Source organism: Mus musculus, chromosome 10 (assembly GCF_000001635.26).
Source record: "Mus musculus strain C57BL/6J chromosome 10, GRCm38.p6 C57BL/6J".
Taxonomy (NCBI): Eukaryota; Metazoa; Chordata; class Mammalia; order Rodentia; family Muridae; genus Mus; species Mus musculus.
The window spans coordinates 21810886-21872026 of NC_000076.6; the positions used below are offsets into that span (position 1 = coordinate 21810886).

At 43.8% G+C, this 61141-nt stretch overlaps 1 long non-coding RNA gene across 3 annotated transcripts; it reads right to left on the bottom strand.

Annotated features, from left to right (window-relative positions):
• Positions 1 to 23125: 23125 nt before the first annotated feature.
• Positions 23126 to 47353, bottom strand: Platr6. 3 transcript variants are annotated; one of them, XR_380162.2, is made up of 6 exons: positions 36448 to 36727; positions 34454 to 34555; positions 33961 to 34096; positions 33541 to 33587; positions 25498 to 25557; positions 23126 to 24224 (listed from the first exon to the last, which is right to left on the bottom strand). It is a non-coding gene; the product is annotated as a pluripotency associated transcript 6 (long non-coding RNA). The 3 variants fall into 3 exon arrangements; XR_001779731.1 differs by lacking the exons at positions 34454 to 34555; positions 36448 to 36727 and adding an exon at positions 47209 to 47353; XR_001779730.1 differs by lacking the exon at positions 36448 to 36727 and having other exon boundaries at positions 34454 to 35148.
• Between the last annotated feature and the right edge of the window lie 13788 nt (positions 47354 to 61141).

Consider the following 61141-nt stretch of genomic DNA (forward strand, 5'->3'; position numbering starts at 1 on the left):
TCTGAGAAAAGGGTATGTATTACTTTCAGACTTTTACACATGTCTTAATGGTTCAGGAAGAGTAAGTAAGTGGTCAAAAAAAAAAGTAGAAGTTTTTATCTTAAACTTAAAAGAGCAGACCTTGGCCTGGGACCATGGCTCACTTGGCAAAGCACCTGAGTCTGGATTCTCAGGACCCATGTGAAGACTGCATCGACGTGGCAGCGCACACGTGTAACCCTAGTGCTGGGTTGAGGCTCTGAGACAGGTGGATGCCAGTAGCTCAATGGCCAATCAGCCTAGCCAATCCATGCTTCAGTGAGAGACCCCGTTTTAAAAAAATAAGATGGAGAGTGATTTGATAAGACACTCAGTAACAGCCTTATACCTGCACAGATACACACTGCCCACAGGCAAAAGGTAACACTCAGGAGGCAGAGGCAGAGCAATCTCTGAGTTCTAAACCAGCCTGCTCTAGATAGTAAGTTCCAGGCCAGCCAGAGCTACATAGTAGATCCCTGTCTCAATAATAATAATAATGTAAAATTTTAAAAGTGAAATATTACAGAACTGTAGTAGATTGAAAAGGATACCTTATACTCTGGAAGTCTATGTCTATCAAAGAGATCCAGTCCTCTGAGCCTGTTTACATCTGAGTGCCCTCAATCATGGACCGTGACACTGTACCAAAGCATGTCAAGAGATGGTGGGTCATGAACATTTTGGCAATAGTGAAATATATCTGAATATGCACAACAAAGAATTCATCTAAAAATCCAACACACAGTGAATGTGAAGTCATTTCGGCAGCGCCTGCCTGTTTTGTGTAAGCCTTAGTTCTGAGTATACAACTTGTGCACATTGTGCCAGGGACAGCCCGATGCCATACCTCAGAGTGCCAATGGACACGGCCTGAGATACTGTGGCTCACATTAAGATGATTTTATGTTATGAATTGCGGTGATCTTACTGTTTACATAAAGTTCTGTTCTTACGGAAACACAATGGTTTAATTATGAGAAACCAAGGTTTTCAGTGTTTTCTCAGAGTCATTTCTCAGCATGTAAGAATCAAATTCCTGTATCTTTGGATTGTAGTGTGTAAGAATATTTGATTTTTAAAATTACTGTTTCGGTTGCTGATTTGAGTTCCATAAAGTTTCAGTAACTAAATTGACTTGGGATTAGGACAGAATTTCTGACAGTTTCTCAAATGGTCTTAAATAATACTTTTGCTACATAAAGTAGTGTTCTTAGCATTGATGACAAAAAAAAATCAAGATGTCAATCAACTTGGAAAAATGTTGAAGACATTCTGTGTCCTGCAGTATCAAACATTCATTTGGAATTTAACTCTTTATGTGAAAATAAATACGCGGAGTCATCTCACCAGGGTGCAAACTTGATTTGTGTCTTAACGAATGGCAAAATTTTACATATGCTAAAGAATTGTTTTTAAATAAAAATTTGAAGCAAACTTGGAGTTTACTAAGAGAAGGATTTTAAGCACAAGTATGACAAGAAAGAGAGCTGATTAAGAAGGCCTGAGCACATCTAAGGCACAGGTTTAAGCTTCTTAAGAGACAGTTGCCAAAGGTGTCCTTACCCATTGAGCCACCTTGCTAACCCATAACAAGATTTTTATGATTTTTTTTGAACATTTTTGATGCATGTTTCTGTTTTATGTGCCTGTGTGTGTGAACGCTATAGGGTAAGCTTGCGTTTTGGGCATTATTTTGTTGCTTTGGTTTGGTTGGTTGGTTGTTGTTGTTGTTGTTGTTGTTGTTGTTGTTTGTTGTTTTGAGCAGTTCTGGCTGTGTATCTGTGGCTGGCCTGGAGCTCACAGAGATCAGCCTGTTTCTGTCTCCTGAGTGCTGAGGTTACAGGCATATACCACCACACCTGGCCCTACCTTATTTTTTGAGACAGAGTCTCTCACTGACCTGAGACTTGCTAACTAGGCCAAGACAGGAAGCCTCAAAGATTTCCAGTTTCTGTCTCTCAAGTGCGGAGATTATAAATCATCCCACCACTATCTATTTATTATGTGCATCTAGAGATCAAAGCTGCAGCCTCATGCTTGCTTGCATGGCAAATACTGCAGTGACTACGCCATCCATCCCCCTCCACGCCCTTTTTATAATTTTATATTCAATGTTGTGTAAAAAGGTCTTAGGCAAAAAGGGGTTGACTGTAAGTCAATATGTTTAAAAATTACTGGTTAAGGGTATTAACAACGAGGGGAGGAATATTGGAGATAACATAAGTTAAAAGTATTGGAGAAATGTGAGAGAGCTCACATAGCCAAAGATGCACAGGTGGGTCAATACAAGAATGAGAAGCAGAATCAGGAATGAATGGACCAGTTTCTTCAGAAACACCACCCTAAGGATGGTAGGCTCCAGCCACTTCCCATCCAAGTGACTCAAAGTGCCAGTCTGTGAAATGGAACCTTACTGTCCTTGCTTGGCTTGCATGCCTTCCTGTGTCTTGGTGGAGGACAGGCATCTTGGCTTCTGGCATAAAACAGAAACAGGTAGTTCCTTTAGGGAAGAAGGACAGACATTGTTTCCAGAAACTGGAGGTTGGGGTCTAGGCAGGTAGAATCATCAGACTTCCACACATCACCATCAGCGAGATTCAGACCCACACTTGTTTGTCTTTATGCTGATGGCCTTTAGTGTTCACGACCCTTCTACTTTCCCCTTCAGTCCCAGTAGAGCAAAATGGGACAAACACAGGAGATGTCTCACTGAGGGATTAGTACCGCCATGTACAAATCCAACGATGAAAGCAGAAACACCAGAAGAGCTTTGAGGGAGATCCGTGGAGGGCCTGTTTGGTGGAACCATAAACATCTTCACAGCAGGGAGATTGGTAAAATCCACCAATCTGAGATCAATGAGTGCCTCCGTTCTCAGTGCAATTGAGGAGTGTGTTCTTCCTGGTGTTAGCAGGCTGCCATCAGAACAGCAACATTACTGCTACTCCCAGGTTCACCCAGAGATCTCATTAGCGGTTTACGGTTTCAATAATGGCTCTGGGAAAAAAAGCACCAACTTACATTTTTAAAATTCCAAAAAAATTCCCTTTTAAAGATGTGTTTTTTTGTTTTTTTTTTTTTTGTGGTTTCAATGAATGTGTAGAGAGAGAGAACTTACAATGTAAAATTTTGCTTTTTAAAGTAAAGATGTGGGCTCAGAGGTTAAAAACTTTTAGCGCTCCTCTGCCCAGCTGTTATTTTAATTTCTAGGACCCACCTGGGATAACTCACAGAGTCCCTTAAGTTCAACCCCAGGAGAGTTCCCACCTCTGCCTTCTTGGCATGTGCATTTACCTCTGCACGGGCACGTGCGCACACACACAAGCACACACAATTTTTTAAAATACAAAGTCCCTTTAAAAAATTGAAGATGTGCTTTAAATTGCAAAGTGCAACTGTGAGTCTTCTGATATATTCTCATCTCCTTTCTTCATCCCTGCTGCTCCAAGGGATATTATTTTAAACGTCTTGAAGGCTTCATTGTTTTTCCTCTTAAAATACTACATGTCTTTTAACCTATTATGTGAATAAAGTAAAAACATTATTTTTCTATAAAAGGTGAAAGGGCAAGGAAAGACAGAAGGGGATGGAGAGGAGAAGTGGGGGGGGAGGAGAATGAACAAGAAGGAGGGAGGGAAGATGACTGAAGAAGTATCTCATATTCATTTATTGAGGACCCTGAGAAAGGTATATATCTTCACGTCCAAGCTTAATTGATGGCAAAAGCAGTTACTACTAGAAACAAATGAAGGAAATTGAGAGATGAAGGTGACAGGGGCTGTGTCCTTGTTTCAAGGCACCAACTCTGGGATGACTTACTGAAGAACTAACAGGTGCCCAGCTGTTATTTTAAACAGGTCCCTAAAGGTTCTGATGGACTTAACAAGTTCAGGGGTAAAGTATAGTATTCTGCAACTATGTTGTAGACATTTGAATTCCAGCTCTACTCTTTGGTAGCTATCACCAAAATTGAATAATACCACATTACCTCTGTGGGCTTTAGACTTCTATGTAAAACTAGAGTAACAAAGCCACAGACTCCTGCCGCACAATGTGTGTGAGTTGGGGCAGGACCTTGACCTTATATTATTATATCTTAACATAGGATTCTATGGGAACATGAAGATTATGTTGTAGGAAAATACTATCTGCATATAAAAAGATCTACTATAAAATAATATAAAGAACATTAGTCTAATTTTTGAAGTTATGTGTTGTCGTGGAAAATATTTAACCTGAAATCAGGATTCCTACTCTGCCTTTGGTGATTATATTTATAATAAGCCTTTAATGCACTAGAGCTGGGCAAATATCTAATCTCTAAGCTTTTATGTGTACTTCCCTGCCAATAACTCCACAATATGACTTGACATGTTCCATCTGGGCTATGCTTAACTCCAATTCGCCAGCCCTCATGGCCATGTTTTCCACATTCTTACTCCATGACATCTTCTCTTTCTACCTTCCCCCTCTCCTTCTTTATGCGCCCCCCCCACACACACCTCTGACCCCAAGCCTAGGAACCCAAAAACCTTGCCTATCTCCTGCCCAGCTACAGGCTGTTGGCATCTTTATTCACCAATCAGGGATAACTTGGGGGGCCAAGTTAGATAGTGTCACTTGGGTCTACATTCAGATCTCTTATACCTAGGATCAACCAGGCCTTGGGGTATCAGTATTTAGCATAATAATACATAGCAAAATAACAAACCTCAACAATATGTCTAAGATCTGGGACTATAGCTCAGTGGTACTCATCCCAAACAAGAAAGAAAAACAAGAATCCATCTCTATATTTATTTTGTCTTTATATACTATCAAGGGCCACACAGGCAAATTAATGTTGAAAGCGATATCTCAGAGTAGTAGAAATATGCACTGCATAAGTGACACTAGTTTCCTTCATATTTTCCAAATAAATCATACCAACCTGACCTTAAGTAAGGAAACGCATTACAAATCCAGCTGGCATTTCTAGAAATGGTTCTAGCTTTTGAAATAAAGTAGATCCAAGACCAAAGAAACACCACCTAATTTGTAGAGGAACAAAAAAATCTCACAATCCATGCATTTGCAAGGAAAAGAATTAAGATTCGCTGACAAGTAACTTTTCATCATTGCAATCCAAACACCTGACGACATGGTAAGACAGGAACAATCTAGTTTAGCTTACAGTTTCAGGGGCTTTTGGCCATCATGGAAGAGGGGCTCAACCCATAGTGTCCAGAATGTGACAGTCAGTTCATGTCATCACCAACCAGAAAGCCAAAGGGAGCAGGGATTAGGGATCAGGTATCACTGGTAAAAGCCAGTCCTGGTACACTTCTGCTACTGTCTCCCTAAGGCTCCGTGGCTTCCCAAAAGAGCAGCTAGGAATGAGCATTCAAACCACGAGCCTGTGGGGCCACATTTCAGATGCACACTATATGTATGACCCTTGATTAAGCAACACAGTAGGAGTGACCTTCAGTTTGTGCCTAAACTCAGGCTGTTTGCCATTAAGGAAAATGAAGTCATGACATTTGCTGAAAAATGGATATAACTGGAAATCATTATATTAAGCAAAATAAACCATACTCAGAAAGAGCCTAAATATATATATATACACATATATACAACATATGTGTATATATAATAAACAAATTATATACATAAGGTAAATATTATAAGATGTAAGTACGTTTTATATTCAGTGTATGTAAGTGTGTCACAAAACTAGGAAAAGGAGCTTGAAAGGGAAGAGGAGCTCTTATAGGAGGGGAAGCAGAGAGGTGGTTATCTGTAGAAGAGAGAACAGGCAGAGGAAGCTAAAAGAGGACAGAACAGAAGAGAGAGCAGAGAGAGCAAAATGACTGAGACCATGGCGTAATGGCATATATGTATGAAGGTGCCATGGTGAAACTCAACTCTTGTGTGCTAACCTAAAAAGTAGTGCAAGACATAAAACTATAAAGTCAGGCTGCCTGCTTTGAAGGAAAGATGAATAACACAGAAGCAAACAGTAAGCACTCAATAATGACACCTACCTTACAAACAATCCATTTGTTACTTTCCCACATCATTGTACAAAGAACTAAGGAAGTCTTTCATTACTGCTACAAAGTAGAAATTCACTACACTCCTGAGTGTAATGATAACTTGATAGTTGTTACTATTATTAGTTTGTGAGTTCAAAGGGCAAGAATGAGTTCCATTTTTTGAAAGACATATGTCTAACTGATCTTTATTATAGCCACTATTCCTATGACTAAAATATTTGTGCATGGATCTGTATCTGCTATATAAACACATGTGCGAGCAGATGTAGGTATCAACGGAGACAAAGGAGCGTGTGGTACTGTAACAGGGTCTGCCACTGAACCTGCACTTCCTGCCTCCGTCTGCCAAGCGCTGGAGTCACAGGCACAGAGGCAGCCAAACACAGCTCTTTACATGGGTACTGGGGATTTGAACTCTGGGTCCTCATACTTGCTTGGCCATCATACTTAGTGGCTGAGCCATCTCCCTAGCTCTGATCTGAGTCTTAATTACAGGCAAACCAAGTCTCAGTTTATTTAGCAAAACAATCATTTAGTCTAGAAAATAAGATGACAGTAATTATCTAATTATAATGAGCCACCCATCTCAGTTTCCTTTCCTGTTGCTGTGATAGAACACGCTCAGAAAAGCAACCTAAGGGAGAAAGAGGCTATTCTGGCTCACAGTCCAAGGCACAAACCATTAAGACGGGAGAGCCAGTGTGGAGGCAGGTTACAGTTGACAATCGTACTGATCCTGCAATCAGAAAACAGAGAGCCTCTCCCCATGGGATGATCCCACCTACAATTAAACCGGGTCTTCTGACATCAAAGGAATTAAGATAACCACCCTCACAATCATGCCCATTGGCCATTTCCTGGGTTAATTCTAGATTTTGTCAAGTTCACAATTAACACTAACTGTCATACATGTCAAGAATTGTTCTCATTACTTTCTAGTCTGTGGTCTCGTTTATGCAATTATAAGTAGGAAGGAAGAAACTGCTGTTGTGTTGTCTGGCCTCAACCTCAGCATTGGCACCAATGGCCTGGAGTCCGCCCGTCCGTCTGTCTGTCTGTCTCTCTCTCTCTCTCTCTCTCTTTCTCTCTCTCTCTCTCATATTGTGCTCTGCAATGGAACCCAGAACCTCTCACTCTGCCTCACTGAGCTTCATCCCTGGATCCTGTGACTCTGTATTTCTTTTTTTTCTTTCTTAGTAATGTAAGTGAGGATGATGTTGAACTTGTGGTATTCCTGTCTCCACTTCTGTAGTGCTGATTGCTGGTGTGTGTTGCTATGCCCAGTATATGCATTGCTAGGGGATGTAGCTTCATTGTAGATGAGAACCAGGCATTCCACCAAGTAACCGACATCTCCAGCACCCAGATTCTGCACCTCTACAAGCTCCCAAGTGATGCTGATGTTGGTGGTCCATGGGCCACTCCTTTTTATATTTGATTATTTACTTTGGGCGTCTGTGTGTGTGTGTGTGCGAACGCGCAAGTGCCACAGTGCCCATGTGAAGATCAGAGGACAACTTTGTGGAATTACTACTTTCTTTCCATTATATGTGTTTTAGAGGTCAAACTCAGGTCGTCAAGCTTGGTAGCAAGGTCATTTTAGCCACTGGGTCATCTCACCAGCTCTGGGTCACTCTTTGAGTGGCTTTGAGGGATATGTATCTGGTCTGAATGTTCCATTCTTGCGACATACATGTGTTAAGAAAAAGATGTTTCCCATGAGTTCATCCTTCCCTCACATCGTTGTGGGACTGTTTTTAATCAAGCTTTCCTCGTCTTGCCCTTACTGACTTTTCAGAGTCTCCCTTCATCTCAGGAGCTGTTTCTTATCCTCTAAGCTTCATCCCAAAGCTGTGTCTTCTTGAAAAAGACTTGCCTCTTGTCAGATGGCAGCCATTGCCCCTGCAAATCTCTGTACTCCCATTGGTTCCTCTTTCCATCATCCCTTGACTGATTTTGCTCAGTCTCCATCAGAGGACCACAAAGATTCCTGACTTGGCAAGGTGACCTTCGGGGCATATCTCTTTTAGCTGTGTGCTTTCTCCATACTGTAGTGAACCAGTTAGGTTTAATGTTTGCCTAGTGCCTCTAGTTCACTGGGTGGAAGGTATGCGGAAGATGACACGGTGACATGCAGGTATTCAAGTAACATAGTAATATATATCAAACCTGTTTCCTTTAAAGTAACAACAGCAGAAATACTTGTATGCCACTTAATGAACCTCATCTCCACGTACCAAGTGTAAACATAAAAACACAGATAAACTGGTAACATCACATGATTGAAGATAGTCAGTTGGGGACAGTGCCCTGACCAGTCCATGACCTATCTAAACAGGGCAATAGCCAGGCATCCTCCCATATGAGAATACTTCCCTAGGCCACCAGATCCTCTGGATGCCAGAAAACCAGATTTTTACATTCAACTGCCCATATCAACAAACTCAAATTTTGGTGGTTGCTGTTGAAACGCTCTCAGAGACAAACCAAGCAAATCTATGGGCAAGCATGTGAGTTATGCCCGTTTGCTTTCAAGAAGGGGCTGGAGAGATGGCTCAGCAGTTAAGAGCACTGGCTGCTGTTCCAGAGGTCCTGGGTTAGACTCCATATGATGGTCCAGTTCCAGGAGGTCTAACGTCCTCTCTGAACAAACAGGGGCATCAGGCATATCAGGCACACACACAGGCCAGACGCTTATTCACGGAAATAAAAGTATTTTTTAAAAAAATCAATTAATTAATGTTGTAATCGAAATATAATGAATAAAAGTATCTCTACTGTTGACTTACATTTTACTTCTGACTTGCAATATCAGTTGGAGGTGAGCATAAATCTCACTTGGTGTATTGAGTTTGTAAGGTCTGGATTCAGCTTCACTGTTAAGCTGTGGGGGAGGGGCAGCTCTCTGATTCTGGTTATTTTAGTTCCTGTTATGTATTTAGCACCCAGCAGAAACACCTGGAAAACAGTTCATGTGTCTGCAGTTCTGTGTTTCCAGAAAATGGCTGCCTTGTAACTGTGCCTGTCTCTAGGCTGAAGGCAGCACGGAGGATCCACACCGCTGACACAGACATCTTCCCAAGTGTGAAACAGGATGAAAGGACTGTCTATAGGTGGGCAGTGTGCATGGAGCCTTCAGATACCATGAGAGGTCGCTCTGTAAGAGGGTGCTTCCAGGTCAGGTCTAGCTTGACTTTTTAGTTCTAGTCCTTGGATCCATTTCTCTCTCCTTCCTCTCCTCTCCATCGTTAGCCCTGCCCCCTCTCCCTCCCACCCCCCACTTTTTTCCCTTTCCTCTATCATAGCGCTTGTGCCTAGAGCTCTTTCTCTCCTTCCTCCTCTCATGATCCATTCCTGCTCTCCTGGCTCCTGCGGGTTATATGCTCACAGCTAAAGATTTAGACATTAGATCCACAACGAAGAGAGAACATGTGGAATTTGTGGGTCTGTGTTAGCTCGCTCAGTAGAATATTTTCTGGTTCCATCCACTTGTCTAAAAATGTCATTTCCCTTTCCTTTACAGCTGAATCGAATCCCTCTGTGCAAATGTGCCACCTTTTCATTATTCGTTAAGCCAGTGAAGGGTGACCAGGCTGCTTTCATTTCCTAGCTATTGGGACTAGAACAGCGATAAAGATGGCTAGGGAATAGCTTTCAAAAACGGTTTTTAAATTAAAAAAAAAAAAAGCGCCCCCACCCCGAGGGAGGGAGGTATGGTGGCACATGCCTTTCATCCCAGGATGCAGAGGCAGATGGATATCTGTGAGTTAAAGACCAGCCTGGTCTATACAATGAGCGCTGGGCCAACTGGAGTTATAGATTGAGAACCCGAGAGAGAGAGAGAGAGAGAGAGAGAGAGAGAGAGAGAGAGAGAGAGAGGAAAAAAGAAAGAAATGAAAGAGAAGGGGATAGAGAGAAGGGACGGGATGGATAGAGGGAGGGAGGTAAGAAGGGAGGGAGGTAATGGGGGGAGTGAAGGAGGAAGGGAGAGAAGGACTAAAGGAGGGAGGGAGGGAAGCTGGAGAGATTAAGGAATGCCATTCTCAAACCATATCACACTATGGTTGGTGGGAGATTCTCCCTCCTCAAAGCTACCAGAGTTCTCTCTGTTTAGTCACAGGACATGTAGGTCCTTGGTGGTAGGAAGAGGTTGTAGGCCAAGCATGGAAGAAACACGCATCATCTCACACACATCCATGGCTTCAGTCACATGATTATGCTACCTGCCAAGAAAGATGGTCTCACTACATATGTGCTTAAGAAGAAGAGAAAACACTGGCTGTGGCTGAGCAATGCCTGTCATCTCTGACATAGCTGAGGCTGTCCCAGGAAAGCTAACCAACAATGGACAACAAGTCTGTCACTGAGCCTTTAGTGGGATCCTCAGCTGACAGACAGCCATGGGGCTGAGAGGTGACAGGGTTGCCTCCCAGTTCACTATCTGAAGCCAACTAGCTAGACACAGGGAGGCTGTGCCTGCCTACTAACTCTCTTTCCTGTATTCTTTCAGTCCCCAGAGCTCACTCTGGGGGAACCATGTGAAGGGGGGGCTCCCCTTCCCTCAGATAAGATCAGCTACACTCACCCTCAGCCATAACACAGGGCCTTGAGAACAACGTGCTGGTTAAAGAGGGAGATGGTGTCCTTGGAGCCTGCAGTGGCCCCTAGCCTCAGCCTTCCTTGACAATGAGAGTGATCAGTACCACTGTTAATTTAAAGCAGGAAACTGGCAGAGCTGTTTCTTTATCACGTCCTCTTCGGAGCTGAACAACCACACAGGAGTGTGAGCAGACACGTGGAATGTGTTCGGTAGATTTTGTTGGTTTCAAACAGAACTTTTCAAACTATAAGTTACCACTTATGATTGGGTCCTAAATCAATTTAGTTAATGGCAGACTTCGTTTCTGTTATGTGAGATAGGGCCTCCTCCTACCCCACCCCCCACCCCCCACCCCCCACTGACATGGAATTTGCTATAGCAGAGGCTGGCCTTGAACTTAGCATCTTCCTGTCTCTTAATCCCAGGCATCAGCATTAGAGGTGTGTACCTCTAGGCCCCATAACAGTTAAGACTTTTTCTATAAAATGAGCTTTTCATTCACTGTAAGAAAGATAATTTCAGTAAACTTTTGCTCAGAGCCACATGCTTTCATTAGGAACATGGGTTCCTATGAAAGCAGATATGGTCAAAGAGAGTTGAAAACTACCAGCTTATAAAATGAGTTAATGCTCTGATTCTAAAACCTTAAAGTAGCTTTTCCAGATATTTCCAGATACTTTTTAAGCAACAATTAATCTGTACATCACCCCCAATTGATTATTTCATGTTTGTATCTGTTAACAGCAGGGCTATTTTTCAAGAGGAATACTTGGAAATATTTACCTGCTATTCAAAAATACATAGAAAATTGGTTTCTTATGTATTCAGTATATAATTAAAAACTTCATTCATTGAAAATCACTCCAAAGTTAAAAATGTAAAGGAAAAAAATGGAAATCAAAATCAAATCCACTAGCAAAATACCCTCAGCTGGGAGAAGATAAACATCAGAACATGAAACCATGGACAAGCAGAATTCATCATTAAAATCTGTTTCCTCTTCTGTGTGCAGTGACCTAGACCACTGACATAAATTAATCAGCCTGACCTGCCATTTCTGAGCCTGTGTAATAATTTTCAAATAACATTCCCTTGACAGTTAACTGGGCTTTAGAAAAACAAAAGAAGAATAGACCATAAAGCCTTTTGTTGTTCCACTCACCTATGCCTTATTTAAGTATCTGTTAAACATTCACACATGGACTCATACACACTCACACACACACTAAACTCACACACATACACTTATACATATACTCATACACACTCACACACATTTACAATCCACTGACACTCACATACATACTCACACTCACACATGGACTTATACACACTCATACACATTCATACACACACTCACACACACTCACACAATACACTTACATACACACACACTTATATATATACTCACACACTCACACACATTCACAACCCACTGACACTCACACACACACACACTCACACATACTCACACTTACATATACACACACATATACACGTGCATGTGCAGCTATAGGTCTGCATGCATAATTAGAGGGCAGAAACCAGATACCTGATACTGTTGGTCCTCCCCAGGATCCAATTCATGTGGCTGATCCAGATCATAAGAGTTAATAAAGATTTTGTCTGTCAGGAACTAGAAAAAGTTCTGTCCCTGTGGCTAACCAAGCTAACATCACAGGACACTTCTCACTGTATTGCACGGCATTGTTAATAGCATCCTATCATGTTTAAAAACCCTGCGGATGACAGTTTGGTGTACTCCTTTGCAAGGACAAGGCTGATGAGCCTGCTATATTTTGTTTTAGAATCATTAGTGTATGTGGTAGAGTTTAGGGGCTGGGGCTGGAAAGGATGTGAAGTGTCCTTCAGTTTGAACTCTTCATGTTGCTGATAGAAAAATGTAGTAAAGAGGCACATACTGCCGCACGAGTCGCCTCAGAGGCAGCAAGACAGGTGCGACAGCCAGATGGTCCCCGACACACTTCACTTCCTGTGCCCATCCAAGGTCAGTCTGACAAACTCTGTGTTTTGAGGATAAGTTGCCTCTACATGATATGTGTCTATGTGCATGTATGCGCTTACTCATGAAGCATTTATGATCTACTGAGAATATGTGTGGCAGACACGGTGCAGACACTCTAGGAAGAAGAAAAGCAGTGAAGAAAAAGGGTGATTGTCAGCAGATGAACCATGATGGCTTAAACAGAGAATAATAATCCACAATAGAGAAGTATGAACTGAGGCAGAAGAGACACCTCAGCAGCGAAGAGCTCTGAGTTCACTTCCCAGTATCCTTATCATGGCTTACAATCACCTGTAACACCAGTTCCAGAGAGTTCAACACTCTCTCCTGGCTTTCCGGGGCCCTAAACATAAACACAGTGAGCATACGCACATGCAGACACTCACATGTAAACACAAAATGGAATAAATCCTTAAAGTAGATAAATAAGTATAGGCTGGGTGTCGTAGCTCACACTTGTAATCCCAGCATGTCTGAAGCATGAAGAATTTTCTTTCGCTTTAGATCATCATAATTAGTTAGGATGGTATCAGAACAAATCAGGAACCAAATGCTTATATGGATACGAGATGTAAATACCCACTTGAGGGTGACATTCCCACAGGCAGACTCCATAGCATTGACCACTGACTAGCATTCCTTAGAGTCAGATTGACTCAGACAGTGGTAGTCTAGCTGGAAAGGAGGTGTATGTGGAAGCCAGTGTAGGTAGGTAGTTTAAACCTGTGTAAAGAAAGCCACCACTTATATTTTTAAAGACGTAGACGTCTTGAGATATAGGCAGGAGAGTTTCTGAAACACAGGTGGGAGGCGAGGCAGAGGCAAGGCACAGAAGGAATGTAACTTTGTCTTGGATGAGACTTAGGTGAAAAAACGTCAACATCAGTGCGCCCAGCAGCCGTCTGGGCCTGTTGCACAGTTCAGGGCTGGCTGTCTTGACATTTCCCATTTTCTATGTGCTCCTGTGACTCAGTGCTTTGCTGAGCAAATGCTGGTCTGGGAATGGCTGCATTTCTTGATGAATATTGATGAAGTTGAATGTGAAGCCGCTAGTACCGCATCTTGCTCTATGAATAACAGGGCGCACATAAATGATTAAAGCAAAGCAACCAGAAACCCGGCATTGCCGGTCTTCCCTGGGATCGGATTCATTTGTCAGCTCCCCAAGGTCACTGGCCTCGATTTCCCAGGGCCTAGCCACAACCATGATTAATTGATCTCCTCTCTCATTTCACACACTTAATTTGAAGCAGGGAAAGAGTAAAAACATCTGAAATAATTGGCCTGTAAGCATCTGTGTTCAGCTTCCTGCATCCTCTAAAACATGTGGTTACAGAAGCCGCTGTGAGCCGGGGGAGCTGATGGTTCACAAAGGAACCATAGCTGTTCTTAATCATCTTCCCTGAATTACTTCTTATCTGACATTTAATTCTTTCTCTGTAGTCCTCAGCACTAACTAACCTCAGCCAGCTATACACATATATACATGTGCATATGCACACACATATGCCAATGATGTTGGTACTTTTGGAGACCTGTCTGGGTCTCTGTACAGGGAATGTTTTGAATATCACAACCATCAGTGGAGCAGAATACTTTGTAACACGGGTAGGCACATCTGTAATCCCACCAGGGACAGGGGCAGGAAGACCATGAGTTCCAGGCAAGCTCTTGAGTTACAAGCTAGCCAGAGCTATGTAATAAGACCCTGCCTCAAAATTAGGTAGATACAGATAGGGAAAGAACACTTGGGGTTTGGAGAGGCTGCAAAGAAGACACAAGCAGGAGTTTAAATTTTAAAACCCAATAAATCATTACACAAACTGTGTAAAAAAAAAAGGGGGGGGGGAGTCTTTGGCCTGGCTGGAGCCATGGCTCAGTGAGTAAAGTCATTCGCCACTAAGCCTGTCATCTTGAGTTTGACCCAAGGACTCACACAGCAGAGAAAAAGAACTAGTTTCTCAAAGTCTCTTCTAACCTCTACATTCATGCCGGGTGTGCACGCGCACGTGTACACACACACAAATAAATGTAAAAATAAGAAAAATACTTGTAAAAACCCATTTTAAGTCCCCTCCCAAATTAGGTTATTTGATGTTGGTTTCTTGTCCAGTATTTTGTGCAAAATGATTTTCAAAATCACTTCTGACATTTGGAAGATCATTTCATGGTAAAAGGTTGCTGTGTGAATGAACCTATCTATTTAATTTTACATTAGGTTAGGGTCTATTTGGGGTCTTCTTCAGGCAAGTAACCCTCAGCAGAGGTTGGATTCCACACTGCATGTGCATGTATGATGTTGTACTAAATGGGAAGTCCAGTTGTCCGTGGGACACAAAAACAGACTGAAAAAGTAGCCTTTACCGCCTGCTCATCTTCTATGGCAGAACCAGTCAGTCCTTGACACAGATTGCATGAAAGTGGAGAGCTGGGCAATAATACTGGAGACCGGGTCCTATAAATTTCTCCCTTTTGTTAATTTCTTCATTCCTAATGTTGTGTCAGAAAGAGGAATAGTTCCTAAAACACGTCAGAAGTTTCTCTTTCTCTTCTTTGCCCCTCGGTGTTTCTCTCTGTTCACCTCCCCACAGAGGCTTGCTTCCAAACCGTACTTTACAAACGGACGTTCAACCACCCCAAAAGCTATTGTGTTGTTGAGAATAATTGCGCTGCACAGAATTAAATTATTTCACTATTGTAACAGGGGCTTAAAAGCTGGGATCGAATACCTCAAAGAGCCACCTAAAACTATTAGAGATTACATCATTCATCAAACTCTATTACCTACAATGCTGAGCAACAAAAATGAAGCCTTCCAGGTGTCATTTTTATAAAATAAAATTGAATTTATTTCCATTTTCTTGGTGAAATGGAAATTAGTTGTACAAATCAAAACAAGAGATGGTAATTTTGTCCTTAATTTTAAAAAAATACAAAATTAATCTAAAATTTTAGATAAAATTCTGTGTAGATGGTGTGGAGAAAATAAAGTGTGAAAACTATGAGAGATAAGTGAAAAGAAGTTACTAAATTTGGGACATGTATATATAAAATACATAAAATATGGTATTTATTAGTACTGCTGTTGCAATTCGCCCCTGCTCCTCTTCTTCCTCCTCCTCTTTCTCCTTGTTTCTTCCTCTCCCTCTTTCTTCTCCTCCTCCATGACCTCCTCCTCCTCCGCTTCCCCTCCCCTTCTCCTGCTCCTCCTCCTCCCCCTCCTCCTCCTCCTCCTCCTCCTCCTTCCTTTTTGAGACAGGGTCTTCCTGTGTAGGGCTGGTGGCAGAGCATGGAACTTGCTACCCTGGAACTCACAGAACCCACCTGCCTCTGCTTCCCAAGAACTGGGGTTTAAAAGGTTACATACACCACCACATCTGCAGCTCCAGGAAGACGTTGGAACTTTGTACCCTGAAGCTGGACTCAGCAGGTGCTGGCCTCCCCGGGTCTATTGTTTCTCCTGGAGAATAAGAGGTTGTAACAGATCAGCACTTGCAAGACAAAACAGGAACCTTGCAAGTTAAGGGTTCTGTTTGCGTCTAAGACAGTTAAGACTAAGTTTCTGTTTGCCCTGTGTTAAGTCCTTGCAAGTTAAAGTTTCTATTTGTAGTTGAAAGCAGTTCCTGTTTGTTGTATTAAATCCTAGTTAAAGTTCTTTTTTTTTTTTTTTTTTCCTTTTTTGTCCAGGATTAAGTCCTTGCAAGGTAAGGTTTCTATTTGTAATTAAGAATTAGTTCCTGTTTCTTAGAGCTGATGTAAACTGCTTGCAGCTGATATGATCCTTCCCCAGTCCTTCGCTTTTAGTGTGTCTTTCTAACAGTGTATAAGACCCACTCTCTTGCTCCTGGGAACACTTTATGTCCCTTGTTGGAGGGGCTTCGAGAGACCAGGAGGTGCTGCTCCCTCAAATTCCAACCCAGGGTAAGTCAGCTGGCTGGCCACTCCTAGGTGCACCCCAAACTAGAGCTTGATTAACTGGGCAGTTGTGGATCTGGCTTTGTCTCCTTGAGATTCTCAGGCTTAACATGTGGAGTTCCCCAGCCGTCTTCCCCTCTAACTTTCCCAACTTCTCCAGGAAACCCCTTGAGGCCGAACCCAACCCATGCTCTGAGGCAGAACAAGTTCCTTAAGTGACTCAGCTACTTGCAAATGGTGGCAAGAGGCAGGATGTCGGCATCCCTCTGGACTCTGTTTTTTTTTTTTTTTAAAGAGAAAAACTTCATTACATTTTAATCAAATAGGGATATTAATAAATGTTCATTAGGTGGGGTTGTTAGGGAAAATGTTCCATTTTAACCACCACTGGGGAGCACTCCTTTGCTCCCCAGTCACAAATGGTGGAATTTAGATCCTTTGCAACTCCTTAATATTTTGATTTTTATGATAATATGGCAACTTAAAAAGGTTTAAATTTAAATAACTATAAGTTTTTCAAAATTACTCCAAAAATTAAAGTGTGCTGTTCCAAAAAAAAAAAAAAGTCCTGAACTCAAGGTACAATTCCTAATCCCATCCATAATGCTATGTGTATGATAAATCATTAATAAATTCAATACAATAAAAGTAACATAGTGCCTGATATTTGGGAGACATGAGAGATTTTAAAAACATAGTTTGTGGTTGAATAAATAATACATAAGATGGAAAATTAAGCAAATCGAAGTAGCTCTCTCATATTCTTATTGCCTTTGCTTCTTTTCTAAAGGAGGTTTGTTAATGAACAGAAAGTAGCATAGCTAAGGAAAAAATAATAACTAAACAAGTGCATAATCTTCAGAGGGTAAGAATATGCATCACACACTATAAAAAGCTGGTAAGATACAATGAGGTATTTCAGTACATAAGGCAAATAGGCCTAATCTATATTTTTTCTAACCTAATTATAAAAACTAAGTGGGATCCAGGCCGGTGGCTCACACCTAGAATCCTATAATACACCTATAATGAGGGAGGCAGGAAAGGAGGGTCAGAAGCTCAGGGCAGCCTATGCTACATGGCAATTTGGAGGCCATCCTGGGCTGCGGAGAGCACATCTTTGAAAATATGTTCCCTTACAAGTAGGCTACAATACATAGGGATTCTCCAACAAACATTTATTGATCACACATGCAGAGCTAAGTGCAAAACCAGGGACTGGCGATCAATACGGCAGGCATGCTTCAGCCTGAGGAAGCTTTGTTCAGATAATGTTGTACAAAAGCCGATTATGAAAGAGAGAAGATTCCGCCTAGGGTAGAAAGTAAGGCCGTGCTTCAAGGAGGGCTGGGGGCAGAGCTGCTCTGTGTTGGACAAGAATGGGGAGCTCAGGGCCCTGTCCGCCCCTGTTCCTTCTGTCCTATGGGACTCTATTCAGCAAGTTCAAAAGCAGCGACTTTGTAAGCTTGACTGCATCACCTAGTGTCTGCTGGAAGGGAGGAGGGCCAGACTCTACCAAGCCTAGAAAAACATTTCCCATAATCCTCATTTAGGACTTTCACAGTGCTTTACAGAGTTAAGTGTTGGAATGCTGTCCCTCTATCATCCACCAGTGCAACCATTGAGCGCCTTCTGTGTGCAGAGCACCAGATCACAGAGGACAGCAAACAATAGCTGCTGCCCTTTTGCTTCTTTCCTTTGGGCTGGGCTTGCAGCTTCCAACCACTGGTGACTCAGTGAGTTCTGAGTGATTGCAGCTGTACATAAAAGGAAAGCGCGGAGCGGGAGGAGGGGTTGGGGGGAGGATGAAAGGAGGCCTTCCTCCGGGAAGTGGCATCTTTGCAGACCACCCATTCATTAGTAGGAATTAATTAGTCTAGGAATTGTAATCCAAATTCCTTCAAGGGATCAGGTGGGCGACACAAGCCTGTTCATCTAACCTGCAAGACTGTAAGAGATTTGACAGCCCAAGGCCAGCCGGAAGGAATCTACTGGCCTTAAGGCATTTCAATTCAAACTAAATCATTCTTCCGTAGCCAAACAAAAGACATCTGCAGCCAACCCCAGCAGAAGGACTGGCACCAAGGCTGTAGTGATTCAGACAGGAGCAACAGCGGGGTAAAGGCCCTGTGGCGGCAAGGAGCCAAAGAAGAGCTGGTATGAATAGAGATGGATCTCACGAGAGGGAGAGGGCTCCACAGGCAGAGAAAGGCCAAGAGCAGCCTCACTTGGGGTCTCATTGGCAGGTGAAGCCTTTGGCCCTCATACCAAGTACCCTTGGATACACTGAAGGTTCTAAACAAGGAGGCAGATTCCTCAGTGCTGTTTGGGTGCTATGCGTGAGGAAGACATGGTTTTTATGTGGTCCTGGCTGTCCTGGGACTTGTTACACAGATCAGCCTGGTCTGGAATTGGCAAGGATTCTCCCACCTTTGCCTTCCCCCAGAGCTGGCAGTATGTCCGTGTGTCGTATCATGGCCTGCTTTTAAAAAAGAAAAGAATATTTAAGTGTGTGTGTGTGTGTGTGTGTGTGTGTGTGTGTGTGTGTGAAGTCTCACTGTATAGCCAAGGCTGGCCTCCTACTGTACATCCCAGGTTAGCCTCAATTAGACCAATTGTGTTTATCTCTCAGAGGGGAAGCTCATGTTTCCTGTGTCTGAGGAGGAAAGTCCACTGTCACTGCCCTGGAAAGGACCAAGGGAAAGCTCTGTCCCTCACCCCACACATAAAGTCTTGAGTCTGCCTCTTTGATGTGGCCCTTGGATCACTTACCAGAGCCGTGAATTGTTAGACAGTCCCTGTCTTCAACAAATCCGTGTAACTGGGAGAGGGAACGCCTAAGGCATTGTGGCTCCAGCATGAAGGTATCAACCCCAAGTTACAGGGGTGCTGAGAACAGGGGCCTAAGCGGCCAGAGCTGGACTCTGCCTCCATGGCAAAAGCCGAGACTCATGGCTGAACTTCGCTTCAGTATCGAACAAACAACAGAAATCCCTCATTTTTTTTTTTTTTTGTAATGTAGTTATTGTTTGGAGATGATCTTATACAGATTTGTGTCAGTCAATATAAAAGAATGCTATGATGTATGTACGTACATAAATGAATTATGTCATTAGCGTGTCTACTCTCTTGGAAGCACTTTTCTAGACTCTTCTAGAAAAAAAAAAAAAAAGAGGAAAAGCTCCTCTAGACGCCGTGAGAGAGCAAATCTCCAGAACATCTGCTTAAAGGTGGGAACCTGATGCGAGGAGGAACGGTTTAGCTGCACCAGCACACCGGACATTCACCTCTCCTAAATGTGGAAATGAGAAGGTCCCGAGACTTTGCTATTGTGCAAAACAAGCTCACCCAGGTAACGTTGACTTTCTTCCCAACCTGTTTATGTACGGTATATTTAGTCTCAGGGATCCCCCCCACCACCACCACCTTCAGCCTTGTATAGCGCATGCTCATGTGACATTAATGCTACAAATAAAACCGTACAGTTAGAGATCCTGACCTTTCTCCATGAACTTTACCATGTCTCTAAAGCTAGGTGGAGCAAGTGTCAGGTTTTAAGCAAGATTTCCTTTTGAAGGCAGTTTCCCCTGGGGTGTTGGGGGTTGGAAAATTAGCCATCAAACTGAGATCTCTCCCTTGTGGTCAGGGTGGAATGAGGGGCTTTTTGTTGTCACCTCTAAAGAATGGAACTGAGTGGGGTGGCCCTCGGACTTACTATGTAACCTACGCTGACTTGGAACGTGTCATCTGTGATCTTCCTGCCTCCATCTGCAGGGTGCCACAATGGTTGTGCTAGAACAAGAACTGGTATAATCTTGGGATAACAGATCCACGCAGAAGTCAATCAAGCAGGGTTGGTATCAGTCTCTGTCTGACGAATTCCTTTCTAGAATGTTGCTCATATACTTCAGACATAGGCCCAAACATCTGCCAAACTGCTTTTTCTCTCTAAATGACAAAAATAGAAAAGAAAATGACAATTGTCATCAGCCCACTTTTTAACCCTTATCTATGTAGTCCCTAGCAACCACAGTTTGCACTCTGGAATGTGTTGCAATGATTGTGATATCTTTGAAGAAACTAAATCGCTAATCTTATCCAGAAAGATGGGCAATTCTTTGATGTTAGAAAGCATTCAAACTGCTAGGCCTGGTGGTACATGCTTGTAGCCCAGGCACTTGGGGAGCTGACAAAAAAGAATTGCTTTGTGTTTGAAACAAGGCAACTTTCTGAACTTGTTTCAAAAAATAAAATGAAATAAATATTAAATGGCCAGTGAGGTAGCTCAGCAAGTAAGGGTGCTTGCTGCTGGGTCTGAAGACCGGAGTCTGATCCTAGTGAGCCACACGGTAGAAGAAAACTAACTCTCAAAAGTTGTCTCTGACCTCTACACATGTACATGTTACATAGTATGTACACACACACACAGAAAACACAAAACACACACACTAAAAAAATTGAAAATTAAACCAAATGTATCATGTTCCACTAAAAGCACCTAGTGCCAGATGCTTGGAGTATATGCATTTCAGAGTGGCAGTACCTACTGAATGCTAGTTAATAATGACGACTGCTGACTACTGTGTAGAGTGTGTTTAAACTTCTAGATACATTACATTATTTTGTTTAATCCTTGCAAATGTGAAGTGGTAATCTGAAGGCATTATGCTTTATTTCATAGATAAATATGCTATGGGTTTCCTATAATGGACACTTAGGATAAATAAAAATGAGCTATGGTGCTTAGTAGAGTATGTCATATAGGAAATGCTCAATAAATTCATTAATTCATTAAGTATTAATGTGTCAATGCCTCAATGGTGTCTTCCAAATGAGCTTTCTTCTTCCATCATATTTAGTTGCTTATGAAACAAAGAGCACATTTTGAGAAATACCGACTAAAAGTCTTCCTTCCCAGTTCTTAATTTGACAGACATGTTGTTCTGAAAGTAAGCCATGAGAAGCAGGTGCAGTAGAGTGGGAAGACAGAGCTTTGAATCCTACACAGACCTCCTACTCGTGTGCCCTAACCAGCAGCTGGCAGCTGGATGCAGGAGAGTGGGGAAGAGCTCCTCTTAAAGAGCTAGACAGGGTGCTAGAGCCATACAGTTATTAGTAATAGATTTATCTTTATTTATTTATTACTTCAATTAGGGCTGAGGGCAGGGTTCTAGCACCCACATAGAGCCTGAGGATGTGGAGCTTGAAACACGTGATTCCAGACAGCAAGGTGTCCGGAGTTCATGAAATGTGCCAGACCTGACCCAAGGCACACCAAGGCTACTAGGGTATTCTCTGATCTAGACTTGGTTCAATGTCCACTGAACCTGGAGGTCTAAACTAGGAGAAAACAAGAGAGAGAGAGAGAGAGAGAGAGAGAGAGAGAGAGAGAGAGAGAGAGAGAGGAAGAAGAAGAAGAAGGAGGGAGGAAGGGAGGGAGGGAGGGAGGGAGGGAGGGAGGGAGGGAGGGAGGGAGGGAAGGAAGGAAGGAAGGAAGGAAGGAAGGAAGGAAGGAAGGAAGGAAGGAAGAGAGAAAGTTCTTAAGTTGATGCCAGCATATACTCCGGATCTTGCTTAAGTTGTATTGTAGATTGAATAGCATAACCCCAAATTCATGGTCACTCAGAACTTACTTGAAAATAGGGTCTTTAGTGATATAATTAAGATGTTCTTATTAGATAAGGACAAGCCCTAATCCTACACGCCTGGTATCCTTACAAGAAAAGAAGAAACCACAGCTATACACATACAGAAATCTATGTGATTGAAATGAAAGGGTGTGGGTACCGAGGACCACTGGAGCCACCAGTAGCCAGGAGGCCATGGAGGATTCTTCCTGAGAGCCTCAGCCGCTGTCTGACTCCAGCCAATGCCGAGATCTGAGGAGATACATTTCTGTTGCTTAAGCCACCCTCGACATCGTTACTTGTGTAGAGCAATCTTTAGACCATAGTGCAAGTGGAGAAATTTGAATTCATTAGCTTGCCATCAGAGGACCCCCAGGATCATGGACTAGGTTATTTTACTTCTCCCAGCTCCCAGTCCTGTCTTCTACGCCAAAGCAACCTGAAGGGGTTCACAAAGCGCTCATCCCTTTTCTGGGGCCTCAACTTGCTTCCATTGCCTGCCCATTCACTCACTCACAATCCCTGCCCTCATGAACTGAAAGCAGGAAGCGCACCCACCTACCACACTCACCCATCACACAGAGCCCACCCCAATCTCTCAAATCAGACAAGATCTTATGTTCCCTACTAACCCCACAGTTTTTTTTTTTCCTTCATATTCCCTGATTGCCACTTTCTGCTTTGAATTAGTTGTCTGTATCTGTGGCTTCATCTCCCAGTCAGACAAGGAACCCTTGGGAATGTGAACAAGCCTCAGACATTTTTGTACTGGCCGCAGTACCTGGGCACAGTGCCTTCAATGAAGCAGTTACCCAATAAATGCCTGAGGTAGTTATCACCGTCTACTCTGTGGTCTTGACTGTTCTATTGAGAATGAATAAAAATAGTCATAGCAGGATGCTTCTTCGTATATGTGTGCAAGTTTAATCATGAACAATGACAAACTTGAAGAAAGTAGAACATTCATCTGCATGATGATATGTTCCTGTAATGTGTGTATGTGCTTAAACTGATAGAAAAAATAGATAGCCCCAAATAAGCCTGCACTTCACTAAAAGGTAATAATAAAGCCACAGTTAATAACAGTTTTCTGAAATTCTTAAAGAAGTGGAAGGATTGGGGGTGGAAAAAAAAAGTCTAAAGACAGCAATTTTAGGCTCAGGGGCCTGTTTCCCTCCCTCAGTGGAAATGGAAATTTGTCTCTACTATCTCCTCTTGAGAGTCATTTGTTTCCTGATTCTAATGGTTCCCTGCAGAGACCTAGGAATGGGATGACCTAGGGGGTTGGTGGCTGCCCTTCTTCCAGGTCCTACATTCACCCCATGGCAGACATCTTCCTTCTGCCAACACTCCCTTGACAGTTCATGCAATGTTACCTCGCTACTTTCAGTGAAGAGAAACACCAAAGCCAAGGCAGCTTGTGAGAGGTGGAGAGGAGCTACCTGTGCTGGCCTGGCTAATCATGAGCGTGAACAGCTGTCTCACCTCATTCAAGAAGAGTACCGTGCTTGGCTGTGCAGGACTGATTTTTGTTCTGTCATGAAAACATTTGGTTCTTGCCCGATGTTCTGTCAAGATTCCCAAAGGCTTTTGCCCTTGGGAAGGACACTGGATGTCCTTGAAAGCCATTACCCACAGCATCATTAACAGAGGCTCTGAAAGGGGAGGCTCAACACTGCTGTTGGAGAAAGCCCAGGCTGTGGCAACTTTAACAGGCAGAGTTCTGTGAGTTTGAGGCTAGCCTGGTCTACAGAGTGAGTTCCAGAACAGCCATGAGAAAAACAGAGACACCCTGTCGAAGAAGAACAGACAACCAAATAAAATCAAAAAGTCCCTATGGGTGCTCATGCTATACAAAGCCACATTCGACATCAAGTTGGGAGGACCTGAGACAGCAGACCCTGGCAACCGTGGAGGACCGTGAAAGAAGAGTGAGATGCCAGTCATTTCTTCAGAGTAGGGAAACTTGGTCTGTCTAATAAGGCCAGGAGTCAAAGCTGAAATGGAAACACATTTGAATGAGATAACCCAAAGTATAGGTCTAATTAAGTTAAGTAAATCAAATCCCATGCACTTTCACTCTGAAGCTCTAAGCCCATTAAATCTAATTACATTCCCCGGGGGGATGCGGCTGTAAATGGATGTTAGCAATGATCACTTTGAATTCCTGCTCCTTGCCCCCCTCTGAAAGCTTCCACGGCAGTGGGCGACTGCAGCCTCCCTTTCTGCGAGACAAGGTCAAGGGGAAGACACTCCGAGGAGCCCATCCATTTAAGTAAGTGCCTTCTGAAATCCAGAGTTCCTTTTGTTCTTGTTGCCTTCTTGTCCTTCTCTCTAACAAAACGATGCACATATGTTTATGGGTCAGACTTTCCAAGGGGTCACCAACCTATTTTCATTAACTCTTTACCTCCTAGACAGCAGGACTCAACAACTGGATGCAGAGCTCATTACAGAGTTGGATGGGGCAGTCACTAGGCCAGAGGCCATCCTACTGCCCTTCCCAGATGGCTGTGGGGCAGGTGGTCTGTGTACTTCCACTCTGGATGAATCAGATGGACTCATTAACTGAGATAGAGACTGTCCTCAAACGCCAAGGCAGTCTTGTCATCACTGCCCATCCTTGCTCCCCTGAACATTATTAACCTTGCTTATTAAAGGAGATAAACAACCCTGGGCAGATGGAGCATCACAGCTTCGGCTGCATCTGGAGCACAGGTTTGCTCCAGACTGAAGCCCCTGAGACCAATGAGATGGAACCGAACAGCAGAAGCAACCTTGCTGATTTTGTTACATATTGGATTTTAAGACTTAGATTCCATAAAGCTTTGAAGTTAGAAATTTTGTGACAAGTGGAGAAAATATATTCTACTTGTGTTTGCTTTTGAATCTATTAAACTGTGAGTCAGGGCTTATTACTGCTATTTCACCAATGTGTGATGGAAAAATTTTCTTTCTTTTGGGGACACATTGAATCCTAGAATTCCAGTTGTGATATTAAATTGCATAAGTGTAGTCAAATTCCCAGAATTTCTCAATTCCAAAGTAATGTCTAAGGTTGGGGATGTAGTTCAGTGATACAGTGTCGACATAACACATCTATTGTATCAACACCACTACCAATAACAGTAATTAATAATAATGATGATAAATATCATAGTAATCCTTTCATAGACTATTCAACTTTAGCCAAATAGTTTTGGCACTTGGTGGCTATGGTACTTGCTATAATGTAGCTGAATGTTGTAAACTTGCTATAGTGACACTCACCTGTGGGATCCCAGCACGGCCCTGCGCTCCAGACCAGCCATGTGCTGCACAAGGAAGAGCCTATCTCAAAAGCAGTAACAACAATCAAACAGTTACCAGCAGCAAGGTATCTTGGCTTAACTTTGGCGCTAACTTAAAGTAATCTAGGAACTTTAAAACTATGATACTAAGCCCATCCCCTAGGCCAGAGTTACTGGCAGTTGGTGTCTGCTGAGAGAAGGGGAATTGCTTTCTTTGGGGATGTGGTTGGTTGCCTATGGACCAGAGGCTGGCCTCACCCCCATGCTCAGCACTAAAAAGTGGTGCTAGTACCTACAACAAGAGCAGTGAGAGGACATTAGGTTCAGAGGAGAATGGCTGGTGGCTCCCACACACGCACCATACCCAAGGTGCAAGAGCTCTCCCTCCAGACCACACCAGAAGCACCTGTTGAGATCTGATCCTCTTTTTAAAGGAGGTACTTCTGAGGTGTGCTGTGGTTTTCAGACCTTTCTTTAGGAAACACAAATAGGGATTTGTAATACTTGAAGCATAAGGACAATGACTATCATCTCAGCTGCCTTTGAAAAGTGAACAGGGATCTTTTAGTTATGGCTTTATTATTAACCATTTGTAACCAAATGCAATGATTTCTCCTTCTCTTCTTCTTCTTCCTCTCCCTCTCCCTCTTCTTCCTCACCCTCTTTCTCCTCCTCCTCCTACCTCCCCTCCTTTTTTTGTTGTTTTCTTGAAACAGGGTTTCTCTGTGTAGCCCTGGCTGTCCTGGAACTCACTCTGTAGACCAGGCTGGCCTCGAACTCAGAAATCTGCCTGCCTCTGCCTCCTGAGTGCTGGGATTAAAGGTATGTGCCACCACTGCCCAGCAAGGGCTCTTAATCTTATGAATGCAAAGCCGAAACTAAGAGATAAAAGAGTAGAGGAAGACTTACAAACTGCATTAGGCAAAGGGAATATTGAGATAATTTGCAAGCAATGCTTTTCCCATCAAGAGGAAACCTTAGGATTTTGTGTAGGAATCCTGAATATAGTTATACAAGAAAGTACAAAGCAAAGTACAAAGCAAGCTCAACTCAAGGTCACCCAGAGATCATGTATTCAGAACAGAAAGATGTCAGCAAATTTTGAGGCTTAAAATTGAACATCACATGGCTATAAAAGAAAGATGGTGGAAAATGTGCTTCTGGGCATGCTCAGTTCAAGGTCATAGAGAACAAGGGGGGAAAAAAGGTAGATGTTAACACTTCTGGGCATGCTCTGTTCAGCATGCTAATGAGCAAGTTTACTTTAGTTTGCCTAAAAGGATGAGTAAAAACTAGACTAGTTTCTAATAAAGTGTCTCAAAGCATTTTAGCTGAAGCCAAAGAAAAGCCAGCTTTGAAGATGTCTAAGCAATTTTTTAAAGGGGTGGCCTTTTTCTTTTGCTTTTTATTTTTGCCTTTCTAGCATTATTCTCTCCTAAAAGTGCTTCCCTTGCTTAGGAGCCAACAAACCAGAAATGCCTACAAAACTCCCACCCCCAGCCTTACAACCTCCTGTTTGTGAAACTCAACTTCCCCCAGACCCCTAGTAAAGCACTCTGTCTCAATTCTCAGCTTATCTGAGAAGTTATCACAACATGCAATTTTCTTAGAGTTTTTGATCTCTTTGAACAACATATGGATTATAAGCACATTATTTAGACAGTTTGTACTTTGTGCTTAAAAACCCATTACTACATATAAACCAGACTAACTTAATGAGGTTGATTAAAAACACACAAGACACACAAACAGACACACACATAATCATGGTTGACTTCAAATGTTGGTTTTATATAATACAAACCAGTGCAGTTTTGGATAGCATTAAAAAACATGTAGATTGATAATCAAGACATTTCAACAGGTCTCTGAGAAGCATCTCTAGACTGAAAGTTCCTGACCAGATTATAGAATAGGCCAGAGTGTGGCCGAGCCTCCAGTGGTAAAGATGTTCTCATAGGAAGCTGTTGTTTGTGAGGTAGCCAAGAGATAAATGAATGCTAAGAGCATCTCAGAGATAAAGAAGGCCATTCTCCTACACCTGAAGAGGCAGCCCAGACTCAGTGCAAGTCCTAAGGGTCACTCTCAGGACAGGTAGAGGACTGTCCTTTATTACATCCTTCAAGAGATGGTTCCAGAAAGGAAGATCTGTGACGATGGAGTTAGAGACAGAGATGCAGATGTAACAAAGAAGAAAGAAGGGAGATCAATGAAGCCAGGCAGAGAGAAAGGAGAGGGGTGGAGAGAGAAAAACAGGTATTGAGCTCTTCCTACTCAAACTGTTCCAAGTCAGGAACCTGAGAGAAGGAAGAGAAGGTCAAAGAAGCTGCCCACCGTCCTGCTGAGCTGAAATCCTAAGAAGGTAGACAAGTGGACCCCACAGTTTCTTCTAGAGCTGAACTAGCCTCTGCTTTGGAACGGAGAAAAAGACAGCCCGGAGTAGTAGTGCATATTTTCTCTGTATTCTACTGTACCCGGCTACTGAATCTGTAATTATACCTAGGGCACAAATAAATGGGGAGAATTTAAAAATAGTGACAGGTTAGATTATTAAATCTGCAGATTGGTAGGATCTGGCAGCTATTAATTTAACAAAACAAAAGAAAAGGAAACAAAAAGTCTCCTTACCACTTCCTGATAATTTAGCACGAAGGAGCAGATGTCAAAACAGGAGGGGGATGCTTAGGTCACCCCAATCCTCACCAAGACAATTAATTGACACTGGCTCTGACTTCTCTTGTGCTGAGTGTTTTAGACAAGAATTGAAAGCCAACAGACCTTGCTCATTTGGCCTAAGCCAGCTCTTCATGCCACTGATTCAAGGCAGTTGCTTTTGCTTTGGTTTGATGTAGCAGGTCTTTGTAGATATCAAACATAACCAAGTCGGGAGACTTTTCCTGTGGGCCTGGAGTCCACTCTGCACTCTGAAACGACCAATGCCAACTACACCACGCTAGCCTACTCCTCACGGACCCCCACCTTCTCCTCTGAGTCATCACACAGTTCCCAGCCTGCCGTTTGTTATCAGTTGAGTCATTTGGGATGGATGTTGACAATTCGCAATGCCTTAAGCGGAGATAAGTGATGAGCAGCGACCAAGTGCAGACTCCAAAGGAGCAGAACAAAGAAACCTTTGTGTGGTGTGCACATTTTCTCTAGTAAACTGCGTACTTGTGATTAACACTGCTCTGTAGTCAAACTTTGAGGAGACGTCAAGATTATAACGTTTGCACCACACGCTGAAAATTTGTTTTCTTTTTTATTACTGTATATTGGTTAAATGAAACAATGAATGTTCAGTATGGTATTTTCTTCATCTCTATTTTTCTTAATTGTTTGAGAATTTCACACAGTGTATTTTAACCATGTTCTCATCCAGCTCCTCCCCTTAGCCCCACCCACATCCACCCCTATATCCTTACCCTATACACTCAACTTCATGTGTCCTTTAAAAAACTTTTCAGTAACCCATCAACTCCAGTTTGTGTGCTCTTTGTGTTCTTCTGGATATGGGACTGCTTACTAGAGCATGGTGAAGCCCCAAGAGTCACAGCCTTCACTAGCTGCACTAATGAAGCTTCAGGACACTGGCCTGGTGAGCTACCGTGTCAAGACATTTTCACACATGCACACTACATCCTATGGCTGTATTCATCCAATCATTACTATCCTTCCCCCTTCTTCCCTCCCTCACATCACCTTCCTTTCCCTTTTCCTTTTCCTTTTCCTTTTCCTTTTCCTTTTCCTTTTCCTTTCCCTTTCCCTTTCCCTTTCCCTTTCCCTTTCCCTTTCCCTTTCCCCTTTTCTTTTTCTTTCCTTTCCCTAATAGTACTCCTTTCTGCATCTGTACTATTTTTATGTCTATACATACAACCTGAACTTGCTCTGAATTCCTCACCCTCCTGCCTCAGCCTCCTGAGTACCCGGACTACAGGCATTCTCTACCAAGCTCAGCCATGTCTTGAATGTCTGGCTGCCATACCTGAGGAACATTGTCTGTACTCCACAGGCCCCAGGTTTGAAGATCTTTGTTAGGGCAGCTAGTGTATTCGAGTACACGGATGTGGCAGTAGCTTGGAGAAGAATGTCTTGTGGTCAAGGCTTGACACAAAAGTGAGGAAAAGGTTTACTAGGAAAAAAATCAAATCAAGCTCAGTGTGGTGGTGCAAGGCTTTAACCCCAGCACTCGGGATATCTGGACAAGTGAATCTCTGAATTCAAGACCAGCCTGGTCTATAAAGTGAGTTCTAGGACAATCAGTTCTACACAGAGAAACCTTGTCAAAACAAAACAAAACAAACAAAAAACAAGAAAAGAAAAGAAAAAAGAAAGAAAAGAAAGGAAAGAAAAAGAGCAAATTGTATAAACTTCCTTCCAACTGATATTTTAGCATTCTGAAATATTAAAATATAAGTTTTGTTTTTATTTATTGTATATGTGTTTCTGTGTGTATGTGTGTGTTACATGCTCGTGTATGTGTGCAGGTAGCTCACTTGTGTGTGTACACCAAGCATCAACAACCAATAGCTTCCTTTATTTCTTTCTATTTAACTTTTTTGAAACAGAGTCTCTCCCTAAACCTGGAGCTGTTTTGGCTAGGCTGTTTGGCTAATGAGTTCCTCTGGGACTGATCTCTGGAAGTTTGAGGCCAGCCTGGGTCTCAAAACCAAAACCAAATAAACGACAACAACAGAACCTGAGTGAAATATAAATACATAACTATTAACCAGAAAAAAATGTAGATAATGGGGATAAAGAGATGGCTCAGTGGTTTAGAACACTTGTCACTCATGGGAAGGACCAGAGTTCGAGTCCCAGCACCTACATGATGGCTCACAACCATCCCTAACTCTAGTTCCGGGGTTCAGACTTTCTCTTCTCAACCTCCATGGACACAAGACACACATAAGGTACATATACGTGTATCATGCATATGAAACATTCATTCATATAAAGTAAGGCGGAAGTCTAAAAACATCTTTTTTTAATTTCAAATGAAGATAGAATATACTCCCCAGCTCTACTAAACACTAAGCTCAGAGAATAAGAGCAAGACTGCAGCCACAGAGGCCAGGCCCTCAGGACTCTGGGTCTAATGATTCCTAACTCTCTCCCACTCTTTCAGGACACTTCATCCCTCTGGTTGCCGGTCAGTCTGTCTCCTCATAATTTTTGGGCAACCTAGCCCAGATAAAGGAACTACTTCCAGTCATCTTGCTTATGAAATTGAAAGTGGCTCTAACTCTAGGGGATGGGTATCCTAAAGATAACCAGAGTGACATACGGGGGTGGGGAGAAGACTTGTTGGGGCCTCTGATTCCCCAGAGCTAAGGACAGATCACACGCACACGCACACAAACACACACACACATCTGATCCCCAAAGCTAAGGACGGATCACACCCACTGAGACCTGCCCTGGAGCATTTCTTTCATTATCAAAGGATGCAGAAACGGGGTCAGAATTCACCGACTAAGCTTTTATTGACTTCTCTACACCAGCGGAGGTAATTTCCATAGTTATTTGCTGTTTATTTCCAGTGGTTATAAAACCATGTTCCATTTTTTTTTGTGTGTATTTATGATCACATTTTATCTTTAAAAATAAAAATAAGCTCAACATTTTGTTCTTAACTAGCGTGTGATTATTCTCAATAGATCAATAAAAATTGACTTAGCCATATAGCTAGCCATGGAAGCTAATATAAAAAAAAATAAAAAAATAAAGGTGTTTGGAAGGTTGGCTCATTGGTTAACAGCACTTATTGCTCTTGTAGAGGGCCTGAGTTCAGTTCTCAGCAACCACATGGCAGCTCACAACTGTCTGTAACTCCAGTTCCAGGGGATCTGATGCCCTCTTCTGATCTCCACAGGCACCAAGCATTCATGTGGTATATATACAAACATACAGGCAAAACACTCAGACACATAAAGTAAAATAGTCTAAAAGAAAAATTTCAAGGATAAGGAATGGTCTCTGCCACAGAAAGTGTCTTCATACTAACTGAGCAGGTAAAAACCAAGGTTTTTGTCCTCTTGTCTAAACCTACATTAAGCCCCACCTACAAGTACTTGCCAATAGGTACAAGGAAACCAGAAAGAACTCGGCTTGACTTCGACACCAGTAAAGGCGTTGTCAAGGATATCAGATTTGAGCTGCTTAAAAGGACTGGCTGAAGGGCCAAGACTGGGTGCTGTGGTGTGAAGACCTCAGGACCAAGAATCAAGGGCAGGGGCAGGGTAGTACGTCTGTGTTGGGAGAGTAAATATGACTGCCATCTTGACAGGAGAAGGTTCCAGATCTACATATAGGTAATAAGGAGCAGTGGCCCACAGGCATTCATTTTTTATGTATTTATTTATGTTGGCTGCTTTAAATAAAGTCTCATCCAACCCAGGTTGTTATATAACTAATGATGACCTTGAACTTGTCCCTCCTTCTTCTGCTTCAAACGTTGGGGTACCAGGTGTAGGGGGGGTGGCACTGTGTGACCATGGTGTTCTGGATGCTTTGGGTAGTACTTACAGCCACGAATGGTGATAACTTCCTGTCCTCCAGCACTTGGGAGGTAGAAGGAGAAGGATCAAAAGCCCAAGGTTAGCCTAGCCTGCTTTGTGAGTTTGATACCAGTCTAGCCTATTTACTACCTTCTCTCAAAATCCAAACAACAACAACAACAACCAACTGAAAAAGTAAAAATACTTCTTAGGGCTAGCAAGGGATCTGTTGGCATGGTTTCGTAATAGTTAAAGTATGGCGATAGGGATCACCAGGCTAGCATGGCAGGTGTGAGGATGGCTAAATTGCTGATAAAGTGGACGGAAGCAGTGTGCCAAAGACCAGAGTCATTTATTTCTGGGGTTAAGCAGAGAGTGTGTAGTATACTGTTTACATGGCTGGCGAAGCCCAAGCAAGATCAGAGATGGTGGAAGTGGAGGTTTGGGGAGGAAGACTGAGATCAAATAGATCTCAAACAGAAAGTCAGCAAGCCTGGAGTCCCTCAAAAAGTCAAGTTTGAAAGCATGTATTTCAAAACCAGAAGCATATAAATATAGCTTAGAGCCACGAGTCATATAGGATTACATGAACAGTGAGTTTAGACTGAAAACAGCATTGATTAAAGCCGGCTGCTGAGAAAGTCAACTCACATATGCAAGAGTGGAGCCCCTGAAATGGCTCAGTGAAAGGAAGCGCTTGTGGCTGAGCCTGACCTCCTAAGGTCCAGCCCTGGGATCCACATGATGGGAAGAAAGAACCACTTTCCCCAAGTCCTCTGATCTTCTCACAAAACCCATAAGTGAGTGCACGCACATATGCACGCGTATACTAAATAAATAATGCTATTTTTTCTTTTTCTTTTTTTTCTTTTAGAAAGGAGTATAGAAAGAAAAGAGAATAGATTGACCAGGAAGGATGAGGGAAACAGGAGTGTGGACTTTCTGAAGCCGTAATAAATAAAATATATTCAAGAAAGCAAGAGTCAGCCACTAAGTCCATTGAGAGAGTGAATAAGGAGAGGTGAGCCTGGCCAGGAGTTTGCTGGCAACAACAGAATGAACGGGAGGGAAAGGGCCTGATCAGAGTGGCGTGAGATGATACACTGGCACATGCCCGTAGTGCCATCCCTTGAGAGGTGGGGGCAGGGAGGATGAGGAATTCAAGGACATTCTGTGCGAGAGTGAGACCCTTATCTCAAGAAAAATATCAACCGATGAAGCGTGGCACGGCGTCCTGACCCTAAAGGAAGGGTGATTGTGAGGACAGCCTGGGCTGCCTGACACCAAAGGTAGGGTAATAATGAGTGCTTGTTTTGGGTCTCCATTCTTGTTGACTCTCAGGCCATGGAGTACCATGAAGTGAACCCAGAGAGATGACGTTAAATTCCTGCATGATTATCCGAAGGTGGATTCACCGTAAAGAATGTGTTAAGCACACCAGGTCTAAAGATGAATAGGATCACCACCAAGGTCATCATAGACACTACCTATTTTCACCATAAAAATTAAATATTAAAACTGCTCACCAAAAGGATGGAGTATGTGGCACAGTCTCGATCTGATTTTGTAGATCCTGTAAAAGAAATGGAGACATTAGAAGAATTGTCATGAATATACAGACAGGTATTGTTTGTGGTTAGGAAACACATGAGAGTCCTTTATTCTTATCATAGCTGGGGGAGCCTTACCTGCCCTGTCTGGCATGCCAGCAATTCACGAGGAGGCCTGGGAGGCCTTACTCATTGTTTGTCCCTTTTAAAAGCCTGATATAGCTCTTTTTGTTTGGCGTGACCAATCATTCTATTCTGTGGCTGCACTTCGCTGCTCGGCTATTTAAAAATCTCTTAAATAACCAAACCGTAGCCTTTTTCTATTTAACGGTCAAGATCAATTAAATGTCCTTCAGAGTTACTTCCAGAGACTTGGGAGAAGCCTGTGGTCTTTACCAGTTTATCAGCTGAGATGGCTCGAGGTCTCCCTGAGCACGGTGCTCCCCGTGGGAACCTCCCTCCTCCGAGCTTTTTGTTTTCTGCTGATTGTGAATCCTGCTGGGCATGGAGGGTTACTTCTTACTTGACAAATCTAAATAGAGAATAGGAGTTAGTTCTCCTTGCACTGATCTCTTCAAACGACTCACCAACTTGACCGTGTTCTACACAGACCAGGTGCTGAGCCTGGTAACTCAGAAAAACAGCTGAGCCTGCGTTTTGTTTTGTGAGGCAGTTGTATACTCTTATTGACTCTCACAAGAACTCAGAGCAAGCAGATGCCAAAAAAAAAAACAAAAAAAAAAAAACACAGAGTGACTTGCTCAAAATCACATAGAAATATAGATATGCTTATTTGACCCTGGCAAGAATGCAGCAGAATAGACAGAAGTCTAAACTGAGTCAGGAGAGTAAACCACTTGCTCAAATTCCCTCAAAACCTCATGCAAACCTGCTAGCAATGGCAATATGGTAGGGCTCTCATCTTCCGGGGTCTTCTTCAAGGATCCTGGACTGGGAAGATTGTCGCCAATGTGTCCACCCAGTCAGAAGTCTAAAAATTAGTAGAAGTGAGACAAATGAGTCACACTTTGAGGTTAAATCACAGTGTGTAAGTGTCATTCCACTCCAACGTCCTCTCATCAGACTTGACTTCACGGTGGCAGGCAACATGTTTAGAGGCCAGTTAGCAAAGGGTTTACTTGAGGATGTTTGTGGTGTTATTGTGACTTAATGTCTTTGCGTGGTACTCCATTTCTTAGCAGCCCAGAGAGCTTTACCAGGCATGATTCTAAAGCCCTTTCACGCTCTGTCTCTGCACTAACTTCTCAGGCTTCTCTGTACACATACTCAGGGCCACAGCCGGTCCTTCAGGGTCCAACGCTGGAGTCACAGCGAGATGGGGGATTGGAGAATGGGAAAGGATCAAGTTTTCCTGGTTCTTCACTCTATTCTTATGGAAAGTATTAGACAGCAGGTGATCATTATCTGTATCGGGAAAAGAACAAGTAGCTGGAAATACGGGAAAGGAATGTTTGAGAAACGTGAAGGTGTGGGTGTGGTGGTACACAGGAGATTCCAGTCCTTGAGAAGCTAAGGCAAAAAGAACAAGCAAGCTACCTACCTGGAACCTATCAAAAAAAAAAAAAAAAAAAAAGTAGTGAAAACAGGGGGGAATGTGAATAGCCAACTGAAGGCTATGCAGTTTTTAAAAAACGGAAAAGGAATGTTGAGCCTTACAGAATAGACAGTGTTGTGGGTTATGCACAGTGATGCATGCCAAAAGCCAAACAGTCATGAAGCTGAGATGGGAGGATTACAAGTCCCAGGCCAGACTTGGCTATTTAGTAAGCCTTAAAAACAAACAAACAAACAAACAAACAAACACGGCAAAACAGAAGTTGCCTTGCATGTTGTTTCAGGCTGGGTGGATTTTGTTAAAGCGTCTGATAGCGGTTCTCGAGGGGTGGGCAACCCTCTGCACCGTTCCTCTCTTAAACAGCCACTTTCCTTTCACAGCTTGGTGGACTTTGTTTTTGTTTTTGTTTTTGTTTGGTTTGGTTCTTTGCATGAAGACCCTATCCAGGTTGTGTAATCCTTCACAACACCTGCCTCAGTGTGTCATCTTCGAGCCTGAGCAAACCACAGCCTCTTGTTGCCCCGCCCGTTTACATGGTGCCGGAGCCAGAGGGCACGGTATCGAGCCCGCCAGTGGTAAATTCCACAAGGGGGAGGATTTTTGTGTTTTTCCTGATGACCTACCATGTTGAACAGTTTGATGTCGTGAAAAGACTGAGGAATTTTCCCAAACCTCCACCCTAGTAGTTTTCCCTTTCCCACCCACTTCTTCATTTCCTGATTCCAGCCTGGACCTGAAACAGGTAACTGGGTACAGCCAGGAAAGCTATTATTTCAGTGGTTTGGGCCTAATAGAAGCAGGAAATACCAACGACCTTTGGTGAGCTCTTCGCCAGTGGCTGGCCAACCTCGGTACATAGATCTGTTGATTCCATAATGATTCCAGAGATGCTCAGACATGAAAACATTGCTCATCCTAATCACGAAAGACCATGGAGTAAGTCAAAATTCCCACAATGCAACACTGAGATGGGTGTGTAGTGACATGTACACGTGTGTCTAAATGCCAAGTCCCTGAAGAACAAACACCATTTCTACAGAGAGCATTGTTCTAAATACCAACCAGAAAAGAGTGAGAGAGACAGAGAAACAAAACAACAAAACTCAGAAGAGTCTAGCCTTGTTCCTCAGCAGAAGGAATTACCAAATATATTGCTTAATCTCTGGCTCCCATGTGCAGCAAAACAAGTTCCTTTTCCCAGCGCATCATAAGGAAGAGAAGCAGTGGGAAGGAGGGCTTTTTGTAAACTGCCTGATCTACACCAAACCACCAGCCAGTTCGTCAACTCTGTAAAGCGCACACATTACCTCAGCTGCATTTATCTTCCTCTAGTCAACCAAGTTATTCTCAGCCATCGGCGTGTCCCCTTTATGATCACTTTTCTCTCTCGTTCTCTGCCTTGGGCAATTTGGAAATCTTTATTGACATAATTGTTTTGTGGCGATGTTTACTATGCTGGTGAAACAAACAACTTTAGGCCCTGGAACTGGCCTTGTTGTGACCTGCCCGGTGAATCACCCCCAAGCCTACCAGCCCTTCGGTTCCCAGAAAGACCCAAGGCTGTTTCCCTGCTTTCCTTGGGAGCTCTGTTTACACTGACTCTCAGGCAAGCCTGGGCTGAGCTGGTTAGCACAGCTCTAGGGAACAGTGCCCAGGCCCGCAGAAGTTTGAGTGGCAATAGAGGGCGTGGTGTCAGATTCTCAAAACACTTTCCTCTGTGGGAGCACCTCCCACCCCCAGTGTTTTCTCTATAGTTGGTTCTGAGCACAATTCCAGGACTTCCATGTATGTAGTTCTCGGATATTTTGGAGTTGATGCATCAACCATTGGGCACAGCACAAATCCAGTGGACTTGGATATAGTGCTGGTGACTGGAACCGGTCCATCTACTCTATGTCTCCTCCTGAGGTCTTCACACATAAGGTGCCAGGTCCGGTGTCTGTCAATAGGTGATTAGAATGAGTAAATGAACAGACACATGAAGGAAAAGGCCAAACTTGCATAAGGAGGCCTTGCCAACCATACGGCCTCACATAGACAAGAGTCAGCGAATCCTAATGGCATCTTGCCTTGAGATTGGCTCCTTCAAACAACCCAGGTTAGAGACAAAGGTGAGCGTGCTGCTTCTTGCTCGTGCTATTACTTAATTGATATAAGTACCCATGACTATCCATTCACTAAACTCTTTATTATCCGCTGGCTCCTTCCTCGGGGCTGTTGTGCCTCCACCCACCCATTACTGACCTTTTAGCCTTCTGATTATTCACATTGAACTCCTCCCAAATTAAAAGGATTAGGGAGTGGTTTTCAAACCAGTTTTTCTCTTAATTAGAAACTCCAGGAAATAGGAGGCAGGGTGGGTCTCGGGGGTAAAGAGCAGAGGCTGAAAGCCATTTTGATATTGCTGTAGATTGCAGTTGTCATGGGAAACTTTCTCTCCCGAGACCGGGTTACGGAGGAGGTAAGGTACACACAGGTCAGCGTCCTTTATTCCTTGGCCAGGACCACTCAGTCATAAACCCCACCCTGCTACGTCTGGCGATGAGAGTGTGGGGCAAGATGGAGAAGCAACGATCCTGGCTGGACCTCACTGTATTGAAAATGAGTGAGACACCACACCAGGGAAGACCAGACACGGTGTAAGTGGAGAAACAGAACCACATCTACAAACTCAAAAACTAAAGAGGGGAGGGAGCACAGGTACTACGCTCAAGTTAGTGTGTCTCGTGGGTACCAGGGAGCGATTCTGAGATGCTTTTGTATATACTAAGATTGAATAGATATGTTGAAGACAGTGAGCATGCAGGATTTTTACCATCACAGAGAGGATTTACAGATTAGGAGACGATAGACAGTAGAATGAGACCTTGGATCAGAGGCATAAAGATTTGTGTGTGTGTGTGTGTGTGTGTGTGTGTGTGTGTGTTTGTGTGTTTATAGATGAACTACTTTTAAACTCTTTTTTGAAAGCTTACCCCTAGTCCTCAGAGAAAGGAAAGATAGATTTTTGTCATTGGAATGTTTTCTTAAAAGGTAGGTTGTGTGACGCCTGGCTATAATCCCAGCACACCAGATGCTTGGGCAGGTTCAAGGCCTAGAACCATCTTTTCCCCTAACAGGCACAAATGACCACTGGATTTAGTTCATACTTTTGACCCATAGAATTTATTTAAAGCTTATTATTGCTCAAAACTTGTAGGGAAAGAGCCTATGTATACTTTGAGGGAGTCTTTAGAACCATGTTTGAGAGTTAATGAATGGCTCACGTGCAAAATACTCAAAAGCAGCTCTCCGAGACTCCCCTCTCAGGGAACACACACGAGTAACCAAGTTGCTTTCTCCAGTGAACTTTCCCGTCTATTAGTCAAGCTCATGTCTCCAGAGAGAGATTAGACAAAGAGGTTTGGTGACACACAGGATGACTCACACACACATACACACACACCCTTCAGCTTGGTGAAAGGCTTGGAGGGACACTCACAAACAGTCTGCCCCTCCATCCCCACAGGATCACCCGTGTTCAAAAAAAGAAAGGAGACAATTCGTCAATTTCTTTTAGTGCAGCCATGGTTTGAAAACGGAAGACACAGTATCTCTGGTTTTCATCTAGCGGGGGCTTGGGTCAGAGCATCAGCGAATACCAAGAACCACCTGGATCCAGATGCTGGCCAAGCCCTGGGCTTGCTCTGTAGGGGTTTTCTTGATGTCTTACTACCATTCAGGGATTTAAGTCTACTGGGTCTCCTTGTCATGTGACTTCTCTCTTACTGTGACTGGCAGCTCCACTGGGCCACATGGGTTCTTACCTTTTTCTTTTGCCCATTTGTGGTGACACTGTCTTACAAATTGACAAAAGGAGTAAAGTAGGAATTCGACCCTAAATTACAGGGTCAAAGTCTTCCAGGAGTTGAAGTGTGTACAACCCAGTTTCAAAGCTATGCATTTAGAAAGAACATCACTACTTACAAAGTTTACTGTGTAATACAGTGTAGATGCTAGTAGTATGAACGCTAATTATGTTCCCCCCAAAACTGTTTGTACAACAGCTTCTGGGAAGCTGCCCCCCAGTTGGTTCTGATTGGTAAATAAAGATGCCAACAGCCAATAACTGGGTAGGGTAGACAGAGGCAGGGTTTTAGGATTTCCCAGGCTTGGGACCTGGAGGAAGGAGGAAGGAAAGGAGATCCGCCATGCTGGGAGAGTGTGGAGGAGAGGGAGATGCCATGCCTGAGAAGAGTGCAGAACAGAGAGGCTTGGCCACCATGTGAAGGAGCTGAGAGAGTGTGGCCCAGTTGGGCAGTCATATTAACAGTTGCAGCCTGTCTCCTGTGGTTCTTCATACCATCCTAACTATCCTAACTGCCAGTGTCTTTATTTCTCAGGCAGCAGCAGGAAGTGGCACAGAGAGGCAGGAGGAGGGTTTTAGGTTGCTCTCACCCTCTACGCACTTCCACAGGCTGCCTGGGCCACCCCAGTCAACACTTCATTTAAGGAAGGTTGCTTCACTGGCTCTCAAGGACAGCCTCCAAATGTCATTGCCATACCTGTTGCTCTGAGTTCCTCTGTGTACATGCACACCCTGTAATCATCAGATCTTCAGGTAAATAGCAGCCAAGGACGCTGAGACTCAAGAGGGACTCCTGGGGCAGGCCAGATGGCTCAGTGGTTAGAGTGCTTGCTGTTCATGCTGAGGACCCGGGGTCAGTTCCCAGACCTACTTCGAGTAGCTTACATCTCCAGGGAGCTTTGTGGCCTCCATATCTCTGAGAGAGTGTTCAAATACATGTACACACATACACACACATATATACACATACACAGAGGCACAAACACACATACAGAAACACAGAGAGAGACACACACAATTACACACAGAGAGATATACATGCACACACACACATACACTTTACAAAATAGGGACATAGGTTCCTGGAAAGCTTCTATAAAGCCTATGGAAAACCTGTCATCAGACCCCCACAGATTTTGTGACATTTGGGAGTGGTCTCTGCAGGTGTGCCTACTAGTAAGTCTCCATTCCGGGGCCAGCGAGAGGTTTGGCCACTGGCTGAACCCTCAGTAAGTTTTCCAAGAGGCTCTCAGGCAGGGAGTATCACATAACCACCTCCTTATCTGGACAGCTGAAAACTTAGAAGAGTTTCACAAAACTCCTGCTCACTCCCGGCAAGCTCAGGTTGAATTTTCTGCCATGCCATAAATGAGTCGCTGCTCATAAAAAGGGTCCCCGTGTCACGCACCTGAAGTGACTTTTACATAGAGTGTGATTGCTTTCTGTTCTCCTGCTTAGAGACTATAAATGCTCTGGGCCCGTGTCCTTTCTCTCTCTTTACATTTTTTTGTTTCTCTTTTACTTCCTGCATACCTGTAACCAAACAAGCAGACTGTTATTAAGAAGTTAAGATTAAAAAAAAAATCAGTAACCATCAAGTCAGCTAAATATATCTCCTCTCCTTTTCTCACTCCATTTGCATAGAGGGCTGCACACCAAAGAAGATGTGCTGGGTGATGGTGAACCGCAAGTAAATAACACGGAATATTTTAATATAAATATAACTCAAACAACATTTCAGATGCGCTTAGACTTCTCAGAAGCTTGTCATTATTAATCTGAAGCTCAAATTTAACTAAAAATCTCTATTTACTTGACAACTCTGTCAAAGGCTCTAATTTTATTTCCTGCTCCTTTGGTTAGGGCATTGGGCTTCAAAAACAAAAACAAAGAAAATTCCACATAGTTTTGGGAAATCAAATAGAACTGGATTTGGAACTAACATGTCTAGCCCCAGTGCATAAGGGGTTGAGACAGGAGGATTCCCATGTGTTCAAGGCCAGGCCAGGATGAGAATGAGACTTTGTCATAAAGAAAGAGGGAAAGAGGAAGAGGAAGGGAGAAAGAGAGAGGGGGAGGGGGAGGGAGAGAGACTTGGACACAAGCACTTCGTTTATTTGGTGTCTACGGTTTTTGGTTTTTGTTTGTTTGACACAGAGCCTGACACTATAATAGCACAGGTTGGCATTGAACACACAGCAAACCCTGCCACCTCAGCTTCCAGATTACTGGAACCACCTAGGTTGAGCCTCTTTTATTTAACCGATGATGCTCTATGCAAATAATCCAACCAGTAGCGGGTCCAGCTGGTGGAGGAAAACAAGAAGCCCATCCCTTAGCCCCCATCCTACCCCCTTCTCTGGCACAAAGCACTCAGACCTGGTTTGTGACTACCTTCAGGTAGGGAGCCCTACAGGACTATGGCTGTAGGTATAAAATACACATAATATTTCCAGATGCCAGCTGGACCCTCTTAGCATAATTCTGAGCTGTGTGTGAGCACCCAAAGACGTGGAGCAATAATTCAAGCCTTCAGGTCACCCTGTGTTTTAGGAGCATGAGTATATTTGAACATGAGGAACAGGACATATAGTTCTAGGCAGACTGCTGTGAGGACCTTGTGACAAACTTCGGTGTGGTCATTCTGGTCAAAGGCTACAAGACAGCCAGATTATGCCTTCCTGAACATAGGGCTGTTGGCTGGAATCCCTCATGGACTGACACTTGTGTTACCAGAAATTTGGGAGAGCCCCATCTGGGTTGACACGTTACCTGAAAAATCAAGGTTCCTCTGCCAACCCCAATGGGATTCTTAGTTTCATTGATTTTTATTGCAGTATTGGAGACTTACTGCATGCTAGGCAAACAGTCTACCATCTGACCTAAATCCCGATGACCCTAACATTGGGCACTTGCTCTTTTATGAGACCCTGCACTCACATCAGAACTTCCTTGCTTCCCTCCTCCAATGAGGGTCACAGGCATTGGACACAGTGCCAAGCAATTTCATGGAGGTGGGCTTCTACACTCAGGCCCTAATGCATGCATGCCAGGCCTGAGCCACCGCCACAGCCTCATGGGTCCTTCTTTTGAGGGCCATTCTTTTAAAATCCCCTGGTTAATTAAATTCTGTGATCACAGAAGTCACTGCATAGTCTAAAATTCCTTTCAAACAAGATAGAATAAGAAATGTCGCAGCCTAGAAAAATAAATAACAAAAAAATGGAAATCCTAGAGCTCTCGGTAGCCATCTGAATCAATGGAGAAATATTGGCTTTACAGCCAGCCAGAAAAAGTACATGCAATTTAAACATGCTTCCAACTTGTCCACTCAGTGTGTCCTAAAAATGCAGCCACCCTTCAGAGAATTCTGGACTCATCCGAAGTGAGGTCACCGTGCTGGCACTTAAGGAACAGGTTTGTCCACTACGTATCAAAGAAAGGGCCTCAGGAGGGCACGAGCTGGGTCCACAGGACCCTAGCATGGTTCCAGTGGCTCTTATAACACCACTAGTAGGAGTTATTTTTACAGGAGGGTGCCTCTAGCCAAACACATGCTCCTAGCTTTCACTTTAAAAGAAACATGCCAGACTCTGAGCTTATCCTTTAATTGCCTTATACGTAATAGAAAAGATTTTCTGCGTAAGCAGCAAGCCAGAACACAACTCAGAAGCCAAGTGTTCCTTTGAAAGTTCACTGGGAGGTGGGGCCTGAAGCCTCTCAGAGAAGACACAAGGTGGAGAGAGATCGTTTCTCGCTCAGGTGCACAGAAAGGTGTGCTGTCCGCCTTTCGTTGACAAAGGATTCTGGGTGTTCTCGGAGAAAGAGGTTATGTAGAGGGGCAGCCTCTAGCAAGACTGAGTCACCGTTCATACAACTTTATGGTGTTGGCAGCCCGCCCCGCTCCAGCTCACAGTTTTTGTTTTCTTGGTATGATAATTAGTTGTTGGCACTATGGATGTATCTCCTGAGCGAAGAGAAAAGAAAAATATGGGCACCTGTTATTTCTAGAATGAGTAGTGTTCTGTGCATGGTATTGAGGTAAGCAAGGGTCTGCTCAGAGTCCAAGAGTTGGCCGGTGCAGGGCCCTGCAGCTCAGAGCTCTCTACTGTCTTCCTGCTATGTTTATACCAGTAACAAAACCCTAAGAGACTACAAGATGGTTCTGGAGCCCTACAACGCCTTCGTATTGGTCTGCCTGTTGGTCTTCTAGACCACAGAATCCAACAACCACAGAATCCAACAACCACACTCCTCTATATTTGTCAGGTTTGTTGGCTGGCTTTGCTTTTCACTACGTTACGTGGGCCAGCTTTAAATTTAGGTCCTTTTGCTTTGGCAAAGCCAGCTGGTATGGTATGGTACAAGAGCTCAGACTTGGACCCAAAACTGTGCAGCAGATATTTCTGTGCCTGACCCCTGACTTTGGCTACTTTGGTGCAGGACCTGCCTTCCAAATACCTGCATCTCCACATCTGCCATCCCTTCCTTTATTTTCTCTGTGCCTGATGCTCATGTTATGCTATTCACAGTTAACATACCAGAAGCACCACAAATGGAACATCCATCTCATGTGGCCTTCAGCCCGACCCTGACAGGAGTTGGAGGCTCCAGTTTCTAGGCCCTGTGTGTGGTAATCCTGAGACCTGCTAGGCCAGCGGTTCTCAACCTGCTTGCAGTGTGTCAGGTATTTACATTATGATTCATATTTGTATCAAAACTACAGTTATGAAGGAGCAACAAAAATAATTTTATGGTTGGGAGGTAACCCCAACATGAGGGACTAATTAAAGGGTCATGGCATTGGGAAGGTTGAGAACCGCTGTGCTAGACATTTCCCCTTACCGTTGTTACCCACCTCATTAACACACCTTTTACTAATGTCTCTTTTCCCTCCTTCCTTTCCCACTTCCTATCTGATATTTCCTGGACTTATTCCCAGACACTTATGCCCTGTGACTTGGTCTGATTTTGATACCTAAGAAAGTACAAAGTGCCCATCAGTTTATAGCCAAAATATGTGTGTGTGTGTGTGTGTATGTGTGCACGCGTGAGTGCACATGTTCATATCTGTGTGCACATCCCACATATGAGCACATGCCAAGGTGACTGTGGAAGCCAGAGGACGGCATGTGGGTGTCAACTCTTTCCTTCCACCATGTGATCAAACTCAAATCCTCAGGCTTAGCAGCTCATGTTTTCACCCGCTGACCCATCTTGCTGACCCTAGCCAACGCAATTTTCTAAGAAACTCATAGTACCTCTCAGCTGGGGGCTGTTCTCAAAAGTACAAGAAGGATTTTAGAACCTCCTGTGGTTATAACCATCTACAGAGCTGCCTCACTATCAGCCAAAGGCATCCTCGGGCCAGCCTGCATCCTTCCATCCTCTGCTCTCACTTCCTGGCTCGCTCCACCCCGCAGTGTTCTTCAATGGTGTTGAACCCCTACGACAAGCCACTTACTTTGGGCTCTTACTCATGTTAGCCCTCTGCCTGGAACGTTCCCCTTCCTTCTGTGGTTTGTTGGTGGTGTATGAATTCTCCCACGTTCAGCTGGAATATCCCTTCCTGTAGAGAGGCCTTACTTAACTCCCAGCCAAGGGTTATGATCTGATTATTTGCAGTGGAGAATAATGCCAGTCATGACTCTTGGCACCTCTTATTGTAACTCCCTGTTACGTACATGAGCCCACCTCACTCTTAGTTCCCAGTTGTAATCTTCCGTTTTCTGAGAGCAGGAACTCAGTCTACTTTCCTCTCTGCTATAACCCCAAGAGCGAGGCTAGGGCCTCCCATCAGGAATATTTAATAAAGAAGTTATCAACTGAAACGCATGCTTAATTTCCTGAGCACCGAGTCAGTGAATAAGAGAATCTTGGGATAAATTTTAGACAAAGTTTCCCAAGATAGGTTCTGCAAGATAAAGACACCCTTCCACGTCTCCTTGAAACCTTGGAAGAAGAATGTCAAAGATGGGGCCTTCCTGTAGCTAAGAAGAGCTTTGTATTCTCTCGCTCATGTTGGGGAGACATCACTATTAACCTGAAAAATACCCAAACCGGACAGTACTGCATTAAAATAATCCAGTCCTGTACTTAAACAATAAAAGGTTGAAATGTGGAAAAGAACAAAAAAGATTCATAATCAAATAAATGTTAATAACTGTCAAAAAGAGAACTGGGCACATAGCCCAAATTAGCTTCTGTGAGGCTCAGGGGTTGATCCTTGGTCTGGGAGAGAGAAAGGGAAAGGAACTTGGAAAAGTTAGCAGCCCACATTGCTCATGTGTGAGGTCTGAGTGTGGATGGCAGCCACATACCATCAGCAGCACCATTTTTAACGGGTAGCGCCTCGTCCCATAGGCCTCTACCTTCTATGCCCCCTGGGCTCTACCTTGACAACACCTGGGACCAGCAGAGATGGTGCTGTGTTTGAGGGACAACTTTCAACTTTCACCAGCTTTAGAAAGGAATCTAAGTTTCTTAGCAAGGTGGAGCCATCTCTTGAGCTCACTTTGACCCACCTCTCCTTCCGTATTTCACCTCCTATATTTTTCCTTCCTTCTTTCTTTCCTTCTTTCTTTCCTTCCTTCCTTCTTCCTTCCTTCCTTCCTTTCTTTCTTTCTTTCTTTCTTTCTTTCTTTCTTTCTTTCTTTCTTTCTTTCTTTCTTTCTTTCTTTCTTTCTTTCTTTCTTTCTTTTTTCTCTTCTCCAACAGGATCTCATGCAGTTCATACCGGCCACAGACTTGCCATGTAGCCCTTGCTGGCCTCGAACAGCCAATCTCCCTCCTCCCACCTCTGCAGGGCTCATGTGAGGCATGTGTATACACTGGGGCTCAGACCCAGAGCCTTGTACACACCAGGCAACCCTTGGTATACACCCACAGGCCCTCTCACCTGTTCCTTTCCTCTTTGCTCAGAGACACAATGCTCTTCCACATGTCAATCAACAGGTACTCCTGTTTGCCCGGTCCCAGAACTCCCCAACCCGCCCATCAATTCGGCTCGCCAACTTTCACTTATCCATGGAGGCTCAGCCCAGCCCAGCCCAGCCCAGCCCAGCCCAGCCTAGCCTCCTTCCCATGCTCAGCCTGGATTCCTCTCTGCCCTCACTGTCTCTGCTCTTCCCTTCAGTATATTTATAGTTTGATTTTGTTGTTGTTTGAAATGGGTTTCACTATGGAGCCCAGGCTGGCCTTGGGATGACTTATGTGAGCCATGATAGCTGGCTAACATTTATTCTTTGAGAGCATTTGTTTGCTGCCTTCTACCAGCCTGACCTGGAATCACTTCAGGGATACTCTGAGGACAAGCCAGACCCCTTCACAAGCATCTATGCCCACTTCAGGATGAGCATGGTGCTTTGGCTAGTCAACAAGTCTTTGCTCAAATATACTAAAGATTGTAATCATCTTTTGAGGAACCTATCCTCTGCTTGAATACTAGAAGGCACCTTTTAAACAGCCTGTCGATAACGGGTTTCCTATCAAATTCTAACTTTAAAAAATGATTTTGCCATACATCATTTGCCTTTCAGTGCAGTCAATAAATTCACACAGTTTGGGGGTGGGGTGGGGAAAGAAGTATCCCAGTGTCTCCTTTTCAGGGCTATTACCACAGACAACCCTCCTGATAGCACACACCTGAGCATCTGGCTACTAGCCAGAAAGGAAAGCATTGCAGGCCTTGTATGCATCTTTTGCTCCCAGAGTTCTCAACCATTTCCCCATCTAAGTATCAGGCCTGACCCCCCTTAGCTTCTGATATCAAACAAGAACTTTTTCCTAAGGCTGAATAGGTACAGTACTTTGTGAGGATTCATGCAATCTGCAGTCAGGCACTGGAATTTGTTTCTGAGGGAGGAGGCATCCAAGAAGTCCTCTCGTGCTCCGCCCTGGCGCCTGCCCTGAGCGCACAGAGGCCAGCACGTCTGCACCCAGCCAGGAAAGGGCAGGGCAGGCACCACCAGCTTGGGACAGCGGCAGGATGCTCAGCCCCTTCCAGGCTCCGCTGCAGTCCCCAGGGACCAGAAGCTCTGACACCACTGAGCTTGTCCCGGGCCTTTGGCACAGTGTGAGGCCTGTTGGTTCTGGACATAGCCTTGCATAAACCCGGCACACTGCCCACAGCCTGTGCACTATAACTTTAGTGCTTGCTCTGGGACAACACGCTGCACAGCTATGAAGTATCAACTTTTCTTACCCTGTGCAGAGTGCCTACCTGCAATCTGTTTGAAATAATGCCTCCAATCTGGTGTGCAGCTCAATGGTGTGGACGTTTCTTTTGAGTTTAACATTACTGTTTCCATCTTGATTGGAGCAGTTTTCATTGGCAGGAAGCTCTCCGGAGACCAGGCCCAGTGAATTCCCCTGTCAATCACAGAGGGAGAGGAGAGGTAGATAGGGATCCAAGGCCCTTCTATTCCTGCCCCCACCTCCCACCCCCCACCCCCGCTCCACTGCCTGCTTTACATGAGGTAAATAATTGCCTGCCTGGGACTCTTTGGTGGTGTGGTTGCCTATGGGTTTGCTAAGGGAATCATCAGTGGAATAGCTTTCCATAAGTCTGTGCTGGGGGTGGGACTCTGCAGTGATGTAACTGCTGCCTTTAGCTACCCTATGTTTCTGCAAGTAAACCCAGTAGTTTCATCGGTTTGCCAAGATGGACTTGGGTCCATCAGTATCCTCCCTACCTGGGTTTTTCAGGAAAAAAAAAAAATGCCAAGACAAGCTGTATTGAACCTTCGACTCAAGGCTTGAGTGGCTCATAAACCATGATAAGAGCTCACTCGGCTTGCAGCTTGTCCGGTAGAAAGCGTCCTTGGCATGCGTAAGACCCTGCATTCAGTCCCTAACACCCCATAAAAGCAGGAGAGTTAATGCTTGCACTCGGGAAGCAGGAAAAGGGCCAAAAGGTCAAGGTCATCCTTGGCTAGTAGATGAAATCTCAAAGTAAACAAAGCAAACCATGACAATGATGACAGCTTTTAATGGTTTTCACATAGACCAACTCCATTAGCCCTACCAAGGGCTTTAAAAGAAGAAGCTGCCCTCCTCTGACTGATGAGGAAATAGAGATAAAGAGGGTCTGGGATGGGAAGGTTTATGCTGGCCTACGGTTTGAATCTGTCCAGGACACACAGAAACACACAGAGAGGGCTTCTAGGAAAAAAGGGTGCTGGTGAAAACAGAATTCCTGCGGAGCCCACTATGAGACTTACCCAAGTTTTAAACATACTAGTCACGGTGACTGCTAATTTAACTAAAAGATAAGGATTAGTTTGCAAAGGGGGACAGGGGAGATGGCGGGGTACTATAAACTTGGATTAGAGTCAGGGTGACAGTTTTTCTCTTTGGTGTGCTTTGCTTTCCTTGAAGTACAGACTAAAATGATAGTTTTAACTCTTCGAATAAAAAGGATTCAGACAGTTTCCTAATGGTACCAGGAATATGGCCCCAGGTGAAGACTCCCTGTTTCTACTTTTGTTTATTCCTCTTCCTATCCCTCCTCACACCAAACCTTTGCTATGTAGCCCAGGCTGGCCCAGACATCACAATCGTCCAGACCCAGCCTTCTCAGGGCTGGCAAAAGTGAGTTCGGTACATAATCTTAAGTGAAGAGTATACTTAGGTCCATCTTGTATCACTGGCTGTCCTAATTCCGGCTTTTACCTCCTATAAATCAGCTCAGCGCCTTTGCTCTGCCGTTCTGACCCCCAGCTAGTTAAGTGATGCTTCCATTGCCCTCTTCCTTCACAGCCACCTCTGCAGAGAAGCCTTCTCTGACCATCCCCTTGAAGTGAGGGTTCCCTCCATCTGCCCCGCTCCGCCCCTACTCCCACCCCACTCCCTTACCCTCTGCCATCAACTGTATTTCATATCTACTTATAGGAAAGTTCTGTGTCTTTCCACTAATATATAAATGTGAAGACAGACTTTTGTCTTTGATCTAACTGCTAAAATACCTACCCTCGAACAGCTTGTCAAAGTGTGAGTGGTTGTGATGGTAACAACCTGGAACATAATTAATGCAGTGATTGTCAACTTGACAGAATCTAGAATCACCTTGGAGACAAAGATCCCGGCATGTCAGTGAGGGATTTTTCTGGTTAACCTAGATTTTCTAGGGTAACCGAGGTGGGACGAGAAAGCAAGCTGAAGGCCCAGCAGCCATCCCTCTCTGCTTCCTGACTACAGACGTGAGCAGCCACCTTAGGCTCTTGGTGTCAAGGCTTCTCTCCTCTGAAGAACACTATCCCTGCGTTATAAGCTAAATTAAACACTGCCTTATTTGAGTTTCTTTTGTCAGGTGGTTGATGCTAACAACCTGGAAAGTAACCAATCCAATGGCCACTCATAAACATGCCTTGGAAAGGGGATTGGATAGATAGATGAATGATCACTATTGCCAAAACTCCAAGTTGGGTGGAATCTGATACAGACAATAGGTGTTCAAGAGTAAACAAGATGAGGGCTGGTTTCTTATTTCCCTATCTGTTTTTTGACAGCTGTTAAACTGTCCCCTGTGTAGGCCACCACCACCGTTTCGGTCTTAGACTGCTCAGTTGAACATATCAACGCTTTTTCGTGTGTCCAGGATGATTCTATAATCCTTTGGAGCAATCTAAAAGAAGAGAATTTTCTAGCTTGGTTGGAAGGGATGAAAATGGCAGTAGAATCTGTGTCTATGTTGACTCTTAAGACTTTCTACGGAGGCCAACAAAGTATCTGCCCTTGATGGTAGAGTTTTGTCAACTGTCAGCAGTATGTCTGTCAAATGTCCTTCTTATACATTTAAAAACCAGTATCAGGGGTGGAAAGTTGGCTCAGAAATTAAGAATATTAGCTGATCTCCAAAGTCTGATTCTCAGCATCCACATGATAGTTCAGGATCTTCAATCTTAGGGAATCTGATGCTGTCTTCTGACCATACAAACACCAGGCATACACATGGTGCACAGACATATATGCCGGCAAGAACCTCATATACACAAAATAATAAAATGCACAGAGTGTTTTAATCACTTTTTCGATGGCTCTGAAGAGACACCATGATCAAAGGCAACCTATAGAAGAAAGCATTTAACTGGGAGCTTGCTTAGAGTTCAGAGGGTGAGTCCATGACCACCATGGCGGGGAACATCAAGCAGACAGACAAGGCATTGAAACAGTAGCTGAGGACTGATAGCTGATCCACAGTCATGGGTGGAGAGATAGAGAGAGAATGCACTAAGTGCATATGGCATGGGCTATTGAAACCACAAAGCCTATCCCCTGAGACATGCCTCCTCCAACATAGCCACACCTCCTAATCCTTCCCAAACAACTCCACGGATTGTGAGCAAAGCATTCAAATATACAAGCTTTGTGGGGAGAGGGTGTGTATGTGTGGGTCCTCATTCAAACCACCACATAAATCTAAAAGTAATTTTAAAAAAATCTAATATCAATGGAGCTTGGCTTGGTGGCTCATGCCTGAAATCACAGCTCTTTGTGGAGACTGTGGCAGGAAAATAGCAACATTGCCATGAGCCCACAGTGAGTTCTGTGCAAGCTTGGCCATAGGGTCTCTGAAAATACCTACAAACAAACAAATGCAATTCGGTTTTAAAGAGTAGACAGGAAGATTGTAAGTTTGAACCCAGCCTGGGCTACACAGTAAGATCTTGTCTCGAAACAAACAAACAAGCCAGTTGAAATTTACCCATTCTAATGACAGTTTGTGCTAATTCCATACCTATAATTTTCTGTATATACCAGGGGTGGTTGGCCACCAAGGTCCTCACTCAAGTAGGAATCCCCACTTTGTTTTGTGAGGCCCCACTCTGATCAAAGGCTCTTGCATGATACCCCTATTCTCATAAGATGCCCAGACACATAGAAGGCAGATATATGGGAGGTTAACTCTCAAAGATAGTGAGTCCTGCACAGTGGTGATAGAAGTTGAGCCACTGCTCAAGGTTTCTCATGCTGGAGCCCATGGACTCGTAAGTGGCACCTGTGTGTTCCCACTGGATACCTACCTGTGCCAGAGCTTTTTCTGCTCAGCTTGTCTGGGAATTCCTCCTAACTCCTCTCTGGTTCTTCTTTCCCAGGTTCTTGTGGCCGTGAGCGTCCCCTCTTCTGTTTCCATGCCCAAGTCTATAAAGGGTGAGATAAAATGCTGTTCCGTGCACCCTAACATCTTCCCATTAGGATGTGGTTTTCAGTAAGCCTTTCTTGGTGGCTGCAGGAGAGGAAACTTCCAGAGGGAAGGATGCACTTAGAAAGTACACATATAGATTTCCAACTGTATCCTCCCCATGCTGAGTGAACTCCTATACATCCTTTCTCTGAGACCATCTGTGCTGGCTAGATCTATGTCAGCTTGTCACAAACTATAGTCATCAGAGAGGAAGGAACCTTGATTAAGAAAATGCTCCATAAGATAGGGCTGTGAGCTAACCTGTAGAGCATTTTCTTAAATAGTGGTTGATGTAGGCTCAGCCCATAGTGGGTAGTGCCCATCCCTGGGCTGGTGGTCCTAGGTTCTATAAGAAAGCAGGCTGAGCAAGCCATGGGAAGCCAGTAGCCAGCACCTTCCAAGGCCTCTGCATCAGCTCCTGCCTTCGGGTTTCTGCTCTGCTTGAATTCCTGTCCTGACTTCTTTCAGTGATAAACTACAATGTGGAAGTGTAAGCCCAATAAACCCTTTCCTCCCCAACTTGCTTTTTGATCATGGTGTTGCATCACAGTACTAGTAACCCTAACTAAGACACCATCTTTCTCCACTGTGGGTGGGGCAAGTGGACTGTGCCAACAGACAGAAGGGCTGGCCAGTTTGAGTGAGCCCAAATTCTGTGAAACTCAGAATTGAGCACGATAAGCATGGGGCCAGCTCCCTGCCAAACTCTACCTGCTCTGGAACATGTAACCATGTCACCCCACTGAGAGGACCGTGGCAGTCAGTCCTGTAGCATAAAAACCTGAAGTTCTCCATTCTAATGAGGGGTCTAGATAGGCCATGAGTGTTTAGCCAATGAGTTTTCCTTCCTGGGCTTTCCTTCCGACAAAAGATATTTGATCCCTGGTTCACCCTGAGTAAGGTTTACGCATTTCCATTTGCCATTAAACAAAACAGTTTGGGCAAGCGAGGACTGTCTCTTCATCGTTGTAAGGACTTGAATAAAGCATATTGCCTTCTTTAGTGTAGATGGCTGTAAGTCATTCAGGTGAGCGCACAAGAGAACTCAGAGTTCCCTGGCACAAATGGTACACACTTGTAATACACACCTTGGGAGGCTGGGGCAGGAGGATTCCCAGAGTACATAGGAAAACCTATCTCAAACAAACTATCAGAAAGACAGACAAAGAGAAGGGTCATACCCTTCTCAAAAAGAATTGCCTCATGCCTTGATACCCTCTAACCCAAGCTGAAAGGTCTTCCTGGACCATGAGTGTCTGACATTCTGAGTAGAACACAAATGCCCTCTGCATGTTCTATGGAGAGAGACCCATTTCAATCTCATGAATGAATAAGCCAGTTTCTCACCATAAATTTGGCTGAGTTCAGGGGCAAAGACCTGGAATCTTAGCCAGTTGGTGGCTATGTCAGATGGATCCCCAACTTTAAGTCCAGTTTGAATGAACTACACAGTAAGTTCAAGGCCAATCTGGATAACTTAGTGAGACCATAGTCAAAAGTAAATAGAGGGTTTGGGGTGTAGCTCATTGGTAGAGTGTTTACCTAGCATGTGAAAGACTCTGTGTGTGTGTGTGTGTGTGTGTGTGTGTGTGTGTGTGAGAGTGTGTGTGTGTGTGTGTGAGAGTGTGTGTGTGTGTGAGTGTGTGTGTGTGTGTGTGTGAGTGTGTGTGTGTGAGTGTGAGTGTGTGTGTGTGTGTGAGTGTGTGTGTGTGTGAGTGTGTGTGTGTGTGTGAGTGTGTGTGTGTGTGAGTGTGTGTATGTGTGTGTGTGTGTGTGTGTGTGTGTGTGTGATCTATTGATTCTCCTCTTCTGAAGGAGTCTAACATTGAACGGAATTTCAAAGCCTTGTGTGGCCTGGTGTGATGGTGTGTACCCGTAATCCTAGCAATCAGGAGACTCAGGCAGGAATATTGTAAATTTGAGACCAGTGTGAGCTACACAGCAAGATCTCGACTCAAAACAAGATGTGGTCATTTGAATTGAAATGTTTCTCCACCGTCTCAGGCATTTAAATTCCTGATCTCCAACTGGTGGAACTGTTTGAGGAGATTTTAGGACCTGCGGCCATGCTTCAAGAAGTGCGACACTGGGACCCAGCTTTGAGGTTTCAAAAGCTGCACACCGTTCCCAAATCACTCTCTGCTTCTCACTGTGGTTTCAGGGTCAAGCTCTTGGCTTGCTGATCCAGTTACCATGCCTGACTGCTGCCACACTTCCTGCTACGGAACTGTAAGCCCTGCCCACAAACAAGCAAGCAAGCAAGCAAGCAAGCAAACAAACAAACAAACCTTCTTTCTATAAGTTACCTGGTCTTGAGGTTTCATCACAGAAATGGAAAAAATAATATCCAACGTGCACACACACACACACACACACACACACACACACGCACACACCCCTTGTTTATTATCATAGAAAAATCCTTATTTATAGGCCATCAAGATAACATTGTTCTGCAAGTAAGGACACCTACTGCCAAATCCCAAGACTTGAGTTCAAGCCCCCAGACATAAGCACTCTTACAGGTTGACCTCTGACCTCCATATCCATGCACACATGTGAACAAACACAAAACACATAAATTAAAGTAGATTTTTAAAAAAAGAAAAAAAAAGAAAAATACATTAAGTAGGAATCACACAACTTTTTTAAAAAGCAAAGAAGAGAAAGTTCTGGAAAATGTTCACATGGATGATAAGATGTGACTGTTAGCTGTGTTCTAAGTCCTTTATATGAGTGACTTAGCATAGTCCTTACAATCGGTAGTCTATAGAACCTACAGGAGTGCAGAAAACATTCATTGAAAACACAAAGAGTGTGCACCAAGAGGGAAGGAAACCAGTATTGGGAGAGAAGGACCTTCTAAGTCAGCATATGTGACAAGGACGTGGAGCTTTGTACAGGCTGCACACACGCTGACACCCCTGCCAATCCCGCTTGCCTCCACTGCTGCACGTAGCATTCCCACCACATGCGGCCAGGAGGACCAGACGAAGGAGCGGCCACAGAGAGAGCAGCACTCAACTAGGGCTTAACAGAGTTGCCGAGTGGTTGTTGTTTGAAACCATGGCCTCAACTGTTATATTTGGTGGCAGTTATTGATAACTGTCATGCCTTTTAAACTAAATTTGGCTCTTTTCATATACATATGGAGTACGTATATGCAACAATAAGAATCTGAATGACCAGTGGGGAGAGGGAACTCGTAGAATCCACCTCCAGTAGAAAAATAGGGCATCAAGTAGACGGACAGGGTTGCCATCCCACAGTCGAAACTCTGACCCAGAATTGTTCCTGTCTGAAAGAACTGCAGGACCCTGAGATCGCTCGGACTCTGAACCACCAACTAGGCAGCATACACCAGCTGATATGAGGCCCCCAACACATATCCAGCAGAGGACTGTCTGCTCTGGACTCAGTGAGGGAAGATGCACCTAACTCTCAAGATACTAGAGGCCCCAGGGAGTGGGGAGGTCTGGTGGGATGGGAATGGGAGGACATCCTCTTGGAGATGGGGAGAGGGAGGTGCGGGGTGGGGGTGGGGCAGGAGAGGAGGTATGGGATGAGGAACAGTCAGAGGGCAGGCCTGGAGGGAGATAAAAACTAGACTATAAAAAAAGATTAAAGAATAAAAATAATTAATTTTTAAAATCTGAATGACACTGAAAATAGTCATTGACTTACTAGCTAAGAATTGTCCCATGGCATTGAACGTGTGGTAAATGTCAGTATCTGAGACTTTCTCTTACTTTCCCACATTGACTCACACACGCGGATTTCTGGGCTTGAGAAGGCCCCGATCCAGGCTACACTGCACAGCAAAGCTGCCACTGCTTATCATACAAAGGGCCTGGACTTGGTGAAACTGGGACTTATCTGAAATTGGCTCCACAGACTCCATCTATTTCTTTTTTTTATTTTATCTTTTTTGGTGAGGAATGTGAAATAAAAAGCTACTTTATCAATACCCCAGAGTTAAAAGAAAGCCTAAAAGAGACTAAAAAGACTAAATTGAACCTACACATCGCATATACTCTTTAGTTAACCTTAGAGTTTATATGCATATGAGGTTTATCAGTGTCTTAGTTAAGGGTTTACTACTGTTAACAGACACCATGACCAAGGCAACTCTTATAAGGACAACATTTAATTGGGACTGGCTTACAGGTTCAGAGATTTAGTCCATTATCATCAAGGTGGGAGCATGGCAGCATCCAGGCAGGCATGGCACAGGAGGAGCTGAAAGTTCTGCATCTTGTTCTGAAGGCAAACAGGAGAAGACTGGCTTCCAAGGAGCTAAGATGAGGGTCTTATAGCCCACACCCACAATGACACACCTACTCCAAAAAGGCCACACCGAGTAATAGTGCCACTCCCTGGGCCAAGCACATTCAAACCATCAAAAGCGGCTTCTCTTGGAATGGCAGGGACCTGGGGCCAGTACAGTACCAGCCGGAGCTGAGTGACAGGATCCTCTTCAGATCAACACCTTCACCTCAGTTGCTCTCCTGTGACAACCCAGTTGAAGCATCAGTGAAATGGAGGACAGGGAGGAGAAACTATCTCATAAGCAAAACCTCAGGGCTGCCTGGGGCTGCAGAGCTGGCTCTGGTGGGGGCGGGGCGATGGGAGTGGCATGCTGTTCCTGCAGAGGACCTGAGCTCAGGTCCAGCACTCATCAGCCTGTAACTCGAGCTGCAGAGGGATCATATGCTCCCTCCTCCCCTCTGAGGGCATCTGCATTCATGTACACATAGGAAAAGATGCTAAAGAATACCAATTCCTTGGTCACTGTGGCTGCCCTGACCATTGGTTCCTATAGCATGTCATATATTTGCATTCACAACTAGATTCTCTCTCCAGTTCCTCCAGCAATATGCAGATTACACATTGGACTTACTCTAGGTGGCTATCGTTTCAGTGTTCGTGTATTGATTTATTTCCATCTTCACTGCCGTGCTGGGATAGTATGTTTTTCAGCTTTCCACTGCTGTGACCTGTAGCTACAAAAAACCATTTCAAAGGAGGAAGGGCATGTTTTGACTGGCAGTCTGGAGGTTTCCCTCCAAAGTTGACTGGAGCCATGTGGAGACCAGAGAGAGGCAGGAGCATGACTGTGACAGGGACTGCTTAGCTGGTCTGGAGGAAACAGAGAAAGCAGCAGAGAGGCTCCTACGTCCTGTAGCTAGACTCCACCTCCAAAACTTCCCATCAGTCTCAATAATGCCAGGATTTCATCAGTAGATTAGCCTATTGGTTATGATAGTGTCCTCACAGCTGAGTAACAGGCCTTTGACAGGATTATTTTGTCCTGTTTTGGTTCTTGGTACAAGGGAGATCTCATATCCAAATCATAACAGATAGAAACTATTTCTAGCTCCATTTTCAGAGGAGAAACCCACAGGGAAGATTTTCAGGGAATTCGAATGACATCATTGCTATTAAACAGCAGGGCCAGGAACTGAAGTATCTAACACCAGAGCCTAGCTTCCAGGCTCAACTGTATGCTTTCATACCTTGACAGTTACATTTTCAGTTTTTGAGGGGTACTGGGCGTGGTGGCTTAAATAGGAATGATTCCCACAGACTGAATGCTTGGCCCATAGGGAGTAGCATTATTAGGAGGTAAAGCATTTTCAGAGTCGGTGTAACCTTGTTGGAGGAAGTGTGTCACCGTCAGGGTGGGTTTTGAGCTCTTCTATATGCTCAAGCTCCATGCCGTGTAGACAGTCTCCTGCTGCCTGCAGATCAAGATGTAGAACTCCCAGTTCCTTCTCCAGTGCCATGTCTGCCTAGATGCTGCCATGCTTCCTGCCATCATGATAATGGACTAAGCCTCTGGAACTATAAGCCAGTGCCAATTAAATATTTTCCTTTAAAGAATTGCCTTGGTGATAGTGTCCCTTCATAGCAATAAAACACTAACTAAGACCCTGGGGTTATGTCTATAATTCTAGCTAGATAGGAGGCTAAGATGGGAATATTGTTTAAGCCTAGGAGTTTGACTCTAGCTGGGGCTACATAGTAAAACTCCACCTCAAATTGTTTTCAATTAAAATTCATATTTGGAGGTCTTTAATCCTAGCACTTGGGAAGCAGATGCAGGCAGATCTCTGAGTTTGAAGCCAGTGTAGACTACAGAGTGAGGCCCAGGACAGCCAGGGCTACAAAGAGAAACCCTGTCTCAAAACAAAAACAAACAAACAAACAAAAAAACCCCAACTCATATCTGGTAAAATTATTCTGCATCCCCAAAGCTAAAGGTTTTGATGACTCTGAGCTCCTAAACACTCCATTTCCTGCCACCATAGTCATTCTCATTACATAACTCTGAAATTTCTAGGTAAATTTCCTGTCTACCTCTGAAGCAAGGAAGAGTGTTATTGGCCAGCATGCGGTGCATAGCACACACCATGCGTGCATAAAGAATAATATAGGTGCTTTTGAACCATCTGTCTGTATCCTCAGGCCAAGGGGGTATCTTATCAAAACTGGAGTAGAGCAGCCTAATGAAGAGTATTGTTGCCTCTGGACTTGTCTTGCCATAGCAACACTCCCATCTACAAATGCAGATAACATTCTGCTCTCAACGATGCAGGGATTTAATGAGAAAATTCTCCTGAAGAGCCTGACACTGAATGGAACTCACAATAAAGTGTGTGCCATTTGATACTTGAATATTTCATGTAATCCTTCTTACAAAGGCTCTGCTAGACCCAGCCTAAGCTCCTGCCTCCAGCATGAGTGCCTGGCTCATTTCTCATCTCCGACCTGTGCCGGTCCATCTGGCATGAGTGGGAGTGTGCCAGAAGCAGGGGAATGATAAATAGGTCACAACTCTCAAGAGCAGAAACCAAACTTGGTGTCTTGGAGTGCAAGGTGAAGGAGGCATTTGCTCCAGTGTGAACACTGGAGGCTCCGGAGTCTTCCAAGTTTGAAGTAACTTTGTATCTTTTCAAAAGATACAACATAAAGCAATTCTGACATATAGATGGCTGCTTTAATTTAACATACTCAGATTCCTGTGGAAACTCGGTCAGCAGCCCAGTGACTGTTCTGTCTAGCCACAGAGTTGCTGTCTAACATCCAAGAGTTAGTCAAAGACCTTCCTCCCTTCTGATCTTTGAGGACTATCCGGAGCCACTGGTATTAACAAACATCACCTACAGATGTTTTCAGATATCAGCAACAGCCTTGCAGGGTACCAGTTTCCCTCGTCTCAGTTTCTCTTTTGTATAGAGTTTTGTGCTGCCCAGCTTAGCCTCAAACTCACTATGTAGCAGAAGATGGTCTTGAACTCTTTCCTGACTGTCACACCTCCACCTTCCAAGAGCTGACACATAGACATGCAACTCTGTACTTGGATAATTCGAGGCTGAGGATTGAACCTAATGCTTCCTGTCTGCTAGGCAAGCCATTATCGCCTTTCTAAAGATGGAGAGTGTATCTAGAAGGCTTAAGCAGTGTGTTGTGTACTTAGAAGGCTCCTAGTGAAGGCATTCTCAGACTCCACGCATTATCACACTCAGCCATTAAACTATATGCATAGCCCCTAGTCTGATAAGTCACTGTTTGATGATAATTACAGGGATGGTTTAAATATGCATATTGAATCATTGAGATAAAGAGATAAAACCCTTGACTCTTATTTAGACTATTTCTCCTTCCTCACCCACACGGCAGTGGAATATTTGTAGCAATCTGAATAAATGCAGCTTGGCTTGTGTGCCTGAAAAATAAAGAGACACTTTATGTGAGACCTTCCCTTTCTCTGGAGACTTCATGTTTGTTCACCATAAAGAATGGCTTCCAAAAAAAGCATAAATGTGTATTAAACTTTGAAAACCTTTGAATGGTCCATTTCATTATAAAAGTGGGACACATTTGGAGGCCTGGGAGATGGCTCAGGGATAAAGAGTGCTTGCTGCTTCTTCCATCCAAAGATGGGTTCCCAGCATCCATGTCAAGTGGTTCACAACTGTCTGGAACTCTAGCTTTAAGGAATCCAGTGCCCTCTTCTGGGTTTTATTTGTTTGCTTGTTTGTTTTGTTTTTGTTTTTGTTTTTTGTGGGCACCTGCACATGATCATGATTATGGTACACATACCTACACTCAGTCACACACATACATTTTGCCATTCCATTTGGAATACATATATGGGGTGGAATAGGGCTTCAAACATATAAACATGTACATAGTCTATGTTACATAATGCATAAATAAAATTTAACATATACAGTCTTTTAAAGATATAAATATAATTTTAGTTTCAAGACTTTCTAGAAAGCTCATCAAAAATCTTGAAGTATGGTGGTAGGAAGCCATTATCTTAGCACTCAGGGATTCAGGCTGAGGTCATCTTCCACTACATAGGCAATCTCTGTCTCTGTTGCCTGCACAGTGAAGGGTGGGGTTAGAGGATCCTTAAATCCTCTCCAGCATCGTTAGTTCTAGACACCAGCTGTTGTTTAATGCTAGTCTGTAAATTTTCTGACACCACACTTGATACCCAAGATTTACAAAACTTGGTTGGGGGTGAATGAATGGAAGCTTCCAAATAGAGGGGCAAGTCAGGGCTGGGGGTGCATTTAGAAGGACAAACAGGAGGGCCACTATGTTTAAAACAGCTCAAAGCTACAATGTGACTATATATATTATATAATACATATATATTACATCATAGTATATATGAAGATGGTAACTCATGTACTCACAACACACCATATAGATACATGTGTGTGTATATGTGTATATATATGTGTATATATATGTATATATATATACACATATATATACACTAAGCTTCAGCACTTTGACATTTTTGCAATAGTACATACTTGCAATAACTATGACATTGTAGACTTCCATTTGTCTCTAGAAATAATTGAGTTAACCTTTGGGTATGTGTGCCTTTTCATTCATTCTCATCTTTCTCTCTATGTATTTTATGAAATAGAATGATTTATTTTTCCTAAGAAAATATTAGGATTAATTCATTCTTAGCTTGTCAGTAGTTTATTTTTTATTGTCATAACAAAATCCAGAGTCCCAGTGATTTATACAGAATAGTTTGTTTGGGCTTATGGTTCTGGGAGCTAGAATTCAAGAGTATGGCTCCAGCAACTTCCTTGACATCTGGTACGAGCTTTGTGCTTCATTGTAACAGGGCTGTGGAAGCTGGGAAGTAAACAGGTATCAGAAAAATTAAACATAAGGGGCAGGGGCAGACTCACTTTATACAACTCTCTCTTAAGAACTGTCTTACTCCCAGGAAGGTAGCACCAATCCCTTCAGAGCAGTGGGGTCAGATCCTACTCATCTTTTAAAGGCCTCCCCATTTCTCCTTTCCACCACAATGGGTATCAGTTTTGCAGCATCGTGGTTGGGGGGGGGGGGCCGCTTTCAAGCCATAGCAACAACACATAATGAAAGTTTTAAGATTTGTGTAAATAAAGTCAAGTGTATCAGTGGACCCCTATACTTCCAGCCCACAGATGGTGAGGTGGGGGGGGGGAGGGGGGAGGATCAGGAGTTCAAGGCTGCCTTCAGCAAGTTTAAAATCAACCTGAGCTACATGATATTCTCCCTCTCCATATAGAGAAAGACAGAGCCAGAGCCACAGAGGAAAGAGAGAGACAAACAGATAGAGACAGAGAAAGGAGAGAGATAGAGAGAGGGGGTGGGGGGGAGATTTTAGTATGGTTGCACAGTTCATTTCACCATGCTTCTGTCTGCCCAAACTCTTGCTGTGTAACTGTCTTGCAGCAAGCATCTTATATGAAGCATCACACATGAGAGTGCTTATCTTTTCAAAGAGTTTATTCTAAGAGGTAGAATTTTTGATTTTTGTTGTTGTTGTTTTGCTTTGCTTTGCTTTTGTTTGTTCATACAGAGTCTCACACTATAGCCCAGGCTGGCCTGGAACTCTTGCCAGTCCTGTGGCAGTCCCCGAGGGTACACAGAAGGCATT